The 56,855-nt window shown below is 32.1% G+C and overlaps 2 protein-coding genes across 3 annotated transcripts; both read left to right on the forward strand.

The window, feature by feature from the left end:
* Positions 1 to 560: 560 nt before the first annotated feature.
* Positions 561 to 8,992, forward strand: LOC106661712 (DALR anticodon-binding domain-containing protein 3). Of its 2 annotated transcripts, none has more exons than XM_014385258.2 (7): positions 561 to 995; positions 1,080 to 1,256; positions 7,810 to 8,087; positions 8,161 to 8,342; positions 8,399 to 8,541; positions 8,613 to 8,780; positions 8,873 to 8,992. In XM_014385258.2, the coding sequence occupies exons 1-7, from the start codon at positions 831 to 833 to the stop codon at positions 8,990 to 8,992; spliced, it is 1,233 nt and encodes a 410-aa protein (XP_014240744.1). In that variant the 5' UTR covers positions 561 to 830. The 2 variants fall into 2 exon arrangements, with proteins under 2 accessions (XP_014240744.1, XP_024081198.1); XM_024225430.1 differs by having other exon boundaries at positions 562 to 995; positions 8,399 to 8,532.
* Positions 8,993 to 16,049: 7,057 nt separating this feature from the next.
* LOC106661715 (max dimerization protein 1-like) lies at positions 16,050 to 51,492 on the forward strand. The gene is made up of 6 exons (XM_014385263.2): positions 16,050 to 16,253; positions 16,409 to 16,499; positions 16,659 to 16,688; positions 49,819 to 49,933; positions 50,115 to 50,331; positions 50,445 to 51,492. Exons 1-6 carry the CDS (start codon positions 16,199 to 16,201, stop codon positions 50,582 to 50,584), a joined length of 648 nt encoding a protein of 215 aa, XP_014240749.1. The 5' UTR covers positions 16,050 to 16,198; the 3' UTR covers positions 50,585 to 51,492.
* Positions 51,493 to 56,855: the final 5,363 nt, after the last annotated feature.

A 56,855-nucleotide genomic window follows, 5' to 3' on the forward strand; every position in this document is an offset into this window, starting at 1 on the left:
CAACATATGTTTTGTAATTCACCCAGGCCCTGAAGATGACCGGAATAAAGGCCGAAACATAGGGAAAAAACGAAAAAGTATTTTTTTAAACTACCCTAAAAATCTAATATCTTAAAAAACTTATTTCATTATTTATCGTCTAAATATACCGTTTCCAAAAAAGTCCATTTAAGTAATTTGTTATTTGATTGAAAGGAATCTTTTTATTAGGGTCTGGACGATATTGCCATTTACATGCTGCAAAAAAATATAGAAGTTTTTAGTTTTTATGTTGATACATTTAGATTATCCCCTAACAACTAGTTGTATTATTTGCTTTATGTAATTATTTACGTGTGTGGCATTTAGTGACGGTTAATTAATGATTATTTAGAGATCGTGAGATGCGGTCTGGTGTGATGTAGTTTTGGAAAAACATTTCCTTTATCATGACAACGTTTCGATCTTTATTGAGATCATCTTCAGGGCCTGGGATTTATAAACATTGTTTAAATTATACAAATACTTGTAAGATGTGGAAATATTTATAAATCCCAGGCCCTGAAAATGATCTCAATAAAGATCGAAACGTCACGATAAAGAAAATGGTTTTCTAAACATCTCGCAATCTCGAAATAATCTTAATTTACTGTAATTTGTGTTTGACGTTTTGTAGTTAGGCGGGAATAGTTGCTGTTGGTCAGTTGAAAAAGGAGGAATGTCAGAAATTTCCGGGGTGGGGGGCGTGAAGGCGGAATGCGGTCCGTCGGCTCCTGCCCGTCCCGCCCTAGATTTTCTTATTCTTAGTGTCAAAAATTTGAGGTTACTTCAAACATGTGCTTGATGTGAAAATGTGTCTCCTGCTGTGTGAATTGTTCGAGTTTTTCGACGATGGCCTCGTTGGCATCCCGGCCGGCGAGCGGTTGTGCTTCACGAGGGCGAAGCGGGAGAGTTCGACGCGTGACTTCATCGCCGTCCTGCCTCCCGACTCGAGAAACTCCCGTCCCGAGCCGAAGGTCTGCCGACGTCCTCGCCGTTGATCCGACGCCGGATCCTCCGCGCTCTCACCATATCTCACCATTGCTTGTCCTCTTTTGAAGGATTTCGACGGCCGGCTGAAAGAGGCGAAGCCCCGTCTGGTGGAATTCGTCCGGTTTGACGTGACCGACTCGGAAGTGCTCGTCTCTCTCAGGAGGGAGCTTTCGTTCAGATCCGGCCTGAAAGCAGTCGGAGACCTCGGCGAAAAGTACGGGACCAACGATCTCCTCGCCGGAAAGGTAAATCAACATGTTATTTATCGTACTTTCACGGATTGCCAGTTGTTGCCGCCTCGTGGTCCTTTCACCACGTTTTGCCCATTTCACATCATTTCTCTTATTATAACATTATTCCTTCAATCTTTTAACAACACGATTTGCCTTTTACATCAGTTTTTATAAAAACCGCCCACGAACTTTATACAACTTTTTAATTAATCTAGTCCATGAGAAATATGTCGTTATAAACACAATAACATGTAAACTCGATTTTAAACCATCAAACCCGTCCAGGCTTTTCATTTTATTTGTATAGAGCTTTTTAATATTTGTACAACAATGTTGTATATGTTAACATACTGGATCATGATTAAGGCCAGCCGCTTCCGACTGTCATGATTGTCTTCTTACTATGTATTTCTAAAGATTGCGAATAAGTGCGACTTTTCATCCAGCTGCCAGGTCCGCTAGTTTAGGTAGGGCATTTCAGAAATGTTTTGTGACCTTAAATGGTTAAAAACTTTCAATAAGGTGATGTAGACAAAAGTTTCTATGTATTCAACATCATACCATTCAATTATTGCTCAATCTTGAATAATAGGAGTTGAATTTTGTCTTCTCATGACTATGATTTCATTTCAACCAGTGCTCGATATGCTGATGTTGGCGTTAGAAATTTCTTCATAAACGGGGCAAAATATTGTTTCAGCTGCAGTATTGGTCAATCCCGAATAATTATAGTCACCAAATTGTTTTTGCACGATAAGGACGACAATAATTTCATTTAATCGAATGATCATCGATCAGCTAGATCCAATAGTTTAATTTTTTTATGAGAGTATTTCAACTACAAGGTTATATGAACCTTGGGGAGCTGGAGTTTGTGGAAAAAAACTAATTTTGTGTGGGTCCAAATGCAGGGCTGTTGGATTCCAACCTGGGACCTTTACCTTACAGTTATGACACCGTGTCTACGCCTAAACCATTGCGGCCACCGACCCCCAGTCTGATAGTTTAGGTAGGGCATTTCGGTGATGTTTTTTATTCTTAAATGGTTAAAACCTTCAATATGCTGATTTAGGCGGAAGTTTCTACGTATTGAACATCATACTGTTTTTCTTAAATTATTGCTCAATGATTATTCAGAGATCGTGAGATGCGGTCTGGTGTGACGTAGGTTTTAGAAAAACATTTTCTTTATCGTGCCAATGTTTCGATCTTTATTGAGACCATCTTCAGGGCTCAAAGCGCCAGTTTTCTGAGTGCCCTCTCAACACGACACCCAAGAATGGCACAATTACGGATCTCATTAAAGATTGAAACGTTGGCACGATAAAGAAAATGTTTTTCTAAAACCTACGTCACACCAGACTGCATCTCACGATCTCTGAATAATCATCGGCTAACGGTCACTAATCACCACACATTATTGCTCAATCTTGAATAATAGGAAGTTGAATTTTGTCTTTTCATGACCAGATTGACTATGATTTTATTTTAACCAGTGTCGTTTGGCCACTTGATCTGTTTGTCTGAAGTCAATGATGCCAGCCAGCTCTGTATACACCGATGTTGTCATTAGTAGTTTCTTCATTGGCACGGCACTACTACTGTTTCAGCTGCTGTATTGGACAATCTAGAATAATTATGGTTACCGCTTGTTTTTGCACGATTAGGATGACATTAATTTCATTTAATCAAGTAGTCATCCATCTGCCAGATCCGATAGTTCATTTATTTATTTTTATTTTATTTTATTTTTTAATGAGGGCATTTCAACGTTACAAGGTTATGTGAACTCTCGGGGTGCTGGTGATTTAACATTTTTTTAAGTACGTTTGGGTCAAAATGCAGGATTCTGTCGACATTAGAAGTTTCTCCATATACTTCATCATACATTTTCAGCTAAATTATTCCTCAATGTTGAATAATAAGTTGAATTTTGTCTTATGATCAAACTGATTGATTTCATTTCTACTAGTGTTGTTCAGCTGCTAGATCTGTACGCTTGAAGGCTCCTGCAGCTCATACTGTTTCAGCTGCAGTATCAGTCTAATCTAGAATAAATATTTAGCCAGAAGGAGCAGCTTGTCTGCATGATCGTAGTGATGATGATTTCATGTCACCCATTGTATGTCCAGTCTGAGTGTTGGATGTATGCATCTGGCCTAATAACAGAGTTGCTCACCCTAACTCAGGTTAAGGACATAAAACTGCTCGCTTTTTCTGAGTGTGCACATACAGTCAGAATATATCATTCAGTTGTTTTTGAATAATCATAGAGAAAATGATATCATCAACCACTGGCTTCTTATTTAGTTAGGCACTCGTTCACACATGCTTTAATGTTTCCTCCAGATGGATTTGTTAGATTTGTCTGTGGGATCTGTGTGTTGATGAATGTTTTCGATCATTTGGTCTCCCTATATATATTATGCAGGGTGGGTGACCAAGACCCGAGGGGTTAAATGCCTGGGTAGACTCGTACCCCATCCCTAAAAGGTCTGGGACTTGGTCGGCTCATGTGTTCTGCATAATCTCTTGGACTTGTTCTCAAACCCCAAGATTTTGGACCATTTTATCTCGGGGAGTGGTTTGGTGATGTCCGCTCCTTCAAAGATTTCAAATCTAGACCTAGCTTACCTATCACACTCTGCGAGGTAGTGCCTTGCCGTTTCTTCTTTTATTTCACAAAAACGGCAAAAAGGATCTGGAGAGTCTTTTCAGTGGGCAGTGGCCCGTCAGGATACTTATAAGCCTCTTATAAGTGTCTGGGGGATGTATTCCACTCCTTAAGGAATTGTTACATGCCCCAGTTTTTAATACTCTCTTTCGCTGTACTCATAGAGTGAGGTAATACCGGTTGTGGCCTGACAAACGCAGTATTAGAGCCTTCTTTGGCCAGGATGTCCGCCTCTTCATTGTCATGGTGTCCTTTTTGTGCTGGTGTCCAAATAAGGGTTACCTTGTTCTAAAAATCTGGTCTCCTTAGTCTTGTTGGTTTAGCCTACCCAAATATGTTTCGGCTTCTTCAGTGCCATATCCAAGTGATTTATAGTCATTCAACTCGATTTCGCAGGGGAAATCTCACCCAGACCCTGCACTGAAGCTGACAAAATCCTTATTTTTTGTTTGTCTACAATTTGCCCATAATTGACATATTAAAAACCAAAAACCATTTCCACAGATTGCCATTTCCTTGGCACAAGGAAACCTGATTGTTAATTGAGAATGAGGAGAGTAGGTGATTTAGTGATATCAATTCTTTCAATTTCTAGCTAGTCAATACTATTGGCTCCTATCCAGATGCCAAACAAATATTTTAGACAAATTAGACTGTAGTGTAAAGCATGCTTTAGCTCATGTTTGTTATTAACGTGTTAAATGGTGACCTAAACGTATTACCACAAAAGTTCATCACTTGTACATTTTCATTGAACTGTGCGATCAACTAGGCTCCACGAAAGATTGCTGAGAACCATTTGGACCGTTCAGTTTTTGTACTACAATCTATATTTGAAAATATTGGGTTGTCCGGAAAATAATGCAGGATTTTAAGTTTTCATTAAAAAAAATCTATATAAAATATTCTGTTTACGTTTACAGGATTACTCATTTGTATGAATGTCAACACTTATTAATCCTCTTCCAAATGATATTGTTTGTTTACCTCTGTAGCATTCCGCTACTTGGAAATAATTCAGTCATCCTTATAATGTCAAAGCGAGAATTTCGTACGATTTTCTTTTACGAGTTTAAACTCGGCCGAAGCGGAGCCCAAACGGCTAGAAACATTAACCAAGTCTGGGGCGAGGGTTGTGTTAATGAGTGCACTGTGCAAAGGTGGTTTAAAAAATTTCGGGAGGGAGATTTCAGCCTTGAAGATGAAGAAGGTCGTGGAAGGCCTTCCTCTCTTAATGATGATGTTCTGCGATCAGTGGTGGAAGAAAACCCCAAAACAACTGTTCGAGAACTTGCAGAGCAACTCAAAGTCAGTAAAACGACCGTCGCTGACCACCTCAAGGCGATTGGAAAAGTGAAAAAACTCGAAAATTGGGTTCCACACTCATTAAACGATCGCCAAAAAATCAGCGCTTTGATGTTTGTGCATCACTTCTTTGTCGAAACAAAAATGACCCATTTCTGGCCAGAATTGTTACATGTGACGAAAAGTGGATTCTCTACGATAACACTAGACGTTCTGGACAGTGGCTCGACAAAGGAGAAGCTCCAAAGCCCCCAACTCATCAAAAAAAGGTAATGGTTACGGTATGGTGGGCTTCATTTGGTTTAATACACTACAGCTTCTTAAATCCTGGCGAAACCATCAATGCTGAATCATACTGTAACCAAATTAATACCATGCATCAGAAATTGGCAGTAATGAAGCCCTCTTTGGTCAATCGGAAAGGGCCCATTTTGTTGCATGACAACGCTCGACCACATGTGTCACGTGTAACGTCACAAAAATTATTGGAGCTTGGCTATGAAACTTTGCCTCACCCACCCTACTCTCCGGACCTCTCGCCTACTGACTACCATTTTTTTAGACACCTGGACCACTACTTACAACACATAATATTCAAAAATCAAACGGAACTGGAAAATGCATTTATTGACTTTATCAATTCTAAAAATTCTGAATTCTACTCAGACGGAATTAATAAGTTACCAACACGTTGGGAGAAATGTATTGAGAGTATGGGAAATTATTTTGATTAAAGAACATTGCTTTAAAGTAACTAGTTTCTTTTTTTTTGTTTAATACCAAAATCCTGCATTATTTTCCGGACAACCCAATAATATGGGAGAAAGCTGGCGATAAGTGAGAGGGAGGGAGGGTTTGCTCATTTAGTTGGTAGTGTTTGAGTCTAAAAACCCTGCCCAAATGGAACACTTGACGGGTTTGGGTCCTGAATGTTAACCCTGATCATTTGACACAACACATCAATTGGCAGGTGGTTGCACAAGAAACGAACCTCAAGGTATCTTTTGTACGTAAAAAGCTTAATTGAAAATTTACTAAAATAAAACAGGATAAGGGCTTGTCAATGATGCCACAAGAAAATTGTTAAACCTAAAATTGTTAATACCTTAAAGGCCATAATTTCTAAATGGGGTGGAAATGCTGTTTAAATATTGTCAGTTATAGTATGCTGCATTGGTGACTTTCTGTAAATAAACAGGAAAAGACTTTTATATTTGACAATATATTTCATAGTTAGGTGCATAGATATTTTAAATGGCTGGGACGGTTAGAAATAGTGCTAGCTAATAAAATAAATTTTAAACATAATACAGTCAGCCCTCCTATAACACGGTGAGTGCGTACCGCGTTATATGGAAACCGCGCTATAAGAAACTCGGATTTAATCGTACAAACCAGGCTAATTCGTAGTGTGTTCTATGGAAACCGTCTACCGTGTTGTATGGAAACTGCACTATAAGAAACTCGGAATTAGTACAAATCACATCATTCGTACCGCGTTATATGGAGACCAATAAATACAAAAGACAAGATAAATTATGAATTATTTTTATTGAATTGAAGAGTTCATATAAGGATTGATAAAAAAAAAATGAAACAAAAACTAAACTAAAAGACTGTTTTCCAACAAAAACAAGAAAGACTTTTGTAAAATTATTTATTTTTCAACACTCATCCTCGCTGTCAGATATGAGTCGCCTAACTCGTCTTCTTTTAATGGGCAAAATGTCTTCCTCACTTGGTTCTTCTTCACATTGGTTTTTGATCGTAGCTTTTTTTTCTAACTCCACTAAAACCTCTCTATAGGGAGCTAAGCCTTCTAAACGATTTAAAATTTGGATTTTATCTTCAAGCGATATAAACTTTCTTTTTAATCCTTTCCTTGTTTCTTTTGTGTTTGACATGATGCAAATCTAGGGTAATTAATTATTTTAATAAAATTAATTACTTTATTATTATTATATTAGTACAACTTAAGAATATTACTTATCGTATTGTGTAATGTTGTCCAATTATAAATCACAAATTAAGCAGCTAAAAGCTGAACGAACGGAAGGTGTAGAAAAATTTTTAGAAAGACTTGGTCACCAACAAAACATATGTACTATGAAAGATCTCTGAGATGACTGAAACCGATGTCGTAAACGGCTATGAGATAAGCTGGCATGTTTATATAAACATATTGTTTATGTATTTTGGCTGTGCTTTTGCGTGGAAAATAAAACTTACATTAAAACCTCTTACAATATCTAGTTACTAGAGTCATTCATAGGCTGTGTGGAAGGGACTTATGGGATTCTGTTAAACGGAAACCGCGCTGTAAGAGTACCGCGTTATGGGAGGGCTGTCACAGTTTCAGCTCCGCGTTATATAGAAACCGCGTTCTGAGAGTACCGCGTTATAGGAGGGTTGACTGTATTTATATTATATTTTTATCTTAATTATTTTTCTCTTTCCAAAAGGCTTTTTTGATATAAAATATTAATATTATTATACAGAAATGATTTTGGCATTCAGCACTTAAAAGGTTTAAAATTATAAAACAAATTAACTATTTCCAGGTGCATTTTGTAATCATTTTTTTAGATTGTTTGTCTGAAGAAAGATGTGAGAATGACTGCCACGTCACTCACCGAGTTGAGAATCCTGAAGGTATTCGATGTAGTGTCTCGCCTTGTCAGTTATTGTGGAGGGACCATTGTTGCCGATAGTGTCGATCATGATATCAGTCCTGACGTAAATCTTATTCTAACTTACAAGAGTACACTCTCAAAGAACGAGGTACAAAATTTGATGTTAATAGGAACCGTAAATGGTTCGAAGAAATCACCGAAGTCCAATACAACCCCCGATGATTATGAAAAGTGAGATTTTTTTTGCTTTGGCATTAATATACAGTATGTCTGTTGAGTGTCATGATATTTTACTGAATTGTAGGTCGAGGACGAAGGATATAAAGTCTATGTGTGATAATAAATTGGAAAGAAATTGTACTTTTAAAAATGTAAGTGATCTCGTCCATACTACAATATCCTTTGATTTGATTCAAACAAATCTTAGGAAACCTGTCATACTCAATTTACAAGAGGCAAAAAATTCCGAGACATCTTCTTGCAAAGGTCGTTATAGCTAAATTGATAAAAGATCAGTACAAGTAATGATTTTTATTTCGCAGGTGCTTTATTCGTAATGTATAATTTTGTCAGATTGTCAACTTTAGTTTCAAAATATCAAGATTTAGTAAAATCGTCTGTGTATCCAACTTTGCCTGAGTTGGACAATACCGACTTATCCCTCTTGACCCAAAATGTAAGTAAAGTATGTCCGTTTTAAATCAGAATTAAATATTCTCCTTAAAGAATTTTCGTATATTCCATTTCAATTTACAGGAAGAGTGGAAAATTATGTTGGATTTTATACTATACTGGCCTGTAGTCGTAAAAGAGGTGGTTGAAGGATTGGAAATTGGAAAGCCCAAAATTCACCTTTTGTTCAAATACCTCACAGATTTTTCTACAACTTTTAGCCTGTACTATCATCGGATCAAGATCCTAACAGTTAGTAGAATTTTTCTGTGTTAAATTGATGAAATCTTAAAGAGAAAAAGAAAAAAAAAAAACATTCTTTCACTCTTATTCTTTTCTTTCAGGAACCCAGGCCCCATTTAATTCCAGTCCTACATGCCAGGGTACACTTGATGTTAGGTTTGTTGCAAGTTGTGAAAAACGCTTTCAACGTAATCTGTCTACAACCTTTGAATCATATGTAATTAATAACAACCTAATTTTAAAATAAATTTTTTTACGTAAAACAATAGTTAGTTCTCGCGTACTAGTAATCCCTGTTCATTTCCACAGAGTTTGATTCAGCATAGAAAATTACTAGGTTGTCACTGAGGATCAAAGCCATTAGATTCTCATGTGCCATGAACAGGGTTTAATTCCAGACATTGCTTTAGGATTTTGTTTTATAATTTGAATGAGCTGTCAAGTCAGTAATCTTACCTCATCTGCGACACCTGATATTTGGACGAAAAGCCCTCCTCTATTACGGAAAATACTTTACTTACATTTTAATAATTTTAATTATTTAGAAATCGTGAGATGCAGACCTACATCACACCAGACCTCATCTTAGATCTCTAAGTAATAATTAACGATCTCTAAATACTACACATTTTTATATTTTAAGTTGATATTCAAACAGAAACTTGCAGTCATTGTGGCTGGAAATAATTATGTAGTAGACAAATTTCCGAAGATAAATGTAATATTGTCCAGTTTAAAAAATTGTTGGCTTGTTCTTCTGCAAATTATATATTTTATTTAATCAGAATTTTTGAAAAAAAAAAAGAAAAAAAAAGTTTAAATTGTAACTGACAATTTATTGGTGTTGAACATGTATAAATCTAAATGGGATTTGATTTTTTTTTGTCCGTTCGTTCTTAATTTTAATGTTTGCTGTTTGCCATGAATTTTCTAATTAAAAATCTTTCAATCAATTTATGTTATGCAGTAATTAAGGTAATTTGCAAGTTCAGTTATAGTAATTCAAGTTGATATGTCACCATTGTTTCTTTCTTGAAAGAGGATGTATTTTTTTGGAGCTTGCTTTAAATTTGAGTGTTACAATGTCTCCAAAAATAATTGTCCTTTTTAAGGGTTGAAACTCAATTTTGCTAATGAAAAAATATACTTTCCACCTATCTAGTCTTGTCAATATGAAGAATGAGGGATTCATTTTGTTAATTTTGAGCTAGATCATCTTGGTGATTTTTGCTGGCATTGGCTATCAGGCATGTCTCAGCATTTGGCCAACTTCAGTGATTGTTTTGTGTTATAAACCTGTAATTTAATCCTCCTGATCATTTTGTTCTTCCTCCCTTCACTGGGTTGTTCTGTCAGACACGTTTCGGCATTTCGCCACTTTAGCGTATCCTTGCACAATGCTGAAATGCATCTGACAGACCAACCCAGCGAGAATAGGCAGAATAAAGAGATCGGTAAGGATCAAATTTCAGATTTTTTATAGGAATTATAAATATAGCGAAAATGATGACTTGTGTCTATTTCAGCTGTTTTGAATAATTAAATCGTTTATATTTGGCTAGTTCTTTTTTAAATTTTTATTGTTTGTTCTTTGAATTAAACTATTTTATAATATATCAAAAATTTACATATGTTAGGAGCAATCACGCCTAGTATATAATTTAAATATTATATTGAAATTATTAGGATCTAAATCAAAACAAGTTTGTATAGAATATCATATATCTTATTTGCGCTGAAAACGTTTGATCGGTATACATTTTCATTGTAGATAATACGTTTAAACTCAAGGTTTTGAGATTTTCCAATGTCCTTTATAAAACTGTCTTTATTTTTGCTAACTCTGTTACGTACTTACTTCTTTATCAATACTAGTATATTAAAACTTAATAAGAATAAGAATAATATGAAATAATGCACATATCTATGAATCTCTTTGTTATGGTGTCTGGGTGCAGGTTGAAAATAGAGGTCATTCAAGGCAGATTCTTTTATTTCTTTTAAATTGCCCGATACAGTTTCCACTTACTTTGCTATGAAAAATAATGTATTTGATATATAAAATTAAAGTATTTGTTTTACTTTATCTAAGTATATCGAATCTAAGAGTGGGGTGTAATTTCTTCTATTACTTCAAAAAAATGCAAATGTATTGGCCTAAATGTGTTCAACACAGAAATGTTATCTTTTGAATTTATAAGTACAAAGGTCGTGCAAATATTTCATCCTAAGAGCTATATAGCTATAGACCAAGTCAATTTTATTTATTCTCTTAGCTAATTTGATTATTAAGAGACTACCATAATTTCTTGACGTGTCATTGTTTTTGTTTAAATCAAAATTTAGTTTAAATGATTTTAAGATTATCAAAAAATACTTGTGAACAGAAATTTTATTTCTTGAATTGAAGACTATAAAGGTTGTGAAATATTGGGTCTCGATAGGGCAATAGATTTAGTCAATAGTGCCATTTATATTTAACAACGTCTGTGTACACGGTGACAATAAACACATTTAATACCCAAAATGATCTACTCGAATTTTCAACAGAACAATTAATAATTTAATCTATTTATAATGGGTCAAAACATTGATGTTTTAATAATTCCCTTGTTTCTACAAATAATTCAGCTACCCACCCAACCTGTAGATTTTTTTTAAATAGGCAATTGAGTGCTTGTTAAAAATGTTTGTTTGCAAAAATTGTTAAAAGACTGCATTTATCTTTACTATTACATTTAATGGAAGCGAAAAAACACCGTTGATCAGAAATTTTATCTGAATTGAAGAGTACAAAGGTTGTACAAACATGATCATCACCCAGTGAAAAAAGTAAAATTCTTTTGTTGTAAGAATTGCATCTTTTATATTAGAAATAGTTTGCCAGAAAATTTTAGGAATTGAAGAAAAACTTAATACATATGTAACAGCCCATAAAAGAAAAACCAACTGGGTGTTCATTTTTTAAATTGAATTTTATTTTATTCTTTTAAAGGGGTGTATGCATAATTTCTGTTCATTGCCTTGTTCAATACAAAAGACAAAAAGGGAATTGTTTGATTAAAAACCGTAGTTAAGCTCATCTTACTGAAAAAGGTCAGACATTTCTCGGATGAATTTTATTAATTTGCTCGAATTTCTTATTAAAATATAGTCGATATATATAAAATAAATAAATAAAATTATAAATTTATCTTCGACAATTAGTTACTGTTGAACAGAAATTTTATCTCTTGAATTGAAGAATACAAAAGTTGTGCAAATGTCTGATCTTAAAAATTCAAAATACTTGACCAATAACAATTTAACCTCATATATGTACTTGTCTAAAAATGTGTAGTAGTTAAGAAGCTAAACATGGTACATTCTGAACTATATTTAAAAAAAAATAAATAAATAAATAAAAAAAAAATAGTGGGTATTGTACATTGGTTAAACAAAATTTGGAGTGGAAAATTTTATATAGAAGCTAAGCTAATTTCCATCTATTCGTTTATTCAGGTTGTATGTAAACAATTTGTGTTGTGTAGTATCAGATTGGGCCTTTGTTTCTGTATATAATAGATGTTTTGTAATAAACTTTCTTCCCAGTCTTAATTTCTCAGCAAGATTTTTGCATATTAAATTTTGATTAAAATAGTATAAATTGTATTGTTTCAGTTCAGATAATTTTAGTTAAGATTTTGTTATTTTGGTTCAATTTATGATAAAAATACAAATAATATTTAAACACATTTATAAAATTACAGTTGTTGGTACGTCAGGATATGATTAAATGTAAAATTGTTATATAACAGTACACATTTCTCTTAAACTTGTTAAATAGTAGCACAAAACACTGCTGAAAAGAAATTTTATCTCTAGAATTAAAAAGTACAAAGGTTGTGCAAATATTGCATCTTAACGGAGCAATGGACTTGTTCAGTTTCAACAATCTTATAAAAATGCACTTGCTCAAAAATAGGATTATTAAGAAGTTTATCGTAATTTATTCATCATAAAATTGCCCTATCAAAAATGATTTTACGCTTCAATCTAAATAAGTCAGTATCTTTGGCAGGTGACATTTTGTTGGCAACAAAGGGGAACTTAAACTTGGCGATTTTAAGTCTATTTCAAAACATTGGTTATTTCTTTCTATTGACAATTTAGTTATTTTTAAGAGCCCAAGCATAATTGCTTTGCAATATTTGTAATTTGCTGAAAAATATAATCACTTGTAAATATATGCTTGATTTGAAATATTTCAAAAACCTGGATTTAAAAGTCAAGGCATTATTTCATTCCATTGCTTGTTCTTAAAACACTTAAAAAAATTTTTATGGATAATATTTATATATAATAAAATGTACACTTAACTGTGGAGCTAAACACATTATGCTTACATTTTCAATTGGACTATTAATAAAGTTATAAAGTTTATTGGTTTTAATATGTCAAAGTTGGATGTTTTATTCCTTTGTTTCGATGAAAATTAAGTTACCAAGTTTAGACTTGCCACGAACGTAACTTACACACAATTTAGCATAATTTTCTCCAAATTTCTTATTGAATATATACAATAACAAAAATGAGATTTATCAAGGGTCCATTGTTTTCTTCTGAAATTAAAAAAAAAGTTATGTTATGCATTAAGTAGCCATAATTTGTGTTTTTCCCAGAAAAATTTAATCTTTTATTATATAAACTTGTCCAAAGATAGATTGTATAGGTTAAGCATAATTATTTAAAACATTTTGAAATGGTCCTTTTAAAGATTACTCTGTACATTTAGTTACCCTAACAAGTCTTACTTTGAATATAACATTGACATAATGTTTCCATTATATATGTTCTTTAATTGATGAATGGGAAAAAATATGGGGTTAAAAAATATTCTGCTAGTTGATTTGTTCAGAAAATTTTATCTCTTCTACAACAATTTTTCGAGGCAGTGTAGTCATAATTGGTCTTAATTTTATTAAAATAAGTTAAAGAATCCAATCAAAGATTACATTAAATTTAAATTGTGCTAAACTTTGGCACTAAATACATTACTGAAGACAATAAAATAATTAATAACTTCAGTTACCCTAATTAGTCTAATTTTCCACATTGACATAATGTTTTGTGTTTAGTTTATTTGATGCATACAATTAAAGAATTGGGGGTAATTATATAGGATAATTTGTTCAGTAAAAATTTAATCTCTTAAAAAAATGTCTGAATGCAGGATTATTGAGTGTATGCATTTATTAAAATAGTTAAAAAAATTTCCTTCCGTCCAAAATTAGTAAATTTATTTGTAGGTAATATATTCCTTGTTTCACTTCCATAATTGTGCTACCTTCTGTATAGTCATAGTTATTTTTGGAGATTAACCCTAAAGGACTAAATAATTGGGGAAAATCAATAATCTGTTGAACTATAGGAATTAGTAAATTTATTTGTATGTGCTATTTCAAAAGTTTGGAGGTTTGATCATTTGCTTCTGTTCATAATTTTGCTACTCTATTTCAATTATCAGTTTTTTAAAAATAAGAATCAGTAATTTCATGTGTATATAATATATCACAACTTTAGATGTTTATTCCTTTGTTTCTGTTCATAATTTTGTAACCCTACTCTATTAGTCTTTGTTTAAATTTGTAGTAAACACAAATGTTACAATTTTTGGGCACATTTTACTTTGGAGTCGATGGTAATTCTGTAATATTCTGTAATTGAATGTCAGTTTCTTTATTAGAATTATTGTATGTAATATATCAAAAGTTTGATTTATTCTTTTGTTTCTGTTCATAATTTTGTTACCTTACTCTGTTAGACTTTTTAAATTTACAGTTTAGCACTATAGGTCTAAACTAATTAAACTATTAGGCAATTTCAATAGTTTGTTTCAGTGTGATGATTAATAAATTTATTTCTATATACAATATGAAAACTTTGGAGGTTTTGTTCCTAATCTGTAGTCTTTGACATATTTGCAGTTTAACACAGATTCAGTAAATTTATTAGTATGTATGTCCAAACATTAAATATTTATTCCTTTGTTTCTGTTCATAATTTTGTTACCCTACTCTGTTAGACTTTTTAAATGTATAGTCTAGCTCTAAGGTCTAAATTAACTAAACTATTTGGCAATTTCAATAACTGTTTCACTGTGACAGTTAATAAATGTATTCTATATACAATAACAAAACTTTGTAGGTTTTGTTCCTTTTCACAATTTGCTACCCTAATCTATAGTTTTTTTGTCATATTTGCAGTTTAACACTATAGGATATAATTTTTGGGTAAAACATTTTATTTCGGGATAGGTAGTTAAAATTTATGATAGAAATTGAATCTTTCCTTGTAAGATTCAGTAAATTTATTAGTATGTTTGTCAAAACATTAAATGTTTATTCCTTTGTTTCTGTTCATAATTTTGTTACCCTACTCTGTTAGACTTTTTAATTTATAGTTTAGCACTAAAGGTCTAAATTAACTAAACTATTTGGCAGTTACAATAATCTGTTTCACTGTGACAGTTAATGAATTTATTCTATATACAATAACTAAACTTTGGATGTTTTGTTCCTTTTCATAATTTTGCTACCCTAAGTCTTTGTCTCGTATGTGCAGTTTAACATTAAAGGATACAAGTTTTGGGCAAAATTGAATTATCAGTTTTGTTTGTAAGATTCAGTAAATTTATTAGTGAGTATGGAAAAACGTTAATTTTTTTAAGATTCCTTTATTTATGTTCATAATTTACCGTACTGTGTTCGACTTATTAAATTTACAGTTTAGCACTAAAGGATAGAATTTTTTTGGTGGAAAATTAACTTTTTTTGTGGTTAATTTATTTCATTATTGAAAAATATTTTTAAATTATCCTGCAGTACATTTATGGACGTTAAAAACTGACAATTGTAGTTGGCCCTTTAGACAGTACTCCCCCTTATTATTATTGAATAGGGGTTATAGCGCAATTTGTGTTTATAGAGAAAAATGTTTGGATCGTGAGGGCTGGGTCATTTTCTGTGTAGGTCTGCGCGGAAAGGTGTATTTTCCTGAAGGGCGATAAAGTTAAAAAAAGGGATTGTGAGTGTGTAGGGAAAGGTCGGAGCTTGGCCGAGGTGTAGCTGCTCACAACAGCTCACTTCACAGCTGTTTGTTTTGTTTGGTTGCAAGGCATGAGATTCACGTGACTATCCAGGTTCTGGGACGTGGGAGAGACGAGAGACGGGATTGGTCGAGGGATCGTAGTCAAGGCCCGGCCGGCCAATAACGGAGCCCGTTACAAAGCTTCGTTGCAGAGCCCCGCTCACTACGCGTTTGACATCAATAAATGCAGCAGTGAGTTTGGAGGGCGCGGACTACTCCAGGTTTCAGCCCGTTTCCCAGTCGGACTAACACGTTTTTCTTATTAAACCGTGACTTTTTATCATTTCAAAGACTCGGAAATGAGCATCGCTGCGTTATTAAGGGCGGCAGAGTACTTGGAACGGCGAGAGAGAGGTGAGAATCGGAGTGGTTTACAGTGTTTTCGTCCCGTTTCGTTTCCACGTCAACATGGCTGACTCTTGTCATTTCTCTCGGATTCGTCAGCTGATTTTTCACGGATATTCTCTCGTCTTCTCTTAACAATTTGCAATTTCTGTTTCATTTTTCAGAGGCCGAACACGGTTACGCCTCGACACTTCCACCCGACGATCTAAGAAACGTGATTAAAAGGCCAAAGACAAAAAAATCCCAGGGAAGCAGGTCTGTGTTCTATTATCATAAAAAAACACAAAAAAAACAACAAATATCAATATTTTAATCCCCGTTAATAAACGAAAAATTCTTCTCTAACCCCCCTCCTATCATGATTAATTACATGTTGAATTGACCGAAAGTTAACCTTCGTCGTATTTTTTACAGGACGACCCACAACGAGCTCGAAAAAAATAGGTGAGTACCAAGTTTTTTTAATTTCTCTTCTTTCTCACAACTCCCACCCCTCAGGAAAACTGGAAAACAACCCCTTGTGTGTGGGTGCTATAGAAAAACACATCCCCGCCCCCGCCTGGCCCCTGTGAAAAAAAAACGCGACCTTGTAAAGTAAAATAAAGATTGGAGGTTAAGTTGCAAATGAACGTGTACTTCTCGTATCGTCGAGCTATTTGTGAGTCGTGGGCAATGAAACAGTGCCAGCTGGCTTCACCGATTGACCAGCCACTACGACAAAAAAAATGGGAAATTTCTATGGAAAAAATGAACAATATCAATATTAAAGTCCCACAAGTTTTTAATAAAAAAAAGAAAATATACTTAAAAAAAAAACACAAAGGGGGTTGATGTAAATATTAAGTTCGTTATCTCAAAGATTTTTTAGCTGTTTTTTATCATTGACTCAGTATTCAGGCGATAGAGCGTTCATTTTTCGTTATTTAAAAACAAAAAAAACAATACTTAAAAGCAAAAATACATTATAATTTAGCTTTAAAAAACAAACCCTATCTCTGTTTTAATTTTGTAAACAAATAGATTTATTTATTGTTTTAATTAAAAAAGTAGGTGTCATTGAACTCCGAACAGGGATTTATTGTGCAACTCGACGTTTTGGTCACTTTCACTTTTTTGTTGTTAAGTGTTGCTTTTCCGACGGCCTGGGCACGTGTTTCTATTTATTTATCCGTGGCGTCGAACGTACTCGTGGGGGCCCCTGGGTCCGTCCAGGCTCGCTGTGTCGTGAACTGTTTCCCCCCCATTTTTGTTTCCTTTCTTCCTTTTCCCCCCTGTCGCAAGGTCGTGTCGGGGGTGTGGAAATGGCTTCTCGCTTCTCCCCATTGATTGATCCCCGCGGGCTCCGACAACAGGTAAAAGGCAGTTCGGACGTGGGGCATGTGACTGCCTTTCTGGGCGAAAAAAATACCTCCGGATCTAAAAATATCGATGAAACATTGAAATAAATCCTGTAAAACAGATTTCAACATTAACCTTAGTTAATATGTGTGTTTATTATGATACGATCTTTGTTTCGTCTGCCTCTTCAGTAATTTTGTCTTTCTGTCGTTCTGCTGTTGTTGTTTCTGTCTTTATATCGTATTCAGAACAACAAAGGAAAAGTTAAGAACCCAGGAACTATTGTAGATACAAGTAATTAATTTGTATTTTGGTTCTTTTGTGCTGATTTTTTGACTATCTTTCCTTCAATTTATTAAATTTTTTAGATAATTTTGTAGGAAAGAAAACCTTGAACCCTCTAATTCAACTGATAATACCTAAAAAAAGTCGTGTTTCGATAAAAAATATTCTTTCTTTGTTCTGTTGTTTATTCGCAGTGTTTGATGAAACTTCAGGTTATTTCTATTTATTCATATTTTCCCCATTATAAAAACACTTTAAAAATTAATAAATCTTTTTTTTTATCAATAATCTATTGTAGATACAATAATATAATTTCTACTTGCCACGTTTCGGTTCTTTTGTGTTTATTTTTATTACTATTTTTTTTCCATGAATGTATTAAATTTTCTAGGTAATTTGTAGTGAAGGACACATTGAACCCCCTCATTCCACTGATAAAACGTAAAAAAATGACTTTGTTTCCTGGTTTATTGTTTATTCATGAACTGGGTAGTGTTTGAAACTTTAGGTTGTTTCTATTCATTTATATTTTCCCCTTGTATCATAAAATCACTTTAAAAAACAGTTAAATCTGCTTTTATCAATAATCTATTGTAGATAACATAATGAAATTTTTATTTGTCACGTCTCGATTCATGCTGGCTTGTTACTATTTTTCCTTCAGTTTATTAAATTTTCTAAATAATTTTAGAGTAGAGAACACATTGAACCTCATCACACTGATAAAACCAAAAAATTTCTTTGTTTCGATAAAAAGCATTGTTTCTTTGTTCTGTTGTTTATTCGTGGACTGGGCAGTGATTAAAACTTGAGGTTGTTTGTTTCTATTATTTATATTTATTCTTATAAAATCACTTTAAAAATATTTAAATCTTGCTTTTATATAAATAATCCATCGCAAAATAATTTGCCACTTTTCAGTTATCTATTATCTAGAAGTTATCTAGATAGGTCTATTGTCAGTACAGTTATTTTAACTTGTGTGTTGAGATTTTCCTATATTGCTTTTGTTTTCGTAGTTTTTAACATAATCCAGGTGTATAAAAACTCACGAACCCTAATTTTATTGACAAACCGTGTAAATAATGATTTGTTTCATAGAATCATTGTTTCATTGTGGTCTTGTTTATTAGTGTGTTTATTTGTTGTTAGGTTTCCATTTAATTAATTTAGAATTATATTTTTATACTTAAAAACATAATGCTTTTCTTGTTTAAACCTGTTAATTTAAATTTACCACGTTTCTCTTGTACTTAGCCTGTAGTAATGCATTTTTTCTCGTTTTTAATATTATCTTGACTTAAGTAATCTTAAATCGTAATTTTATTGTTTAATGACTTTGTTTCCATAAAATCAATGGTGAATTGTGCTGTTTATTCGCACACTGGGTTGTATCACTCTTTATATTGTTGTTTTCAAATTAATAATAATTTTCTTTCGCCTATAAAATCGCTTTAGAATAAGTTAAATGTAATTTTATCGGCAGTAATTAACAGTCGGCTGATATTTGTCACATACAGTTACTTTGTGATCGACATGTTGAAATTGTTTCAAGGTTTTCAACAAAAATCTCCATCTGAAAAACACCCTTAACTCTCATTCTGTTGATAAATCGGGTAAAGAATGCCTTTGTTTCAATGAAATCATTGTTTCATTGTGCTCTTGTTGATTAGTGTGTGTTGTGTCAGGTCGTTTCCATTTATTTATATTCTTTGCTTATAATATTTCTTAAAAAAAGTTAAAACATTTGTTTCTGAAGAATGTTAACGATAAAATAATAAATTTTAAATTAATGTTGTATTTCCTATAATACAAAATTTCATGGTTTTCAATACAATCTAGGTGTAAAAAAAACTCCTTTAACAAACAATTCATCGATGTGTAAAAAATGTCTTTGTTTCTGTAAAATCATTGTTATTGTTTCATTGTGCTGGGTTGTTTCGGTTGGTTTTAATTTTTTTTAACAAATTTATTTATAGTAGTTTTCGCTTATAAAATCGCTTTAAAGAAAGTTAAATTAGCTTTTATGAATAAACCATTGTCCATAAAGTAATTAACCTGGATGTTCCACGTTTATGTCCTTTTATGCTGAGATTTTCCCTCTTTCTATTGGGTTGTCCGGAAAATAATGCAGGATTTTGGTATTAAACAAAAAAAAAGAAACTAGTTACTTTAAAGCAATGTTCTTTAATCAAAATAATTTCCCATACTCTCAATACATTTCTCCCAACGTGTTGGTAACTTATTAATTCCGTCTGAGTAGAATTCAGAATTTTTAGAATTGATAAAGTCAATAAATGCATTTTCCAGTTCCGTTTGATTTTTGAATATTATGTGTTGTAAGTAGTGGTCCAGGTGTCTAAAAAAATGGTAGTCAGTAGGCGAGAGGTCCGGAGAGTAGGGTGGGTGAGGCAAAGTTTCATAGCCAAGCTCCAATAATTTTTGTGACGTTACACGTGACACATGTGGTCGAGCGTTGTCATGCAACAAAATGGGCCCTTTCCGATTGACCAAAGAGGGCTTCATTACTGCCAATTTCTGATGCATGGTATTAATTTGGTTACAGTATGATTCAGCATTGATGGTTTCGCCAGGATTTAAGAAGCTGTAGTGTATTAAACCAAATGAAGCCCACCATACCGTAACCATTACCTTTTTTTGATGAGTTGGGGGCTTTGGAGCTTCTCCTTTGTCGAGCCACTGTCCAGAACGTCTAGTGTTATCGTAGAGAATCCACTTTTCGTCACATGTAACAATTCTGGCCAGAAATGGGTCATTTTTGTTTCGACAAAGAAGTGATGCACAAACATCAAAGCGCTGATTTTTTGGCGATCGTTTAATGAGTGTGGAACCCAATTTTCGAGTTTTTTCACTTTTCCAATCGCCTTGAGGTGGTCAGCGACGGTCGTTTTACTGACTTTGAGTTGCTCTGCAAGTTCTCGAACAGTTGTTTTGGGGTTTTCTTCCACCACTGATCGCAGAACATCATCATTAAGAGAGGAAGGCCTTCCACGACCTTCTTCATCTTCAAGGCTGAAATCTCCCTCCCGAAATTTTTTAAACCACCTTTGCACAGTGCACTCATTAACACAACCCTCGCCCCAGACTTGGTTAATGTTTCTAGCCGTTTGGGCTCCGCTTCGGCCGAGTTTAAACTCGTAAAAGAAAATCGTACGAAATTCTCGCTTTGACATTATAAGGATGACTGAATTATTTCCAAGTAGCGGAATGCTACAGAGGTAAACAAACAATATCATTTGGAAGAGGATTAATAAGTGTTGACATTCATACAAATGAGTAATCCTGTAAACGTAAACAGAATATTTTATATAGATTTTTTTTAATGAAAACTTAAAATCCTGCATTATTTTCCGGACAACCCGATATTTAGTTCTTGGTAGTTTTCAAAATAATCTGGGAGTAAAAAAACACATTGAACCTTCATCTCATTGATAAAACGTGTCTTTGTTTCAATGAAATCGTTGTTTTCGCTGGGTTGTCCCAGGCGACTATAAGGCTGTTTCAATTTATTTTCAAAAATATTTATTTGATAAAATGTAGCAGGAAGTTCATTTGGGCTAAGATTGTTATTATTTTTCCAGTCGTGGTTTACAACATAATCTGGGTGTAAAAAACACCTTGAACCCTCATTTCACCTATAGAGCAATTTAATATCGTCTTTATATGGTATAATAATTTTTGTTTATTTATGAGCTCATCTGTTTCAATATATTTATAATATTTTAGTTCATAAAATTACTTTAAAAAGTTTCCTGATTTAAAAAAAAAAGTTTTTAGAGTTTAAAAAATATGAGTGTTAGATGTCACCAATTTATTTTTTGAAATTGTTTGCCAGTATCGCCAGTATAAAACATATTTAGCCTTTGTAGACCTTAATATTGTTGATGAAGTAACGAGTAATCTATGTTAATTCTCATATAGTTTTATGACTTCATCTCGGTGTAAAAATACATGAAATTGTTTGTTGAATAAGAAAATAGTGTTTTGTGTTATTCGTGTGTTGGGGTTTTTCTATTAATTTATATTCTTCACTTTTAAAATAGCTTGTGAAACGTTAAACTTAGTTGTACAAGCATTTTAAATTTTTTTTCTTTTGTCAACTATATCGCACGTTGAACCCCCATATTGATAAACCAATAAATCAATGCCTTTGTTTCAATAATAACCTGTTCATTTTGCTGTTCGTTTAAAGGTTTTCTTTTATAAAATCGCTTTTACAAAGTTAAAATATAATTTTATTAATAATGTTAATAAACGTTTAATTGATCAACTTACACGTGCCACTTTCTTGTTGCTTTGTTCTTATATGATTAAATTATGCTATTTCTTTTTCTCTTTTAGTTTGATTTCTGCTTCACTTCGGAGACAATGCTAGAAAAAGGGTCGATATCCCCAAAAAATGTTGATGAAATAATTAATCTTTTTTAGCCATTTTTAGATTTTTGTCTTTGTGGTTTTTAACGTTTTTTCGTCAAAAATTGATTAAACTGTTTAATTAGATTTATAAATCTGTAAATCCAGTTTCTGTTTTCAATAAAAGTGTTGTTCTGCTGTTTGTTCTCCCGTTTAATACTGTACTGTTGTTTTCATTTATTTATATTTATCTTCTTTAAAAAAAAAAATCTTATTATATTTTTAACTTGTAAAGTTATGACATTTATATTCTATCAGTGAACTATTGTCCAATAAGGTAATTAGCTTGTGGATACCACACATTAAAGTTTTGATTGTCAGTTTAAGCTACAAAGGCATTGCTTATATGTTTAAGTACAATCAAATCCCTATTTCCGGATTTGCATTTGGTGGACGATTTTTTATTTCAAACAAGTGAGTGCAAATCCTGCCAAAGCGCGTATTCAGATGAAAAATACAGACTATAATTAAAGAATTCGAGGCCACATTGAACACTCGTTTCAATTTATACAAGCCTTTTAAATGTATGTCTTTGTCGTTTCACTTCCACGTGGGTATTTCTTCGAGATGTGACTTGTGAATCGTTTTTTGATATTGATTCTCAGTAGTCGAGTTATTTGGGTGCAAATAAACATTTAAACATTGGTTTCAATAAAATCATTTTCTTGTTCTGTTTGTTTCAGATTGTTCGATTTTCATGAATTCTTGTTATTCCTCTGTGATACAATTTGTCATTTATTTATTTATATTTTAATCTTTACTCACATTCCCAGCTTTTGTTGTTAAGCCCCAAATACACACTATAGAAATGAAAAAATAAAACTTTTTCAAATGCCAAAGATTTTCAGTTTTTATGTACTACGATTTCTTAAATATTATGTTTTGAATTTGGACAGTTTTCTTCTTCAACAATTTCTTCTTGTTTTTATTAACTTAATGTACGTTAATGTATATGATCTAGTAATTTTGTTAAGCCTCAGATATTGTTTTTTTAAATTTTATTTTAGAGGAAATTGTTCATTAAAAATAAAAAAGTCTTAACACTATTTTGACCTCCAGCCATGATATCAGTTTACAATTAACTTGTACAATTATGTAACAATACCTGGATTTAAGTTACCCAGGAAAAAGTCTACTGGCAGTCTCTAAATAAAAATTAAATTGAACCTTATTGATGAAGAACATTTTGAACATTTAATTTGTATGTCAATAATGTATCATTGTTCCAATTGTTTTTTGTCCCATTAAATTGTTAATTATATTAAGTTTAAATTGTATATACACCTATTTCTTGCCTTTCTACCTTGGTTTTATCAATCAAACAGGTTAGATAATTTATTTGTTCTGTCTCTTTATTTTAATGTCTTCTCCTTTAATTAATTAATTCATAAGTCGTGTAAGTAATGTTTCTGCTTCAGTGAACTTAAGTAAAATCTTTTTTGTTTGTACGCACTTTTTGTTGTTGTTTTACTGTTTGTCAAATTGTTTCTGGTTGTACTGTATTGTGTGGCGTATTTTCTTTTTAAACACCCTGCAAAAAATGTAGGTCACTTTCGTTTTAACAATGACATATTTTTTATTTGTTGCTGTTTTTTTTCTTCCTACGGATTTGTTTTTCTCCAAAATGAGCCCGTTGTACATTCATGAATTTCCACTAGGGAAAATCAATCTAAAAGGTCGTTCCTTCCTTGTGTTGGAGAAGATCGATATTTTTTCGAGCGTGTCCTCTCCTCCATCTCAAGCCTTATTGGTTCCGTTATTTGTATTTGTTAAAACATTTTGTTTACAAAATTACTAAAAAATAAACGTTAAAAAACTCAATATAGGGCTATTTTTTCGTTTCTTGCGATGATTGAAAATGATTAAAAATCTCGATTAGGAAATGACCCTATATAATTTTTTTTATAACGTCACTTTAATTTTTGGTTATTTATTCAATTATTTATTTAGTTGCAATCAATAATTATTAATTCTTATAATTATAAAATTATTTACATTTATGATGCTAATTTAGTAGTATTTAGCTATACACGGTTTGGTCAAATGCTGAGGAATCTCTGAATCTCTTTAGTCCATTTTTTAAATTGTATTTTTTATTTATTAATTTATTATTATTTTATTGAGGACGTGCTTTATCATTAATGATCTTTTTCCTGCTCTTATTCTGTACGAACAACAAAAATTTATTCAAAATCTTATCAGTTATTTGGTAACAACGAGACTAATGTGTGAGTGTTTCGTGTTTTCATATCAGCCAGTTTTTTTAATGCTTCACGGGCCAGTAATACAAAAAACAACTTGAGAAACTAAAAATTTCTATCGTTAATCAGTGTTTTATCATGTTGATAACAGATTGAAATATCAAAGGTTTCTTTTAGCAGCACGATGTTTTTTCTCCTAGATTCCATCAGCTCACTTTGTGCCACGTAAATTGAATTGTAGAAGGTTCATTCATCACCCTTCCAAAAAAAGGACTTAATTATTTTATGTGTTAAATTAAATTAGGAAAAGTCACTCACTCTTACAATTACTCTCACTATCTGTCTCTCTCTTAAACACTCTCTCTTTCTTCCTGACTCACTCTTACTCTCTGGTCCCTCTCATTCATTCTCTCTTCTTTCCTTTCTCTTCTCTGCTGTACAGAAATTTTATTTTCCGTAACGTTTTATTGGTTTTACACGCTGGCTATTCTTTAAATCTCTTTTTTACCTTTTAGAAATTTGATATCACGTCTTTTTCCAAGTGGAGGCAAACTTTTTAATTCAACCAAATTTCGTTTGCCAACTAGTAAACATATTATCAAATCTCAGCCTCATTTGCTCCATTTTTAGTCAACAAATTAAAAAAACACAACGCTAATGACTTCTTTTAAAAACAATTTGTGAACATCCAGAAACGATACCTTCCATAATGATTTCGTTTTAAGTTTGTGACTGATCCTGTTTGATCAGTGATTCAGCGTTCTTGATGACTAAATCTTAGCCCCACTCCTGTTGAACAGTCTGAATAGGCAATTATTTCATTTGTTATGCCTGTGTAAGTAAATTAGTAACAGTTGTGTTTATTTTTAAAGGTGTATCACGCTAATGATAAGTTCATTCTCATTATTTGTTTTCTTCTATTTCATATCGTTTAAAACTAAGATAGTTAATAAAACCAAAAAAAATGCACAGTAAGTAGAAGTGTGGGTCGGATTCATTTTACATTTGACCACCTTGATTCATCGTTTCTTGGTATTCAATTTCTTTTGGATGTAATGTTTTCTCTCTTCGTCCGGGACGTGCTTTTGACGAAAAATCCAAAATTTAAGTTGATTTAAACAGTATTGATAAGAAATATAAAATATTTGTAAATGGTATAGCAAACGTATGGATTTGAATTTGTATAAACTCAAATCCGCTCGTGTTTGTACATAATACACACGAGTTCGAGGCAGGCCTCGAAAATCACCCACCTCGAGTGTTGGCGACAGACCGGGGTCAGCCTCGTTCTTATCCGTCCTGCAACTAAGCTCCAAGTGCTGTCAACAGCTAGGTCATTTCAGCACCCAAAGACGAATCAGTTCCTAGATCCAAATCCAATACTAATTCTTAAATACATTCTTTCCTATTTACATACCATTCACTCAATTGGTGGAGGCGTACTCGATATTCCTCCATCTTCCTTTACACCTATATATAACACCTAATTGAGGGTCGATAGGTACTCAATTTTTCGCCATCTGCCAGGAATTTTGTGTTTAAATTAACCTATAAACTTTAATTATTTAGGCGTGAATGTTTAATGTTTTATAAATTTATCGATCAACTTGCAGATAATGTTTTCTTACTTGTTATCAATCCATTGATTGACCTCATCTCTGATAAGAACTCAGAAAACGTTTAATGTTATGAGTTAAGGATGATGACAAAATTTGCCGTTTCCGATCATCCTGGTCCGCCTCGTCTCGCGTGTTTAGTCTATCAGACGCATTTTTGGCGTTTCGACATCTTTAGTCGTTTGTGAATCTACAATGACTGTTTTTAAAAATATATTTTTATAATTGGGCTTTCTTTGACGACCCTGTTTATTAATAACAACAGTCAATAATGGAAAGTCCAAAATTGTTCATAAGTTGTAGCTGTTGTCTATGTAGGCTGACTGTTAACTAAAAAGTGTAGCGATAAATACAGACTAAATTATAAAACACATCGGAATCAAGAACAAATTCAAAATTTATTACATCTGAAAGTCGTGTAAATTGAGGCATTCAATAAAATCATGTTTCATTCGTTTCCTATTAAGGCTGCTATTTATGCATTTGGATTACATTGTTTTTTAAGAAGCCTGGATTTTAAAAAAATATTTTGCTATTTTAACAGTAAAAATTGTTCACAATGTAAATAACTCTTTTCTATACTTTTTTGTTTTTAATTAATGATGGGTTCTCATTTTTCTAGGAAACAGTTTTTATTACGAAAACGTTTACTTAGGACGTTTTGATAAATTATTTTTTGTAAAACTACGCGTTTTTATATTTTCTTAGGTTTGGAATTTCTATGGGTTGAAAAATCGCTGGTAAGCTAAACGTATCGTGCCTTGGCACAGGCCTATCGGGTAAAATTGGGGCTTGCCCTATTGCATTTGATTTCGAACCCTCGGGGACGTGGAATCCTGTTTTTTCTTCATTCTTTCTTTTATTACAGAGATCAATCGAACTATAATTTCTCTCTCGACTTCATGCCAGAAATTGGTGATTTTAAAGTTTTTTTGGCAACTCTTCTGTCATTTCTGGACCGGTTTCAGGATTTAGGTAGTTATTTATTTTGTTTAATGATAGGAGTTAAAAACGTCCAAGTGTAATTTTTCATTATTCTTAACCCGTGCGATGAAAGAAAAATTAAAGGAAAGCCTATTTTTTATATTAATCAATAGAATCAGTAAATTTTCTTATTAACCTTCTTCAAATTTCGTAGTTGTATCATATTGATATTTGTAGGGTTTCAGCCCAAAAAAGGTAGTGGGTATCATCTACCTTCTAAAAATTGTCAAAAATAAAACAAAAATTTTAATTAAATTTAAAATTATTGACAATGTAAATTCTTTATTTAAAAGAACAGACCTGATTGATTTTTTTTTTTTATAAAGAGCAACAGAAAACTCAAGACTTTCCGATTAAAATAAGCTAAACCTTCAACACCTTAAAGTATTGTGGATCGAACGTGTGCCATTTTATCAGATTGTACCACCCGCCCCGGGTCAATTTATAATTATACTTTATCCATACTGGACAATTTTTGTAAATGAGAAAAAGTTCAATCCCCGATATCACAATGGGAAAGATTATTTTGAGTGAAAGGGATCTAGCTGGTCGGTTCAATTCCCTTTCTTTCCTGTTGTGTTTCTTCTGTCTGTACAACACTCATTAGCAAACCCATTGCAAAACCCTAGTTGCTACTTAACTACTGTACAACCATTCTTCGGTCCTGTAGGACGGAACGAAAACGCATTTCTGAGAAACGTTTGCATTTCGATTTCAACATCCTTTATGGACTTTACAAAAAAAAAAAGTCTTATTGTGATATGCACTATGAAAGAAACAGGAACGGTTTCTATAATCGGTAACCTTCAACATTGCATTTTAAAGGCCGGCTAATATCCTTGAGATGAGATGACGACATGCATAAGTGAAAAAAGGAGCTTTTGTTACACTTTAGTATTAAAAAAAATTAAAACAACGTTTTTATTAAACTGCCATACGTGTTTTTTTAAATATGTAAACAACTCAAAAGCTCAAAAAAGGGAGGAGAACTAATGAGGTCAGTGAACCATACTCGAGAAATTTTTTATGTAAAAAGATAAAGCTCCGGGCTGTACGAAATGTTTTCGCTCACTACTTTTATTATGTCATATTTTATCCGAGGAGGATTAAAAAAAATAGATTTAACCATCTAGCTTACTTTATTTCTCTTGTTGCTTAATTTGCGTTTCAACTCTGGATATTTCATGCAGATGATTGTTTGCAGAATATTTCCACATGCGTAATTGGTTTCACGATGCCCCTACCATCACTCGGGCTTTAAATGAGTTTTACAATATTTTCCTTCAATGAAATTGATTTTATTTTAGGCCTGGTTAGTCTGGGATGATATGGTTCCAAAATTTGGATTGCCATAATCAATCCTGTTAAATCTATTTTTGCTTGAGTTCAAATATTTGCAAAGGACGAATTGAAAAAGAAAGGGAAATTGCTTGACTTTTGTCTGAAGGGTTTTCATTTTCACCCAAACCTAGGTATACGTAATTAATAATTATAAATGCAAATATGTATCTTTAATTAATTGAAAGATATACATTTTTATGTAAGATCTTGGTCGAGATAAAAAAAGTCAGTGTCACGAGCGGGATTCGAATTTTTTTTATCTCAACCATGATATTACATAAAAAGAATAATTAATTGAAAGAAGTAACTTGGTCAATCGATCGCTAAAACGTACATGGTAAATGTGTGTTAACACTTTTTTGAAAAAAAAAAAAAAATTGAAAATGTATAAACAATTATATTTCTTGCTTGGAAGGAAGAGTTTACAAATATCCTTTCCAACAAAATTGAAACGATATAAATCAATTCGTTTCAAACAACATTCTCCGTGCTAAAGTTCTGTTAGTATTCCAGCCCGACTTTTCACTCCGTGCTGCTCCTCGGCCGGAGCTTCACGCTGGATGATTGATTAGATCCATTGATCCAAGGACAAAAAGGATAAGAGATGATCAGTGATGGTCAGAGAACGTTCATGAGTCGTCCCTCTCGCAACTTGGTCACCGAGGGGGTCGACTTTACAGGAAGATTTCTCAGTATTTCAAAATCTAAGCAAAACTTGTTCTATTGAGAAAATCCCATGGTATTTTTGTAATTCTTGTAAATGCAATTTCCAACAAGACATGAATATTGAAATTTCTCATTTAATACGAACTTATTTCTCTAATTTGCTAAAACATTTATATGAATGTTTCAAACTTTCTGTATGACAGTTGTGTGAATTGATGTGCAATATTCCTGCAGTTAGAATATTCATAAGGGAGAACAGTGTTCATTTACTTCCTGGCAGTGCTGTCATTACTTAAAGCCAGGTGTACAGTGAAACTGAGTAATTTTATTAAACCGAGCCTTGTAGTATACATAATTATTTAATACAAATTAACGGTTTCCTAAGCAAGCCGTATTAGAAAACAATGGTTTCAGGTTATAATTTGAAGCAATTTTAATTCACTTCAATAATTTTATGTTTTTTATTAACACAACAAAATTTTATACTGAAATTGCTGTCTGCAAGCTATGCAAGACGACTTCAAAAACTATTTTACGTTTTTGTAATGAAATATATATTTTATTTAATTAATTTTTGCAATATTTTCATAGCAGTGTTTGTTCCAAAAGACTTCAATATGCAAGAAGTAAATTTAATTTTTTTATTAAATTAAATTTAATCCTTAGATTTTATACTCAAATAAAAGTCACGAAAGTTATATGTAATTTTCAAACGTTTTATGCCTGAATAAATGAATCTGATTAAAACTTAGTTTTGGCAAAGCAGAAATTTTTATTAGGATGGTTTATACATACATTAATATTACTTTACACTTTCTGTGCTCTATTAGAGGCCTTAGTCAAAAATGTTGAAGCTAATCAAATTCGTTAATACATCACAATTGGTCCTTCAACATTTATGTGGCTATTTTAATTGGCTCAATACGCCGCTGTTTTAACCACTTGATGGGCTATCGTGACTAGTGAAAAGTGGTTAGAGCGTCGTGCACCGAAGGTCGTGGGTTCGAATCCCGCTCGTGTCATTAACTTTTTCATCTCAATCAAGACATTAGATATAGAATAATTAATTGAAATAATTAATATGGTCGATTTTGACCGCTAAACATGTACGGATTTATGTTTGTATTAAAAATTATCCCTAAATGGGTGGCAGAATAAGGTTCCAGACTTCATGAAGAGAGATATTACATACAGGCCTAATTCAAATAAGTTAGGAAGAGGGGGGGGGATCGGGATGTCCACTGACTGGGTTGTGCGTTTGGGGTTTTGGAGGTTTTTGGTCTAAACCCATTACTCACCTCCTCGATAACAATGGCCAATCAGCTCTGCACTTAACCCCCCAAAAAAAAATTTTAAGTTGAATAAATAGTATCAATGTTTTAGTATGAAGTAAATTATTTTATTCACAAATAACAAAGTGTAAGATAAAAAAAGGGTTTTATTAGCTGTATAATGCTAACCCTAGTAAATTTTATTAAATTATTTAATTGTTCTTTTAGACAAATACGTTTTAAGGGTGATGAATAATAAATTTTAAACCTAACTAAATTGATATATATTTCCTTAGACCAAATCAATTTTATATTCAAATATCTTTGACCGAGGTTTAAGATTAAAAGTGGCGATTTTGTTTAAATTATTTTATAAAAGGATGCATTTTGTATTTCATTTACAAATTTAAAAAAAAATTGATAATTTAATTAGAACCAGCCGTAAAATATTCTTATAGCCTCAATCAGTACGGTAATAATGAAGAAAACCAAGATGTTTTTAGCGAAAAAGAAGTTTTTTTTTATGATCATTGACCCAATATTTTCCTAGGATAACACGCTACGCACACAAATAAATGTCTGCTAGCAATGTGTACTTGCGAAACAGTAATTTATTAAATACAGTTCTGTTGGCTCAGCTTTCGCACACAAATCTGTGGTTTAAGCGTAGCAGATAAATTGATACAATTTGATCATGCAAAATTGACTCAGTGCTTTTAGAGGACTATAATTATACTTTAACGTGTACACTAAACGCTCCTACGCAGGGTTTTTTACGGGAAGAATAAATATAAAAGTACCATTTTATTCCCGTAGGCAAGTTTTATACAGAATTTTGTAAAAATAAATTACCCTGAAACAAGAATTATCTACTAAAACTTATGTCTCTTATTCAGGGGGATTAAACTGTTAAACATTTTAATTAATGTAACCCAAGGCTTTTTCGCGAGAAAGATTTTATAATTATTCAGATATCGTGAGATGCGGTCGGGAGTGATGTAGGTTTCAGAAAAACATTTTCTTTATCGTGCCAACGTTTCGATCTTTTATTGAGATCATCTTCAGGGCTCAAAGTGTTTGTCTTCTGTGTAATTGTGCCATCCTTGTGTGTCGTGTTGAGAGTGCCAGTGAGATATTGCTGTGTTTGTTTTCTGCGTAATTGTGCCATTCTCGGGTGTTGTGTTGAGAGTGCCAGTGAGATATTGCTGTTTTATGTTTATATCATACAAAATATCATATAAACATAAAACAACAATATCTCACTGGTACTCAATTTTAAGCAAAATCAATTAATAAAACGGAATGTTTTTATGACCATTCATAAATGATGTTGAAATCATAAAGATTTATTATTTTTTTTAATTTCCTTTGGTTTTGGTTTTTGTTGAGTAGGCTAAAAAATGTATCGAAATGCATATGAACAGGAAAAGCAAGTTGGAAAAGCGTTTACAAACAAAATCTCAATAAAAAATAACAGTATTTTTATTCAAATATTATCTCTCGAAGAAGTAACAGATCAACAGAGTAATTTTGATTAAAACCCATTTTGGAATTGTTAATTTTACCCTTAAATAACTTCATGAAATATTAAGGTTATTAACCCACAGATTAACATAGTATACAAAATGTCATGAATCAATTAATACTTTATATTTTGGTTTGTGTATATTTCAAAACTTCGCGAGTTTATTAATATCCAGCCGTTTAAATTATTTTAGGCTAATTTGCTTTGGCCAAAAATAATTAAAACTCGATGTTTTGTCATATTAACAAAAATGAAAATAATAGTTATTTTTGTATTAAATTCAATTGATAAAACCTATGATATCAAGCAAAAAAAGGGGTGTTTTATTGTGCTAATTGCTCACATATTTTCCTAGAAAACTGACTTTGTCCAAAAACAAATAATTTATATCTTGATAGTAACAAAATAGCCATTTTATTAATATCAGCCGTTTCTTGTAGAATTTTATGCTATAATATTTGTTTTAAAAGTTACTTAATGAAATCCGTGGGTTTGCGTGGAAAAAGTGTAAATTTATTATGTATATTGAAAAATCTGTGTTCTAAAATGAATTGACACAACTTAAAAAAACAAAAACCAAAAGAAGTTAATTTTGTATTGAAAGTCAATTGATAAAAACCAATATGTTTTTGCGAACAAAACCCTGTATTTTATTATGTTCGTTGTTGTTTTCCCCGTTTGGTTTTTTGTTTGTGTTTGCTTGTAACCTGTTTTCCTCGAAAACCTTTGTCCAAAAATAAATTCACTTAAGTCACTAGTTATGAATTTTATTCATGAATAAAGGCGAAGCCTTGCTATTGTTGGTACCTAAAAAACAATAAAACCCAATATTTCGGGAGAGGATTTTTTGTTGTCTAAATTTCAAGATCCAACAAGAGAAAACTACTGTAATTTTTGCGTTAGAAGTAAATTATTATAATCCGCGGTGTTCTTGGGAAAAAGTGGTACTTCATTGTGTCCATTGGCCCTATATTTTCCTGCAAAACCTTTGTACTAAAATAAATCTCGTTGAAGTCAATAACAATAAATATTAATTTTAATTTAAAATACCAAATTTTACGCGTAAATCAAAGGGAAAGCTTAGACATACTTGGTACCAAAAAAGTAATTACAACCAGTATTTCAAGAGAAAAAGAGCAGTCATACTATTTTTACAGGCAATTGCATTGTCTATTGACTGACGATAAAGTTTTCATGGAATATACATACAATATACCCAGACTTCTAGGTGCAACAAGGGAAAACAAGAGTAAATTTTGAGTTATTCAATTATTAAAATACATAGTGTTCGAGAAAAAAACTGGGTTTTCATTTTTCCATTGACTCTCCTATATTTTCCTCGAAAACCCTTGTGCAAAAGTAAATCATCCTTGCGTCAAAAATTATAAACGTTCTGCAGATAACAATTCTAAATTTTATATCTAAATCAACGAGAAAATCTAGCCATACTTGTTCCCATCTCCAAGATTTATATAATTTATACTCGAATTTTATTATTTATTGACGGACTATGACTGTACGCTCAAAATTTCACGATGGAGCCTAGAAAATAAATTTTCGCATTAAAAGTCAATTTCCAAATAATTAAAATTCTTGGAGTTCTAGTGAAAAAGTGGTTTTTCATTGTACATATTGACCTTATTATTTTTCTGGAATAAATGATAGTTCAATACAAAAATTAATTTCGTTCAAGTCAATGTTTATTTTAGCTTGTTTATTAATAGCCTTATTTTTTCATAGAAGGACACGGTTCGTACAAATATAAATACTTCGTATCTCAAAAATCGAGTACATATATATTTTAGAAACAGGGTAATTTCATCAAGTGTGTCGTTATGTAATGTAAATAAGAACCTAAGTATATATTTTTAATAGCGAAAAAATAGGAATTTTAATACAATTCAGTCATTAATATTAATTGTGTGCGTTAGAAAAGAATTTGCTTCCGTGTGCTTGGTACTTGGAATCAGGGATGGCCACATACCAATTCCCTTTCCCGTCTGCAGGTACTGTTGTGAGATTCACAGTCGGGAGTCAAAGGTTCGAGGGAGGTTATTTGACCACGAGTTTGTAAGTCAGCTGGTCTGTGTATGTGTTCTATGTGATGAGGTAGTGTGAGTAGTGGGCGCTGTTGCCAGAGCGTCACCTCTCTCTCCTCACTTGGCAACAGCGTGCGACACATGTTCGGCAGTACGTGCGCGTACCCTCGCAACCGTGGGTTTACGCCGTTGCAAATTGTATTTCGAAAGAGGAAAATGGGTAATTAACGTCGTGGGTGAAAAGTAAGGGGCCCGATGAGAGGACTGAGCCCGGGTTCCGGGGCGGAGAAGGGAATCCCGGGTGAGTGCTCCCGACCCCAGGCAGGAACATTTGTCCGACCGTACTCGCATTCGTCTTTGAACATTTCCAAAGCGTCTAGGATCGGCTCCTGTTGGGAAATGAGTCACAACGACTTTCTAATTGCCATTTTCACGTCGGTACCGTTAGGTCGCTTCTTCTCGTCTGCTACTTTTCCAGTCGTACGACGATTTGGAGGGGGTGTCGCTCCTATCTCCTGGTGGGGATGGAAAGGGTGCGAGGGGTATTGATCCCTGAGGTCGCTTCAGGTCAAGGTCACTTCTCAAACCAAATCGACAAATAGATGCTTTGTTTTTGAAGGGAAAAGAACAAAAAAAAAAAATAAAAAAATAAAAAAAAAATAGACAAGGGAAAGAAAATCTTTTTATTATTTCACGAGACAGGGGCACGGTCGCGCAACGGTGCACGACAATTTATTCAAAAACCTAACGGCCAAAGCCTAACAAAAATAAGCCTGCCTCGCAACGGTCGTTCAACAAGTCGCTGATGGGTTCAGCGAAACGATGTAAATAGAGACGTGAAAGAAGTTGATGTACAAAAAAACAATTCACAAATCAGTCAACAGTTTTTAAATTCAAAACAAAAAGTTACAAAAAGTCTAAGTCTTTAAACTCTTCCCATACATAATATACTATTGCATATAATCGATCAATTATTGACGAGTCCCTATTCTATGTTTTTTCTCTAACTCCGAACAAAAGAAAATGTATGTGCAACCTAAGTTGATGATTGGTTTCTCTTTAATTTTATCGATAGAAACGACAAAAATAAAAAATAAATCAAGATAAATTAAGGTTTTATTTAAGTGCTGTTTAGTACATCGAACTTTTAAAAAAATATCTTTTTCCAACATCAAAAATATCTAATTTTTTTATCGTCACCCAACCACGAAAATTGCCTTGCACGTGTCATTCGTCATATCCAGTTTTGGCTTGTATGTTGTAAACACCCGAGCGCGCACGGGCACACATGCTTACAACAAACAGACCAATAGAATCAAAGTGAACAAATATCTCAATAAAACACAGCACTCAAACGTGTGTACATGCACGCACAGATAATCAGCAAAAAGTGGACAAAATAAAACGATAAACTAATTTGAACAAAGTAAACGAAAAAATGCGCAAGAACAAAAAGCACATAGTTAAACTAAAACATAATTAAGCGAACAGACTCTCCTATTATTCTTGATTATTACAAACAATAAATCGTTCTCGCTCTTTCATTCCTCTCTCTCTCTCTCTCTCTCTCTCTCTCTCTCTCTCTCTCTCTCTCTCTCTCTCTCTCTCTCTCTCTCTCTCTCTCTCTCCCTCTCTCCCTCTCTCCCCACTCTCTCTCGATTCTTTTCTATATGTTTTAGTTATAAATAAAATAAAGTAATAACCTACATTCTACAATCTCTTTGTTTACATAGTGCATTTGTACGAGATATACTAGAACAACTCACACAATTTAAATATAGAATTCCCCTTTCAGCCTTGAAAAAATTGATTAATGAATTTAACTGTTTTTATTACATGCGAAACTATTGTGGAGCTAATAAGCAATTGAAATAGAAAAATTTGCAAAATACTTGTAAAAAAATCTCATAATTCTTACTGCATAGTTAATTGAATTAAAATGATTCAATTCATCCGAAATACTTAATCGTATATTTTAAACTCCATTGTAGGGAGATAGGGGTGGCAGAATTTTATTTTTATAATTTGTTTTTGTTTCAATTAACTTTTTCTTGTTTTGCATTGTGTTCCATATTCAACCTCACTATAGAAAGAATTTACTGAGAGATGGGTTGTTTACAATCGCCAGTTGAATTCATGATTTAAGAGGGCAGTAAGTAAGTGTATGGCAAGTCATTACTTTTGGCACTGCTGATATGAATACAATGCTGTTGCCCTTCAAGGATCTGGCCTAAATGCATGATAAAAGGGTGAAAATTAAACTACCTAATTAGTTGAGTTTGTTTGTATCCATTGCAGCCACGTGTCCTCGGCTTGGGTGATTTCCGAAGTTCTGGCTTTGCAACACCTGCTCCTGGATTGTTTGACACAATTTGTACTTTCATTTGGCGTGTATGCTAATTTCCGTACCAGTCATCAATGATAATTTTATTAATTGTATCTTGGGGATTGAAATAATATAGTTTACACAAAAATATTAGCCAGTTCGATTCATATATTAAAAACTTTTCGATAAAATATACCAATTCAGCATTATAGTCAACTTCACTAGTTTTCGTGGTCCGCTTGACCAATTAATATCTTTCAATTAATTAAGGTTTTTAGATCGTGGGTTCGAATCCCTCTCGTATACTGGCTTTTTTTTATCTCAACTAAAAACCTAAATTAATTGAAAGATTATAGTCATCTTGGTAAATCAATAGCCGCTTTAATTAGGCACAGTTAATAATATAATCTAGAAGAAATGAAAACAAATACGTTCATGCAGAAAATCATATTTGATATACGTGAAGTGAGTTTAAAAAAAGAGATTTAAAGAAAGACTGTTATTCAATCGGTTACGAGCTAAATTTAAATATTTTTGCTATTTTTAAGAGGAAAAACGAATTGCCGTCCGCGTTTCGAAAAGTTTGAACTCTAATATTATTTATAAATTTATACAGTCATTAACCTAGTTTTGTTTATACTATTAAAATATTGTTTAATTTTCGTAGACCACATAGGTTTTCTCAATGAAATGACACTATTTATTAAAACGGAAAAGAATCACTTTAGTAATAGTTCAGACTATTAAAAATCCATTTACTCTAGATCACAACTTGTATATGCTTTTATTATTTGGACTCTATTCGAATACCACTCTGATAGGTAGTAGGTTCAAAATAAGTCTTAAGACTCATTGCAAATAGATTGAGGATTAAATATGAAGAAATCAATTATAATTATCTTCTACCTCAATATAACTTACATTTCGAAAAGACGTTAGCTTTTGACATTATCATCACTTGCTCAACAGACAGAAACACATTCACACTCACATGTTTACTCATTCGATACACTCACACAACAACAAAGTTATCAATCACACAACTCACACTTTTATGCTCACACAACACATACCCATAGTAATTCATTCACTCAATACACCCATTCTCATTCACCTACTCACTCAGATGACACACTCCTCAGAATTCGGACACATAGACACCCATTCTCCTCTCTAATATTTTTCAAATGATATTCCACCTTTTTTTCTTCTTCTTTTCTTAACTTTCCCTTTTGTTATATGAATTTTGGTTTTGACGTTTTCATTACGCCACCGCGAAAACAGGTTTACGAACTTATTGTTCCATTGTTAATTTACGGATTTTTATTTTGAGGATTGTAAACACCTGCTGGTGAAAGTAAAGATTGTCGGACGTAATTTATTTTTGGAAGTTGAATCTCGCTAGCATTTTTGGAGGGGGTGATTTCGCAACTTCGATTTAGGTCGCAACAATCTCCTTTTTTTGCGATATCTTAAATTGTTAAATATAAATACACGGCTGTTTTTAAATGAATCTATCCGCCACGGTGTAAATTCCATGGTTAAAAAAAGTCATCCAGCGCTTGGAGGGTTCACAGATTTTCGTATGAATTTTTGTCTTTTGCAATTTTTTTAAGCCTTTTCTATGGTGTTTTACGCCCTTGATAAATATTTGAGGAGGGGTTCCAATAAAGGCCTAAACATCTGAGGCAATCATCAATCAGCCGAGTTTAGAGCTGGTCTTAAAAATAGAGGGACAGGAAGGGAGGAAAAAATGAGGTACAGATTACCCTACGTCAGAAGGCACACCCCTAGTCATAAGCTGTAGACAAAAAATCAATGGTAGACGGACTAAACAGGTAGTTGGTGATCCTGCTATTTTGGTTAAAAAATTCCAAAACAACCTGGAGAAACTTATACTAGTAGTTTGTCAATTAAACCAAAGGTAGAGAACTGGTTATAGGCCAACTTCTTCCCCCGAAGATCGGACAAGCGAATTAATGATTGAAAAAAGAAGCTAAGTTTTACTGTAAGTGGAAAAGGGGGGAAAATGACCTCAAAAGTCCAGCATGGTATTTTCCCTTTGGTCTATTTTTGGTGCTCTTTTAAGGTGTTTACAAGAATGGACCGAGACCGAGTTCTATAAATTTCAAACCTACTGGGGAAACCTGAACAGAATCACTGAAAAAAGAATATAACAGCCATATCGTAACGTCTCCTAAAAATCTAAACCATTATCATACCAAGAGATTTAACATTGAAAAAAATTGAAAAAATAATACTTAAAAAAAAACTGTGGAAGTTTTCAATAAATAGAACGAGAAAACTCGACTCAACCATTGGGCCTTACAACATGCGCTTAAATATTTTTAATTTTTAAGAATGAAACTTCTTTTGGAAATGGCCTAATATATTAGAATTATTGTATAAGGTAGCATAAGGACGGTTTTCTTTATTAATTTTGTGTGGTGTTTAGTGACCGTTAGTTGATAATTATTCAGAAAAAGTAAGATGCGGTCTGGTGTGATGTAGGTTTCAGAAAAACATTTTACAACATTTTTATTGACATCGTCTTCAGGGCTCAAATTGTTTGTTTTCTGCGTAAGTGTGCCATTCTTGGGCACTCTCAATAGGACACGCAAGAATGGCACACTTACGCAGAAAACAAACACTGAGCCCTGAAGATGATCTCAATAAAGATCGAAACGTTGGCACGATAAAGAAAATGTTTTTCTGAAACTTGCAACACACCAGACCGCATCCCACGATTACTGAATAATTTATTAATTTTATATCATCACAATGGTGTTTTTTTTCCTATAGTCAATTTAAATAGGAATTATTTAAAATGCAAATATTTTTCTTTTCTCTGGATATTCTTACAGTGTATAGAACAACTATCATGTTAAATTTTTGTTTGTCATCATAGGCTGTTAAAATTAGAAGTGGTTTGAAACAGGTCTTGATTTTAAATGCGGGGGTGCCAAGGGCGAACGGGCAAATCGTCCTGTTCTTTTGGCAAATTGCTAGTTGAAGGACCTTGACAGGATCTCACCTAGAAAGCAACAACACGGCCGTAACAACAGTAATGAGGTGTTAAAGCTCATACAGATTTCATAAAAACAGAAAATTAAAAAAATAAAATAAATACAAAAAGCTCAACTTCTTCAACGCTCATTACGTACTGAAAGGGCACAGATAATTTCAGTGGCCGAATCGTACGCCGTTTGCCACACATTGTCGAATTGAACATACATGATTTTATTTTTAAAAATTTATTTTCGAGAGGTCTTCTTTTAACCGAATCAAATATTTAGTTTATTTTGGCTTGAGATCAAGATGATAAAGTAGAATTATTGAAGACCTCTATTTTTATCAACGCTAATGTTAATTAAGAATTAATTGTTATAATTAATGTTAACAGTTAGATTTGTATAGAATACACATATATAATTTACTTGCGTATATTGTATATATATTTTAATAAATAAATCCATATTTTTTTATATGTTTAATTATGTTTTGTTATTATTATGAATTTATAAATTCATATCATTTCTGTTTAAACTAATTAGATGGTATCGACCAGTTATTTTTTACACAGTGTTTCAGTTCTTGGCAATATTGGACTGAGTCTATCTTTAAAGAAAATTGAAACCATTTCATAAAAACTTAATTATGTCAATTTGTGGACATGTTTAAGATTGTTTTGCTCTGGTGAAAGTTAAAAGCTTGGCAAATGAATTTTTTATCCGTCCAGACCATACCGAGATGCAGATTATTCCCGAGCGCATGCGAAATATTGCACACATTCAATACTCACTCACACAAATAAATACATTCACCTATTTACATTGCATTCTATTTGGTGGATGGAGTACTGAATATTCCTCCATCGACCTGCATTCAATAAGAAACTAATGTAATTGGGTCGATGTGGTACTTTTTTAAAAATAAATATTACGCCATCGACCCAAGTCAGGTACGCAACTCGATGAGCGATGGGGATTGCTATCCACCATCGAGCCCTCCCTATTCACTCTAATAAATTCACTCATACAAAACACAGAAACACAAAACATATTTTGAAGGCTATATGCAATAAAAAATTACCAATTCCTCTAAAAAGCGGAACAGGGGACCCTGAAACTCGCTACCGTGTTCCAGAACTCTTCTTAAATCCGGCGGCATGCCTACACGCTCTCTATATGGAGCCAAGGCATGACACGCCTCTATTATGTGGGACACATCAAGCAACCTTTTTCTGTATAACGGGCACCTGCACGGGCTTTTTCCCGAAAGCTGTCAAAGCTGTATGTCAACCGCGTACGGCCAATCCTCAGTCGTATGATAACGATCAAAACTATTTGTGAATGAATTACATGAATTATTTTAAGTGATAGTGATATTTCTAATGTTATTTAGTAATTAATTGATTACTTAGGGTACAACCACTATCTATTATTTATATATGTGTATATGTGTAGAGATTAGTGACCGTTAATCGATAGTTATTCAGATATCGTGAGATGCGGTCGGGTTTGATGTAGGTTTCAGAAAAACATTTTCTTTATCGTGCCAACGTTTCGATCTTTTATTGAGATCATCTTCAGGGCCTGGGATTTACAAACAATGTTTACATTTAACAAATACATTTAGGATGTGGAAATATATTTTGCATTGTATAAATTCACTTTTCCACATCCTAAATGTATTTGTTAAATGTAAACATTGTTTGTAAATCCCAGACCCTGAAGATGATCTCAATAAAAGATCGAAACGTTGGCACGATAAAGAAAATGTTTTTCTGAAGCCTACATCACACCCGACCGCATCTCACGATATCTGAATAACTATATGTATATATAAAGTACTAATAATTCGGGTGATAATTATATTTTCTGTAGTTTTTAGTGTAGTAATTAATTGAGTTGTGAAATTCCTCTGTGGTATGGCCTGCGGGATGATGAACCTGTAATTTGGTCTTTACTGATTATTTTGGTCAGCCTATCCCCACTGTTTTTTTTAAATTAATTAATTGAGCACTGTTAAGTAACAAAAAATAATATCAGTACGAGGAAATTAGTAGTAATATTATGTTTTGGTTTTAGTAATCGAATGCAATTACTTATGCAGTAATTTATTTCAAGTGATTATATGTATCATTTTTATAATTAAATCAGTACGAATTAATTAGAATTATTATTGTAATCTTTTAAGCAATGGTGATTACAGTTTAATTAGTTTAATAAATTTAACAAGTTCAAAATTCTTTGCATAAATACTTTCTATTGAGAGATATCTTGTAGATAGATCGTTCATATTACGATGTACGAATTAATTAGCTAAACCGCGTAATAATTATTTTTAGTGATTAATCGGGTACTTAGTATCAGTCAACGATTATCGTTTAGACATTTTTTTACACTTCACTGGCCGCAATTTATTTGAAATATTATCTTTCTTAAGTTTTAATACCAACCGCCTTATTTTATATTACAATATTACAATCTCAATTCTAATCTTCGAAAAAATATCTGCACTATTATTAATTTGTTGTTACATTTTGTAAGGTTTATCTCTTGGGAAAATCTCAGTTTTTCTCCCACACAGTAGAGGAAACACACAAAGAATAGAAAATAATCAATAAAGTACTCCATACGCGAAATCTCCGTGGTATTGATACCAGATAGCTCAAGGCATGCGAAATACCTTATGACATCGACTTTCAAGGTGCCTCGCTTACCGTTTGCTAAACATGATAGCCTTGCAAGAAGAGAGAGAGAAAAAAAGGAATCACATCGACCCTGATTCATTGCAAAATTTATAGATATACATGTAGGTTGGACAAGGGAAAAAGACAACTTTTGCCACTTATGCGTCCAATTTATTTTATTTTTATGTGCTGTTAAATTGGTTTTTACTGCAACTTTTTTTCTAAAGAATCTCTCAGTTCAACATAAAAACTTAGAAATTTTACCTTTGTTTATCAATCAGTTGGAAATGATTTTAAATAGCGGACAATGGGACATGAATAGAAGTCGGTCAATCCAAACTGGTACAACTAGTGAACGAACTCATGACTCATTCTTAACCTAATCGGTACGGGATTGTTTCCTAAAATGTTCATGGTTGTTTTTTTCTCTTAAATAGATAAGATTTGTGCACAATTGTCCTCGTCGTCGGGTCGTAAATACCGACAGGTCATAATTTACTACTGTCTTTGTTAACTTAACGTCCAATTTCGCGATTTGGGGTGGTGTTCTAAGAAAATTTTCAGTCTACATTTTTATAAATCGGAATTTTTTTCTGCGTTTCTTTCATAAACAGTCGTATTTCCTTTTTTGATCCTGATCGTGTCATCAGAAATCAATGGGCTCAATAAAAACAATGGAAATCCCCCCCCCCGGAAGATTCACAACAGCAGAGGTTATGTCAACTCTCGGGGTGCCGAAAAAAAGCCCATTTGTAAGTGTGTCGGGTTCGAATGCAGAGCCGCTGGATTTGAACCCGGGACCTTTACCTTACAGTGATGAGCGCCGTGTCAACGCCTAAAACGTTGCGGCCACCGACGCCCTTAGAAAATCCTTAAAAAGTTAAACTTATTGAACGGAATTGTGCTGCACTATCTTGATTTTCGAATATCTTCTGTACGCATTCGTCTCTTTGTTTGCTTAGCACAAACTATTAATACAACCACTTATCAGACATTTGGCTTTGATCAACACAACCGCTTCCATTTTCGGTTCTGTACATTTGAGAAATTCTACAATAATTTCAGTAATAAAAGGGCGCGCCGGTTTTTGTGCCAAATTACCGGAAATGAGTCAGCTCGGAATTTTAGCCATTTGTGAATTTTAATAAGTGAAATTCTATCCGCCCAAGTTATCAAAATAGGAGCTGCCTTCGTTTAAGGGTTTAATATTACGAATGGAACACGAACCGTTTGGCCTTGTACATTTTCCTCTGCTTTTATGACTTCTTTTAATTGATTCTCCCCTCTCCCAAATCCCAAATTGACTTCTTTTGATTTTGACTAAATTTCTTTACTGTACCCTACATAAAAAAAAATCCACAGCACAAATATATTAATTGAAATATTAACCTCTCTTCAATAAAATCATCTTTTTTTATTTTTGTCTTTATATTTTGCCATCGTAATTAAGCGATTGTATAAATGGTTATGTAATATTTAGGCTGGCCTTCAGGGTATAAGTTGTTCACCTAGAACATTCCTCTTGTTATTAACTCCATAAAACTAATGTAATGGAATGGAAAAATGTCCATTATTATACCGAATCTACCTATTTTTCAACAAACAATGCGAAATGGAATAGTACAAAAAACTTCGCATAAAGAGCTGTTAAGCACTGAATCTGCGAATTGGCGTTGACAAAAGGGTAACAGTGGCATTTCCAACCGGCATCTTCGTTTCATGGCAATTTTTTTAAGCAAATTAAAAATTTCATGGACCCCGCCATGACAATGGTGGATTGAATAGAATTTGTAGAATGGGCTTAGTTTTGGTGATTTTTTTTTACTACGTTCAACTACCTGACTGGCAATTTCTTAAGATAAAATCTTTAAAAAAACTATCTGAATTATGATAGGTGGGTGATTACTTTCAAAAAAATTATATTGATTTTTTTTAAATTTAAATTTATTATATTGATTTATTATTTCTTTGAAATCGATTTTATTTAAAATTATTTTATCGTAAGATATTAGGGTAAAAGTAATTTAAAAAAAGGCAGAAGATGGTCAATGGTTAATTATTTTCTAAAATAATTTTTGTTATATTAATTTTTTTTAAATTTATTATTAATTATTTATTTATTATTTTATCTTAATCATTTAGAAAATTGTCAGAATGATGTTCAATGGTTGATTTTTTTTCTAACATAATTTTTGTTAAATTGTTTTTTTATTTTTATTTCAATTGAAATATCTTAAGAAAAATCATTTTAAAAAATGTCAGATGATGGTCAATGGTTGATTAGTTTCTAAAATAATTTCTGTGATATTGATTTTTATTTTTATTTAAATTGAAATATCTTAAGATAAAATCATTTTAAAAAATGTTAGAATGATGATCAGTGCTTAATTATTTTCTAAAATAAATTTTGTTATATTGTTTAAAAATGGCGGACTGATTGATGGTCAGCGGTTGATTATTTTCTAAAATCATTTTTGTTATATTGATTTTTTTAAATTTAAATTTATTATAGTGATTTATCATTTTATGCAATAGATTTTATTTAAATGATTTCTTCTTAAGATATGATTAAATCATGTTTAAAATTGGCAGAATGATGGTCAATGGTTGATTATAATCTAAAATAATTATTGTTTATTGATTTATTTTTGTTTAAATTGAAATAAAAAATATTTATACAAAAAACATTTTGAATAGTAATCTTATCCTAAGTTTATTTCAACTTTCTTCTTCTATCATAACGCTGCAGGTGCAATAAAGATTTTCTTATAAAATGCAATATTTATTTATAAACATAAAAAAAGTTACTCCACTTGTTCATAGAAATAAAGGCGTTGTGTAAATTGCGATTTTTTTTTATGTTTTATATATAGTGAAGGTGAAGAAAAAGTGAACGGGGCCGATCGACCAATCGCCAGCTGGATGATTCGTCTTCCTCTTGCGCAAATTGATTTTCAAAGGTCGACATCTTTCCGTTTATCAAGCCCCGGTGACACGATAGACTCGTCCGTCATAAAAGAGTTTAAAGAGGTCTAAAATTCCAATTCTTTTATTGTGACGAAGGGGTTAAGAAAAGGTTGTGCCGTGTCGAGAAGTGGGGATTGACCCCAAGGGCGCACTGTTCTTTCTCTAACTTGACTTTATTTCATAGTTAAAGTCCAGTAACCCTTGGCCGACTCGCTCCAACTAGATCTTCACCTAGACTTTCGATTCAATCCGGTCTGACCGTACTAGCGCAAAAAAAACCCTTAAATGGCCCGATAATACGAATTCTAATCTAAAACCGCTTACGAAGAAATCCAAATGGACACAGTCGCTCGTATTAGTCTATAATTCTGGGAATTTGGGGAGGTCTGCTATCTTCCAGTGAGCTTTGTCCATTGTTTCCCACGTCAGATAATTGGGGTCTATCTCCTAATCTGGAAAATGTCCTTCGTTGCTTTCTTTCACGGCGGAAAGAACTCATAATAGGCAATCGTCCTGGCACCCCGGCATATATTACCAGAGCTACAATTTCACAGAATTTCGGGATTCTGAGATCGAGAATAATGTAGATCTGTTACCCCCTTTATACCCGAATAAATATAAAGGCAAAGAAATAAAGTTTTTTATCGAAATAATTGAGATGGGGTGAGTATGCACACTTCACTTTTTGCACTTATAATCCATTAAATGCTTTGACTTTCAACACAACGAACTTTCACGCGCGAAACTCGCATTCTCTTACATGGCATATACTCACTCATTCAATCGTGTAACAAACACGTACTCATAACGCATTCGTTCTCTCTTAAACAACTCTCATACTCACATTCTTTTGCACAAACCATAATAAGCAAGCGAACAGACTGTCACTCGTCTTTCTGCTTGCAAACTTACTTCGTAAATCATGCTCGCTCTTTCTAACCATTCCTTTTCCTCTCCCTCTTCCTCTTCCTTCTTGCTATTTATTCTCCTCGGCTGCTCTCTTTCTTTTCTTCTCACTTCCCCCTCTCTCTTTCTTTCTTTATTTTGCTTTCCACTTTTCACTTACACAACACACATACGTACTCCCACGTTTTTTTGTTGGATGGTGGTATATACCGACGCCAGTACTCACACAAAACACACTACACAAACGCAGATCGAATGTAAGCCATTTTATTTTATTTTTTTCTTGCTTCTATAAATGATAGTTGTTTTGGAGCTGTACAGGGTAATACAAACAAATTATGACAACGATAAACGGGGCTGGTAGGTTTTAAGATCGTTCTTATAGATATATGTGGGTGAACTTAGCAATATGTTCATGTTTCCAACAGAAAATCAGATATTCCTAGGATTTCATGGTTTGGTGATATGTTAATTTAATCATCAATCATGTTGCCGAAGTTTTTGGATAGTAATTTTTTATTTGTAAAATATTTTATTTGATTTTAAATCCTATTACTGTAATTATGTAAACTGGTCCATACAAGATCCAAACTTATGCATAGGTGTTACTAAAATTATATCAATTTTTCTACTTATATTACTCAACATATCCACCTCAGTATGTTATCCCCATTTTGGGGCTTAGGATCCGGCTTTCAACTTCAAAACTTGCCTGCCCGACTCTTCGTCCCATTATATATTCTCCCGGGGAGAAGATATGATAAATAATGCGGAAGGGTTCGCCCCTCCCCCAGTGTTGTTTTAATTTTTATTATTAATTTTGTATCAGGCCATCTTCTATATACACCCGATTATTATCTTTCGTCGCTATACATTTGCTGAAGCGAATAATATAGAATTTATACCAATATAAGTTCATACGTTATTTTATAATTATACTGCACTTAATATTTTGTTAATTTTTATTTGTAATATACTAAAGTTATAAACTTAAAGAAATGACTGTTTCAAGGGGCGTAAAAGATTGAAATTCGTCTTGATAAAGGCAAGAATAAGCGGACCCAGAGTTCATCGAACTGCTAACAGCTCTTTTCAACTCGAATAATACCACTTTCAACATATTTTTTGTAGTATAGTTTATAACTGAAAGTAACTTAAAGCAGCTTTAAAGTTACGTAGAACTTAGGTAAGAAATAACAGAACAGCCGTTGAGAATTGAGAAGGCGAAGAAGGGATGGGCTTTGTACAACAGAATGACGACCTGCTGCTGTGCGGCCGTTGGGCATTTTAGTTCTAATCCGATGGTTCCTAGATATCCACGAAATACAAGAAATATAAATGTACATAAAAAAAGATTTCTTACTGTTTTTGGTAAAAAAAAATATGTGTATTTATTATAATAAAATATTATAGCTTCGAAGAACGAGAGGTGCCAGGGAGGTTGCCCGAAATGCATTAGCAAGTAAAATGTACGACATAAAAATAAATGGTGTGTTAAGTTGAAAAACTTTCTAGATTTAAAATATGTTTATCCGAGTGGTGGTGTATATTTGTTGTTGGAGGCAAGTTCATTTCACGAACAATTATTGTTTTCTGACACACTTTACAGTATTTGTCCCTTTTTATCTTTTATCGGGTCGAACAATGGTCTTTCAATACTCGTTTGGCCGGCATACTTTTTAGAAAGCTGTCGTGAGCCCGACGAACCGAGGTGTCGTATCATTATATTCGCGTTATCAAGAAGCAGAAAAAAGAGCTTAGCATTTTCTGCATTTTATTTGTTAACGGCTTTGACAAAAAACGCGTTTCTTTTCCACTCGTATAACTTGCAAAGACGGACTGCAGTTTCTGCAGGATGTATATCCAAAGGAGATAAGGTCTACAAATAACGTCGTTACACAACCTCAAATTGCTTACAGCATTGTAGCAACCGTAATTCATACTGTAATATTTTTGCTTTATAAAGTGCTTAAAACTTATTTCCTGATTGTCCTTGGGACATCCCCGGACACCTCAAACGTAAACATAATAAAAATAACGGTTTATCCAGGGGGATGTAAAATCCCGCTTCGTCTGACCCTTAACAGATTAGCAATGACCGGAACGAAAATTTCCATTTCGCTTCCTGGAAGCAGTTTCCACTCACAGGAAAAAAAAAAAAAAACGCAAATTTCGGTCTTCCAACAAGGAAAACGTGTCAATAAACTCTTTAATTTTAACCCCTGAGAAAAAAAGAACACCTTTTTTCTGTTATAAATCAGTAGCATATTTTTTTTATATAACTATCGACCATTATTCAATGACATAATAAATCTTCGTGATGTTCGTCACGTATTAAAGAAGTTTCGTCACAATAAATGACATGAGTCAGCGGTAAAACCTGGACCGGAAGTGGTAGACAACCAGTAACATTTTTTTTGTGCATATTTCTTAAATTGGGTTGTTTCAGAATTTTCCCTAAAACAAAAAAAATCCTGTTGATTCTATTTCTCGTTTTGACTAAAAATCTTTAAAAATTGTTGATAGCCTCTTGAAATAGTCTTAATCCACGTTTTCGTGCGTTATCTACAAGAAATTTCCCTCTTGTCAACTCGACGGTCAATTTAATGACATCAATTCGGCCTTTATAACTCGATTATCACTCAATGATAGTTCGAGCAGTCAATGATAGCTATAAAAATAAAACTGAGAATATAAATCAGAAAAAAAGTAATTTCCAATTGTATGCTTGGTACGATCATCCATTTCCACAAATAATAAGTGATGAATTGAGGTATTCAAAAACTTAAAAAAAAAAAAAAATACTGATACATGCGTGTACTCATAATAATAAAATGTAGTCGATTATACAAATTAGCTTTATTTATACTTTATGTGATTTGTAGGGACCGGTATTTTATGTGAAATAAAATATAAGATATGTACGTATATATGTATTTATTTTTTTAAACAAATATACAAATAAAAAGGAAAATAAAAAACATTTAGTATTGCAATTTTTAAACGAATTACATAATTCACACATATTAGTTGTATAGAAGAATATAACAAGGTAATAAAATAGATAATATACTTTTAATTTTCAAATATATTTGAAATAACGTAATTTTTTTTTAACTTTTCCATGAGATGTGTTAAACTTGCCGCATCGTCCAAAAGATTTAATGTAAAAAATAACCAAAAAATATAATTTTTATGTGAAGTTAAAAGCCCAAAAAAAGGAAAAGTTTAAAAAACACAGATTATAAATATAAAAGACAGTTAAAAAACCCATGTTACTTAATAAAAATAATAAATTATTATAATATCATAAATAAAAATGTGTCTTTCTGGAAAAATTTACAACCAATCTTTGAAATTGAAATAATTTACATTTTCAAAAGAAAAATGACATCGATATGGTGGTGGTGGTTTTTTAAATATTTTTTTTAAATTTTTTTATTTAAAAAAAAAGCCTATTTGTAAGTATGTCGGGAGTTCGAATGCAGGCCGTTGGATTCGAACCCAGGACCTTTCCCTTACAGCGATGAGCGCCGTGTCAATGCCTAAACCGTTGCGGCCACCGACGTCCCCGGTAAAATATTTGTGTACGGACTAAAAGAACGTTTAACCATCTAGCCCAATTGGAGGCTGCAAATATATTTGGAGTGTAGAGTTGAGATTATTCTCGTGTGACTCAGAATAAGCCACACTAACAATGCCCCAGATAATTCAATGGGTCCCCTGTTCCAACTTTTGACCAAAAAATGGTCTATTCGTACATTTCTTTTAAATGTTTTATTAAACGTCCCGTGGGATCGAACCTAAATATAAGTATGTAGGCGGAATCTATAAAGTATAAATACTAAAACAAAGCATTGGGCGAGGAAGTTGTGAGAATAGTTATTAACACCTACTTAAATGTAACAATATTATGAGTAGAAATAAGGGATTAAGTGAATTTGGCATAAACTTATTTAAAAGTATATATATTTTTTTAGGCGAGCACACCTTCGAAATTGCTTGGAAAAACTAAAGGAATTGGTACCACTTGGGGGTGATTCTGCGAGGCACACAACCCTGGGCCTCCTTACGAAGGCAAAAAGGTTCATTAAGGTAAATTTAACAGTATTAACACTACTTATTTATAATAATATATATAATATAATTAGTCTCCTGAAGAGTTAGTAAATATAACTCTAATACTTGTTTTTCTTATTACTAATAACTGCTTGTAAAACATGGGAGTGTGTATTTGATGGGTCACCTAATTGGACATTATTCATTTATTTAATAGAACCTCGAACAACAAGAAAAGCGATCCGCCATACAAAAAGATCATCTGCAGCGTGAGCAGAGGTTCTTGAGGCGGAAGCTTGACTCTCTGAGTGGTGGAATCAACAAACGGAGATCGATCTCCGAATGTTCGGTGTCTACTGTCTCTAGTACACACTCGACCCAGAGTAATGTGTCTTCCCTGCATCTCTCATCCCCGTCCTCCATCTCTGAATCTGGTATGCTGTTAATTTTTAAAAAATCTCAAATGCCAGATTTACTATTCAATCTTGAATTTTTATTATTTTTTTTATATATTTGTTACTGAGATTAATTATAATTGTTATTTCAGATGAGGTGGATGTGATAGGTTACACAAGTAACCAGAGTGACAGCGACGATCACTCATCAGTCCAATCGATGTCAAGTGACAGTGGTGTGGCGATGTCAACATCTCGCCTTTCCCTTGTCGACATGCGCCATTCCCTCTAGGTACTTCCCTAGTCCTTAGTTGCAGCAATAAACATTGCAGTTTCGTGATAAGAAACACTACATGAAAAATTGAATCTACAGACCACTACTTCAAAATAAAAACACTCCTGTGACCAGGCTCTGAAATGGCAACCAAAAAATTAAAAAAATTTATATATATATAATAATATAAAAAAAGAAGAAAAATACATAAGAAAATCGAGGACATTGAACCTCCTCACCGTTTTGGCCTACACATAGTGATGGGCAGCGGTCTTTGGCATGATAGATGTTTCTGTTTCAGTTATGGGTTGTTTATACGCATTGTTGTATCATACATATCTGTTAGTTCATGTTATATGTAATAGTATAGGGAAGAATCAGAGTCTGGGCCTTTCTATATTCAATATGAACTCTGTGTACTAATTTATTTAATAATGTTGAATAGTTCTATTTCTACATTCCAATTCAGATAGAACAGAATCTTTCTTAATTGTTTCAACCTGTACTTTAGGCCTAGACTTTTCATTTTCAAAATTCTTTGTAATGGGGAAAAATCAAAACAATTTCTAAAGTTGTAGCCATAGTGCATTTTTTCGCTCAATTTTTTTCCCGTTTTAACTATCATGAAATGAAAATTGTTTATTGAATTCCTGCCCCCTTAATATTATAATCATGGTGGTTGTGTGTTATGTATGTGTATGTAGTTTAGAGTGAACTATATACACATACATATATACATCTACATATTCACTCTGTTTTATCTGTGTAAATAGTTATGTTGTACCTGGATAAAATAATGTTTATAATACAAAGAAAAAATAACTATTTCAAATTGGATATAATAGTATATTTTCACAAAAGTGAAGCAATGGACGAATAGTTGTCTGTCTGTTTACGTGTGTGTTAGCCTGTCTTATGTGCTTGTTTTCATTTCTAAAGGTCCCAACAGCATATATTTTTTATTTTCACAAAAATACCTAATGGATGTTTAGAAAAAAATGAAAACAATCAATTTCCCAATATAATTTATTACTATCGGTCCCATACACACGTATGTCAGTTGTTTTCAGATATTCATATTATGATAGGGTCACTAGAGGTTGGAATGGTATATCGTTAGAGAATCAGTAAGTGATGCAGTATTATTTTTTTATATCTTTAGACTGCGTATCCACAAAAAAAGGAAAGAATCACACATTTTATTGACAAGTATTTGTAAAAATGTACTTGTTAGCTGCGTGGTCACAAAATCAGTAGATTGTTGGAATAAAAATACTGATGGTTCTTAGTCAATTGCCCGTTGCTTTAAGGATACATTAACAATGCCCCTGCGGCTTGATCTCATTCCAATGTCGGGCAAAAACCAGTCCTCTTTATTTACCAGTAGCCAACATGTCTTTTCGTTTGTTTATATATCATTTCAGCCTCCCAAGATGTTGTATATATATTTATATTTATTTCTCTTGTTTTATAAATCTCCTTAAATACTATGTAAATGTAAAATACAAAGAGTCACATTTAATTACTTGACAAAGTTGTTATTTTTTAAAAATAGTAATTGCTCACTGTACTGTACGTAGGGGAATTTTAATGAAGTTTTAATATTTCACTTATTGACATGGTGTCTTCTCATTTTATTTAATTGTATAATAATGCACAATAATATTTATCTTAACCGTGTCAAATAAAACAAATATACAGTATCAGATAGCGATTATCAAAACTAATTACAATTTTGGCAAGCCATTAAATATGCTTCATGCCAGTATTTACAAAGAAACATACTGATTTGCCCATAAGTTTGGTTTTTTTAGTTACCTGTCATAAATATTACATTATATTTTTGATTTTTTTTAAAACTTGTAATGGCTAATCACTTTTCTCCTGTGTGAATTATTTACACATGGAAACGACCAATGATTAAAGTGGGAATGTATAGTATAATATAAATAATATTTTTAATGATACAACCATTTAAAATTAACAAGTTATTGGGTCCTTACGATATGGCACAATCAAGGAACAACTATGTAATAGAAAATAATACTGATTTCTTTAATTATCATTGAAAAAAATTTCAATAAAAAAAAAACTGTTGTAAGAAATATTTGGTGCCTTTTTTATTTTATTTTATTTTTTTTTTAACAGAAAGTTCGGCATAATATATATATCACGATCTCCAAATAATAAATACATATAATTTCAAATTTGCTACAGTGATTATTTATTTAAAGAATCAAAAAACGCAATGCTTAGTTGTACAAAACGGGCTGTGCAATACTTTTTATTAATTGTCCAATGACGACACCTGAATGTTTTCACATATAGAGTGAAAAAAAAATAAATATAAAAAAAATTGGTTATTTATAATCGTCTAAATCATAAAAATTTAGTTAAAAATAAAAGTCCAAGAGAAGGGTTGCATATTGGTCTGACGTGAGATAACAGCAGTGTACATTTTTTGTCAGAATTAAGTTATTGGCTAATTTTCCATTTGAACTGCAAGCACGAAAATCGCTGTGGATTATTGCATAATCATTGTAAAAATTATTAAAATTTAAGTACATGTAACTTAATTATTAAGCCGGGACATTGGGGTTAAAACTTAATAGGTCTTCTAGCATTTAGGCGAATAGATGTAATATCTAAGTATGTTTCCTATGGCTTAAACTTTCTAGAGAGCCTATGTATAAACAAATAATCACAAAGTTTTTATTTTTTCACCTTTTCTGTACATCACACCCTTTTAATTAAACTGTTGTTAAAATAAGTATCCTGATATTCTCTAGTCTTTCTACTGGTGTAATAATTTGTCTAACTAACAAGTTTGCTTAAGTTACAAAATAACAAAAAAAAAAAAAAAAACTTATCGATCAACAAGTCCACTAATGGAGGGACTCTAAATTTAATTATTTCATGTGCATGCGTTGAAAAATCGTATTGAACAATTTCTTTCATCAAACCTTTATAATAATAATAATAATAATTAAAAAAACCACAACATTGTAAACCAATTGATTGCTGTTTCACAAAGATTGAGTTGCAAACTTCTTTATGAAAACAAATATGAAACAAAGGGGGGGATTGTCAAATTAAATTTCCTCCCTGCAAATATCTGTTATGTTATATGAAACAATGTTTTTAGTATCGCACAGTCCTACCGAACCGCAAATAGCCACCGAATAGGAGTTGATAAAACATTTTCAAAAATTCAACTGTTGTTTGTCTAAAGGATCATCGGAAATGTTTAACATTATTGATTACATTGTTTAAGGGTAAAAAAGAAAAAATTAACTCTTTCAGTTTGGTAGGTATTTGTGGTCTCTCTAAAAGAAATAATTGTCTGAAAATTTATATTTTACATCCCTCATTTTAAGTCTGCGCAATTATTATTATTATTTTTTTTAACAACTCAAAGTTTTAATATATTTATATTTGATTATCTCTTAATAGAACAACAATAGTGCAATTGAGATTTAAAAATGATTGAAATAAAAAGTAAATTTTTTTAAATGTCTAATACTCTTTCATGTTCCCTTAATGATGATGTGATTGGCTGTTTATTTTTTTATTATTTTAATTTTATTATTTATATTTAAGATTAGTAACATGTGAATAAGAAAAAGAAAACTGATTCTCTAATTATATAAATAGTATACATAGTAATATATATAAATATACGATTTATTAAAAAAATACCCTTTTGTAATACATAATTATAAAAAAATTACTAATTTGTTTGTATTAAATTCAAAAAGATTTTTTTTTTCAGTGACTGAAAATAGAGTACGGTATAGTCAAGTTTATATATATAAAAACAACAAAATAAAAAACCCAATTGTATATTATATTTATTTAATAGTATAGCATTATAGCAAGGTGGGGAAGCGTGAGTAAGACATCACAAAATTGTGATAGCCAGGATAATGTGGCTAAGCACCATGTCGTCCAAAAAGTTAAAAAAAAAACTAAAAAAAATGAAAAAAATTATTTATAAAAAAATTATATATATAATATATTAGGAATTGTTTTAAACAATTATTTCAGAATTGCTAAATGGTTCCGATTCAATGAGTAACTGTGTTGTACGTACTAAATGTGTAGTTTATAATGTTGCTTTGTTATCAAGTGTTTGAACCAAATTAAGATAAAATATATATACAAATTATTCTCGCAGTCAATTTAATATAATATAACAACAATAAAAATATTTAAAAAAACAAAAAAATTAAAACTGTGTTTATATAATTGTAATCTATTGTAATTTGATGTATGTCAATGTTATATAGTTGTATCTATGATTTTAATGATCTTTATGGACTTTACTAATTTAGTATGTACTAACTTTAGTTATATCTTTCAAGTGTCTTATTATTATTATTGTTTTACATAATAAAATGGCAAAAAAAAAGTAATATAGTTTTACTTCGATATTTTTTATTCCTGTTTTAAGTGAAGAAAGGAAGTGGGTTGAAAGAAAAAGCTAATTGTATCTTTTTAATAATTTATTTATTGACTTTCTTAGTCAATATAGTTTGTATTTATTTTATTTTCAGAATGTACTTGTCATGAAAATGAATATTGTATTTTAATTGGAGCAAAATTTCTTTCGTGATGTCTTACATACATCATAAACAAATATACAAATTTGATAGTTTTCTTTGAGTCTTTTTTTTTTGTTTTTTGTAAATCAGGAATAGGTTTTGGACAGTGTGAGCAAGATACAGGAAATTGTCATTTATTAACAAAAAAAATTGTATATTGTATATATATGTATGTATGTAAAAACCTTGTCATTAAAAATTGTAAAAAAAATCACTTTTAAATCATATAGTCTCATATTGTATTTAACAGTTTAATAAGGGTAAAAATTATATCTGGGCATTCTTTATTATATATTTTGTTAATGCAGTGCCTAACAATATTTTTTTAATAGTAATTGTAATAGTCTTTTGAATTAAAACATGAACGTTTTAATCCAAAATGCTCGCTAATTTATTATTTTGATTATTACAATTATTGTCCGTTAACCTAATGTGGTTGGTGGTCAATGTACAATTGAAATTTAAGACTTCAATATTAAGTATTACACACATGTGAATATATATAAAATCATATTGTTTTTAATTTTTAAATTAAGAATTATTTGATTATTTAATTACATTGTGCAATTTTTACCACAATTACTCAGTCCATTGTCTAGCAATATTCCATGACATAGACATTAAAAATAAATAATTTAAAAAAAATTGTCTTAATTACCACGTATATTTTTATTACTCTTAACTTATAATTTAAGATTCAGAATCGAGTAAAATGAGAGTGAGAGAGAAAGTTTAAAAGAGTGGTGTTAAAAACATTGCTCGTCGGATAGAAATGTAGATTTCTAAAATACATAGTTATCAATTTTCGAAATAAAATTCTCTAGGGAATATGTGTAAATTAGATATAAGCGTAAAACACCATATTTTCTATAAATTTTGCACAAACTTATTTATTAATTTAATTTTCTCAAAATACTGTTGATATATTGGGAGGGGAATTTTTTTTAGCTTATTTATTGTCGATAAAGAAAAAAAAGGGGCTTTTTAGACTGTGGTAACTATAATTTTGATTCCTTTTTTTGGTGGCACTCACTAGACGGTGGCAGATATACTTTCAAAAATGTAAAAGTGTTTAAAAAAACTAAAAAAAAAAATAAATAAATAAAAAACAACCAAGCGCCTTACTGCCTTGGATGTATTAATGTTGTGTAGTGTTTAACAATTGTGAGTATAATTGAAATCTCTCCCCTCCTTATTGTAAATATTGAAAAACCCCATTCCATCTTGTAAAAACCAATATTTAAAAAATGCAATAAATACATAATATATTAAAATTTAATTTGCATAAATAATTCTTTCTCACTTTCTTTTACCCTTGTATTTTACCTTTTTAATTTATTCTTGTGCAATTTACCTGTTCAGATTTGGTGTTGAATGTACAAAGAGGATATAAAGATTATGTGCTCCTTCAGTAATTATTTGGCCCCTGTGCCTATAATTAGCTATGGGAACAGGCTACAGCAAATCTAAAATAATCAGAAAATAAAAAGTTACTGTTTACAATGCAAAAACTTTTAATTTAGATTTGTACTCGGGGCTTTAAATTTAAAATTCAGTTACCAGTTGTACTAGAAAAGGACAAAAAAAAAGAAAAGAAAAGATGAACAGAAAACAGGAAGAAGAATAGGATAATCATTGTTAGGCCAGCTACAATGAAAGGACTCGATAATAAGGTAAAGTGTTTC

The sequence above is a fragment of the Cimex lectularius genome, unplaced genomic scaffold (assembly GCF_000648675.2).
Source record: "Cimex lectularius strain Harlan isolate CLEC.00 unplaced genomic scaffold, Clec_2.1 scaffold29, whole genome shotgun sequence".
Classification (NCBI taxonomy): domain Eukaryota; kingdom Metazoa; phylum Arthropoda; class Insecta; order Hemiptera; family Cimicidae; genus Cimex; species Cimex lectularius.

Bases quoted from the DNA above. Each gene is read 5' to 3' on its own strand.
- LOC106661712 (XM_014385258.2), top strand. From the start codon at position 831: ATGTGTCTCCTGCTGTGTGAATTGTTCGAGTTTTTCGACGATGGCCTC. The intron at 996-1,079 runs GTCTGCCGACGT...CCTCTTTTGAAG, and splicing joins ACTCCCGTCCCGAGCCGAAG to GATTTCGACGGCCGGCTGAA. The intron at 1,257-7,809 runs GTAAATCAACAT...TCATTTTTTTAG, and splicing joins ACGATCTCCTCGCCGGAAAG to ATTGTTTGTCTGAAGAAAGA.
- LOC106661715 (XM_014385263.2), top strand. From the start codon at position 16,199: ATGAGCATCGCTGCGTTATTAAGGGCGGCAGAGTACTTGGAACGGCGA. The intron at 49,934-50,114 runs GTAAATTTAACA...TTTATTTAATAG, and splicing joins AGGCAAAAAGGTTCATTAAG to AACCTCGAACAACAAGAAAA. The intron at 50,332-50,444 runs GTATGCTGTTAA...TTGTTATTTCAG, and splicing joins GTCCTCCATCTCTGAATCTG to ATGAGGTGGATGTGATAGGT.